The sequence below is a fragment of the Trachypithecus francoisi genome, unplaced genomic scaffold, assembly GCF_009764315.1.
Source record: "Trachypithecus francoisi isolate TF-2019V2 unplaced genomic scaffold, Tfra_2.0 Lachesis_group6, whole genome shotgun sequence".
Lineage (NCBI taxonomy): Eukaryota > Metazoa > Chordata > Mammalia > Primates > Cercopithecidae > Trachypithecus > Trachypithecus francoisi.
In genome coordinates this window covers 32,847,033-32,919,121 of record NW_022681471.1, presented here as the reverse complement: position 1 = coordinate 32,919,121, position 72,089 = coordinate 32,847,033, and the positions used below count along the sequence as shown (strand labels likewise).

Sequence of the window (72,089 nt, the reverse complement as noted above, 5' to 3'; positions counted from 1 at the left end):
TCTCCTTTTATTGCCCAGGCTGGGGTGCAATGGCACAATCTTGGCTCACTGCAACCTCCGCCTCCCGGGTTCAAGTGATTCTCCTGCCTCAGCCTTCTGAGTGGCTGGGATTATAGGCACGCCCTACCACGCCCAGCTAATTTTTGCATTTTTAGTAGAGCCTGAGTTCGCCATGTTGGCTAAGCCGGTCTTGAACTACTGACCTCAAGTGATCCGCCCGCCTCGGCCTCCCAAAGTGCTGGGATTACTGGAGTGAGCTACCGTGCCCGGCCTAAATTCACATTCTGAGGCCCTGGGGATTAGGGCTTCAACATATGAATTTTGGGGTAACATAATTTAGCTCATGAAACCACCAGTCACCTTCTAAGGCCGAATTCAAATGCTGTCTCTTCCCCTTAGCTGGAAATCACCACCCCTTCAACATTGTTCTAATAGTTTATTTGTATCTTCTTGTGGCTCCTAGCACTATCTGTTCTGTTGCGATACAAAAGGATGACAGTACAGTGAATGTTGCTTATGGGGCTTGATAGTTACTATGTGCCTGCATGTATTAATCCAAGTCTCACTATGAGCTTATCATGTCTTACCAGTGACCCTTTGAATCCTCACCAGAACACTACAAGGTAAGTATGGTTATTTATCCTCATTTTACAGAAGAGGGAACTGCAGCAGGGACAGATTAAGTTGTATGCCCAAGGTCACACAACTACTATGTTGCACAGCCAGTACTCAGACTCAGGTAGTTCAGGCTTCAAAGTCTGTGCTGTCACCACTACCTTCTACTGCCTTTTCAACTCCACAGATTTGAGAACCTACTCTGTCTGGTTTGGGTCTTCGTGCTGAGGGTACAGGAGCAAACAAGTCTGACCAAATATCCCTGCCCTCTTGGAATCTGGTGGCAATGGTATGGTTCTGGATTTTTTTGTGGTGGAATTACACAAAGCTACACATGTGATAGAATTTGCCAGGTGTGGTGACTTACGTCTGTAATTCCAGCACTTTGGGAGGCTGAGGTGGGTGGATCACCTGAGGTCACGTGTTCAAGCCCAGCCTGGCCAACATGGTGAAACCCCGTCTCTACTAAAAATACAAAAAAATTAACCAGGCGTGGTGGTGTGCGCCTGTAATCCCAGCTACTCAGGAGGCTGAGGCAGGAAAATGGCTTGAACCCAGGAGGCAGAGGCTACAGAGAGCCGAGATCGCACCACTACACTCCAGCCTGGGTGACAGAGTGAGACTCTGTCTCAAAACAAAACAAAAACAAACAAAGAAATTTAGCTGGGCATAGTGGTGCGTGCCTGTAGTCTAAGCTACTCGGGAGGCTGAGACAGGGAGAACTACTTGAACCCGGGAGGTGGGGGTTGCAGTGAGCCGAAATTGTGACACTGCACCCCAGCCTGGGTGACAGAGCAGGAGAGCAGGACTCTCTCTCAAAAGAAAAAAAAAAAAGAATTCTATACAACTCCTTCCTGCCCACCCTGCCCCGATGACTATATGTGTAACTGGTGAATCTGAGTAAGCTCTGTGGACTGTGCCAATGTGAATTTCCTGGTTGTGATATTGTACTATAGTTACGCAAGACGCAAACACTGGGGAAAACTAGATAAAGGGTACACAGGGCCTCTCAGACCCTTTCTTTGCAACTTCTTGTGAATCTATTATTATTTCAAAATACAAGCCTAAAAAAAAAAACTCTGCCCTCATTGAGTTTAATTATAGTGGCGAGTTAGACACAAATATATAAATTACATGGGACATCAGAAGGAGGTGTCATCAAGAAAAGCAAAGCAGGGGCCAGGTACAGTGGCTAACACCTGTAATCCCAGCATTTTGGGAGGCTGAGGAAGGAGGAAGAGTTGAGGCCAGGAGTTTTAGATCAGCCTGGACAACATAGTGAGACTCTATCTCTACAAAAAATACAAAATTTAGCCACCAGGTGTGGTGGCATGTGCCCGTAGCTCCGGCTACTTGGAAGGTGAGAAGGGAGGATCACTTGAGCCCAGGAGTTCGAGGCTGCAGTGAACCATGATTGTGCCACTGCACTCCAGCCTGGGCAACAGGCCCTGTCTCAAAAAAAAAAGTTGGAAAAAAATAATGCAGCAATAAAAAATAATACAAATATAGACAGGTGTGGCAGCATGCACCTGTAGTCCTAGCTACTTGGGAGGCTGTGGCAGGAGGATTGCTCGATCCCAGGAGTTCAAGTCAAGCCTGGGCAATGTAGTGAGACCCTATCTCTAAAAATAAATACAAATGAAAAACAGTACAGTATAACAATTATTTACATAGCATTTACACTACATTAGGTATTATAAGTAAACAAGAGATGATTTAAAGTATACAGGAGGATGTGTGTAGGTTATATGCAAATATTACATCATTTTATATAAAGGTCTTGGACATCAGTGGATTTTGGTGTTAAAGGGATCCTGGAACCAATCCTTCATGTATACTGAGAGACGATTATATTTACAAAGGTGTAGATGCTGAACAGGTATCCAGGGCCTCCCAGAGCCAGCCGAGGAGTCTGAGATTTATCCTGGGGACCAACAATTTGCAGACTTCTTTTTATGTATTTATTTATTTATTTATTTTTGAGATGGAGTCTCATTCTGTTGCCTAGGCTGGAGTGCAATGGTGTTATCTCCACTCACTGCAACCTCCACCTCCTGGGTTCAAGTGATTCTCCTGCCTCAGCCTCCCAAGTGGCTGGGATTACAGGCACATGCTACCACGCCCGGCTAATTTTTGTATTTTTTAGTAGAGACGGGGTTTCACCATGATGGCCAGGCTGGTCTCAAACTCCTGACCTCAAGTGATCCACCCGCCTCAGCCTCCAAAGTGCTGGGATTACAGGCGTGAGCCACCGCGCCCAGTGTAATTTGCAGACTTCTTTAACAGAATGGCTCTTTGTTTTAAAAGCCATTTTATATAGAAACCCACTCTTGACTCTTCTCTTTCTGTTACACCCTTAATCCAATCTCTTAGCAAATCCTGTAAGCTCTCAAAAATGTGTCTCGAATTCAGTGCTTCTCATTTCCCCCACCGTGGTTCATCTCTCACTTGGATTACTGCAAAATCCTCTAAACTCTTCCCCCTTCGTCGTCTGGCCCTGCCCCTCTACAGTTTCTTCTTCTTTTTTTTTTTTTTTTGAGACGGAGTCTTGCTCTGCCGCCCAGACTGGAGTGCAGTGGCCGGCTCTCAGCTCACTGCAAGCTCCGCCTCCCGGGTTCACGCCATTCTCCTGTCTCAGCCTCCCGAGTAGCTGGGACTACAGGCGCCCGCCTCGTCGCCCGGCTAGTTTTTTGTATTTTTTAGTAGAGACGGGGTTTCACCGTATTAGCCAGGATGGTCTCGGATCTCCTGACCTCGTGATCCGCCCGTCTCGGCCTCCCAAAGTGCTGGGATTACAGGCTTGAGCCACCGCGCCCGGCCTCTACAGTTTCTTCTTAACACAGCAGTCAATGTCCCTGTTAAAACCTAAGCCTGATCATGTCACTGTGTTTTTGTTTTGTTTTGTTTTCTTTGAGACCGAGTCTTGCCCTGTCGCCCAGGCTGGAGTGCAATGGTGTGATCTTGGCTTACTGCAACCTCCACCTCCCGGGTTCAAGCAAGTCTCCTGCCTCAGCCTCCTGAGTAACTGGGATTACAGGCACACGCCACCACACCCGGCTAATTTTTTGTATATATTTTTTTTTTTTTTTTTAGTAGAGACGGGGTTTCATCATGTTGGCCAGGCTGGTCTCGAATTCCTGACCTTATGATTTCCCTGCCTCAGCCTCCCAAAGTGCTGGGATTACAAGCATGAGCCACTGCACCCAGCCTCATGTCACTGTATTTAGTGGCTCCTTTTTATTTTTATTTTTTATTTTTTATTTTTTTATTTTATTTTATTTTTTTGAGACGGAGTCTTGCTCTGTCGCTCAGGCTGGAGTGCAGTGGCCGGATCTCAGCTCACTGCAAGCTCCGCGTCCTGGGTTTACGCCATTCTCCTGCCTCAGCCTCCCGAGTAGCTGGGATTACAGGTGCCCGCCACCTCGCCCGGCTAGTTTTTTGTATTTTTTTTTTTTTTTTTTTTTTGAGATGGAGTCTCGCTCTGTCGCCCAGGCTGGAGTGCAGTGGCCGGATCTCAGCTCACTGCAAGCTCCGCCTCCCGGGTTCACGCCATTCTCCTGCCTCAGCCTCCTGAGTAGCTGGGATTACAGGGGCCCGCCACCTCGCCTGGCTAGTTTTTTGTATTTTTTAGTAGAGACGGGGTTTTGCCGTGTTAGCCAGGATGGTCTCGATCTCCTGACCTCGTGATCCGCCCGTCTCGGCCTCCCAAAGTGCTGGGATTACAGGCTTGAGCCACCGCGCCCGGCGTTTTTTGTATTTTTTTTAGTAGAGACGGGGTTTCACCACGTTAGCCAGGATGGTCTCGATCTCCTGACCTCGTGATCCGCCCGTCTCCGCCTCCCAAAGTGCTGGGATTACAGGCTTGAGCCACCGCACCCGGCCTCCTTTTTATTTTTTATCTTTTTGAGACTAAGTCTTGCTTTATCACCTAGGCTGGAGCACAGTGGCATGATCTCAGGTCACTGCAACCTCCACCTCCTGAGTTCAAGTGATTCTCCTCCCTCAGCCTCTTAAGTGGCCGGGACTACAGGTGCATGCCACCACACCTGGCTAATTTTTGTGTTTTTAATAGAGATGGGGGTGTATGTTGGCCATGTTGGTCTTGAACTCCTGAGCTCAAGGGATCTGCCCCCTTCTGCCTCCCGAAGTGCTGGGATTACAGGCATGAGCCACTGTGCCTGGCCTACTTAGTGGTTCTTAATGGCTCATTTCACTCCAGTAAATATCTAAGTGCCCCAGCCTGGGCAACATAGGGAGACCCTGTCTCCATAAAAAGTTAAAAAATTAGCCGGATGTCTGGGCACACACCTGTGGTCTCAGCTACTCAGGAGGCTGAGGTGGGAGGATTGCTTGAGCTCGGAAGGTCAAGGCTGCAGTAAGGTGAGATCATGCCACTGCACTCCAGCCTGAGCAACAGAGCAAGACTCTATCTCCAAAAAAATGTAAAAAGAAGAAAAAAATTAAAGATCCAAGTTCTCACAACAGGCATATGCTTCCACATCAGCCCCTTGCACCTCACCTCTGTGACCTCATCACCCACTGCTTTCACCATCAGTTCACTGGGCTTCGGCCATACTGGGCAGTTTTCAGCTCAGGGCCTTTGCACTTGCTCTTCTTTCTACCTGGAAGCTCTTCCCCTAGATGTCCCCACACCTTCATGGCTTCCTTCATCAGTCTCAGGTCTTTTTTCCAATGTCACCTTCTCAGTGAGGCTTTCCCTAATCACTCTATCTATTTAAAATTGCAACTCGGCCAGGTGCGATGGCTCGCGCCTGTAATCCCAGCAGTTTGGGAGGCCGGGACGGGCAGATCACGAGGTGAGTTCAAGACCAACCTGGCCAACATGGTGAAACCCTGTCTCTACTAAAAATACAGAAAAATTAGCTGGGCATGGTGGTGTGTGCCTGTAATCCTAGCTACTTGGGAAGTTTAGGCAGGAGAATTGCTTGAACCGGTACTCGGGAGGTAGAGATTGCAGTGAGCCGAGATCACACCACTCCACTCCAGTCTGGGTGACAGAGGGACACTCCGTCTCAAAAATAAAATAAAATAAAGTAAAATTGCAACCCCCAGGTCAGGCACAGTGGCTCATACCTATAATCCCAGCATTTTGGGAGGCCAAGGCAGGCAGATCGCTTGAGCCCAGGAGTTTGAGACCAGCCTGGGCAACATGGTGAGACCTCTGCCTCTACGAGAAAAATACAAAAATTAGCCGGATGTGGTAGCACATGCCTGTAGTCCCAGCTACTTGGGAGGCTGAGGTGGGAGGCTCACCTGAGACTGGTGAGTTTGAGGCTGCAGTCAGCAGTGATTGAGCCACTACACTCCAGCCTGGGTGACAGAGTGAGACTCTATATAAAAAGAAAATTGCAACTCCTGACCCCCACTCAGCACTCCCTACCCCTACTACTGCTTTATTTTTCTCCATATTACTTACCTGAGATAACATATATTTTATTTATGTATTGTTTGACTCCCTCCCTAGAATGTAAGTTCCATGAGGTCATGGATTGTGTATTTTGTTCACTGCTGTATTCCTTGAGCCTGGAACAGTGCCTGACACATAGTACATGCTCAGTAAATATTTGGTGAATGAATGAACAAATGCTAATACATCAAAGAGACATCAAAGAACAGATTCACAGCGCAGTTTACATCTTCATTGTTTGGCCTGATACTTCTTGTTTGAGGGTGGATTTTCAAAATTACTGCTGAAGGTTATTGGGAGCCTTGAAAGCTTCTAAAAGGGTAAGAATAAGTGGCAATTATATATTTGTTGTTGTTTTTCGAGGCAGGGTCTTGCTCTATCACCCCAGCTGGAGTGCAGTGGTGTATTGTCAGTTCCCTGCAACCCCCACCTCCCCAGCTCAAGCCATCCTCCAACCTCAGGCCCCCAAGTAGCTGGGACTACAGGTGCGTGCTGACACGCCTAATTTTTGTATTTTTTGTAGAGACGGGGTCTCACCATATTGTCCAGGCTGGTCTTGAACTCCTGACTTCAAGCGATCTCACCTCAGCCTTCCAAAGTGCTGGGATTATAGGCATGAGCCACCGCCCCTGGCCAATTATGTAAATATTTTAGAAAGATCCTTTGGCCAGCTGTATGGATAGTAGATGGGGATGGGGACAATAGTGGAAACAAGAAGACTTGTAGGGGCTGTTACAATTATGCTTTTTTTTTTTTTTGAAACAGAGTCTCGCTCTTGTCGCCCAGGCTGGAGTGCAATGGCACAATCTCGGCTCACTGTAACCTCCACCTCCCAGGTTCGAGCAATTCTCCTGCCTCAGCCTCCTGAGTAGCTGGGATTACAGACATCTACCACCATGCCCAGCTAATTTTTGTATTTTTAGTAGAGACGGGGTTTCGCCATGTTGGCCAGGCTGGTCTCCAACTCCTGACCTCAGGTGATCTGCCCGCCTCAGCCTCCCAAAGTGCTGGGATTACAGGCATGAGCCACCACGCCTGGGCTTTTTTTTTTTTTTTTTTTTTTTTACAGAGTCTCACTCTGTTGCCCAGGCTGGAGTGCAATGGCATGATCTTGGCTCACTGCTACCTCCACCTCCCGGGTTCAAGTGATTCTCCTGCCTCAGCCTCCCGAGTAGCTGAGATTACCGGTGCCCGCTACCACGCCTGTCTAAGTTTTTGTATTTTTAGTATAGACGGGGTTTCACCATGTTGGCCAGGCTGATCTCGAAATCCTGACCTCAGGTGATCCACCTGCCTTGGCCTCCCAAAGTGCTGGGATCACAGTCATGAGCCACTGTGCTGGGTCAACATTTTGTTCTTACAGGACCAGAATAGTTGATGTGGTTTGGATATTTGTTCCCACCTAAATCTCATAGAAATATAATCCCCAGTGTTGGAGGTGGGGCCTGGTGGGGTGTTTGGGTTATGGGGCAGATCCCTCATGGCTTGGTGCTGTCCTCTCCATAGTGAGTTCTTAAAGAGCTGGTTGTTGTGTGGCATCTCCTCCCCGCACTCACTCTCTTGCTCACTCTGTGATGTGGGATATCTGCTCCTGCTTCACCTTCCGCCATGAATAAAAGCTCCCTCAGGCTTTCCCAAAACCTGAGCAGATACCAGTGCCACACTTCCTATACAGCCTGCAGAACTGGGAGCCAATTAAATCTCTTTTCTTATAAATTACCCAGTCTCAGGTATTTATTTATTTATTATTTATTTCTGAGACAGAGTCTCATTCTGTTGCCCAGGCTGGAGTGCAGTGGTGCGATTTTGGCTCATTGCAGCCTCCACCTCCCGGGTTCAAGTGATTCTCCTGCCTCAGCCTCCTGAGTAGCTGGGATTACAGGCGCCTGCCACCATGCCCGGCTAATTTTTATATTTTTAGTAGAGACAGGGTTTCACCATTTTGGCCAGCCTCATCTCAAACTCCTGACCTCAAGTGATCGGCCCATCTCAGCCTTCCAAAGAGTTGGGATTACAGGCGGGAGCCGCTGTGCCCGGCCAGGTATTTCTCCTTTATTTATTTATTTATTTATTTATTTATTTATTTTGAGATGGAGTCTCACTCTGTCACCCAGGCTGGAATACAGTGACACCATCTCGGCTCACTGCAACCTCCACCTCCTGGGTTCAAGTGATTATTCTGCCTCCACCTTCTGAGTAGCTGGGGACTACAGGTATGTGCCACCACGCCCAGCTAATTTTTTGTATTTTTAGTAGAGACGTGGTTTCACCATGTTGACCAGGCTGGTCTCGAACTCCTAACCTTGTGATCCGCCCGCCTCGGCCTCCCAAAGTGCTGGGATTACAGGCATGTGCCACTGCCCCTGGCCCCGGCCAGGTATTTCTTTATAACAATGCAAGAACAGCCTATATTATTAGTTCGTTTTCACACTGCTGATAAAGACATACCCGAGGCTGGGTGCAGTGGCTCAAGCCTGTAATCCCAGCACTTTGGGAGGCTGAGGCAGTGGATCACCTGAGGTCAGGAGTTCAAGACCAGCCTGGCCAACATGGTGAATCCCCGTCTCTACTAAAATACAAAATTTGGCCAGGTGTGGTGGCGGATGGCTGTAATCTCAGCTACTAGGGAGGCTGAGGCAGGAGAAGTGCTTAAATCTGGTAGGCGGAGGTTTCAGTGAGTCGAGATTGCACCACTGCAGTCCAGCCTGGGTGACAGAGTAAGACCTTTTCTCAAAAAAAAAAAAAAGACATACCTGAAACTGGGATGAAAAAGAGGCTTTAATGGATTCACAGTTCCACATAGGTAGGGAGGCCCCACAATCATGGCAGAAGGCAAGGAGGAGCAAGTCATGTCTTACATGGATGGCAGCAGGACAAAAAGAGCTTGTGCAGGGGAACTCCTCTTTATGAAACAATCAGATCTTGTGAGACTTCTTTACTACCATGGGAATAGCACAGGAAAGACCTGCCCCCATTATTCAATTACCTCCCACTGGGTCCCTCACACAACATGTATGAATTCAAAATGAGATTTGGGTGGGGACACAGCCAAACAATATCAGGTTTAATATAGGAGCGAACCATGAACTGATTTTTCCCTGGTGGACAAAACAAAGGCATGCCAGTGAGAGCAGAAACTAATATCATTCATGCACTTTCGAAATTCCCCAAAGGTTAATTCAGTATCAAAAATTTAATTTCTCAAATATAACAGCTATTTAGTGAAGTTAATAAACACACTTAGCTTCATACTTGAATGCTGTTACTATTTATTGACATCAAAACAAAACAAGCTGAAACTAAAAGTTGCTATTTAACAGGAACAGACATTGGTGCAGTTTCCTTCCTGGAGAGGGTATGCACTCAGATCATAAGACCTAAGATAAAACACACACTGGATTGTCAAGAATCAAACAAGGACTACATTTTACCTCTTAATAGAAAAAAAGCTGAAGATAAAGCAGATGTTTCAAAATATTCTTCATGCTAAGCTCATGTAAGCAAACAAAAAACTAAAACTAATTCTTAAACTTTAGGACATTAGATGCAGAAGTAACATGACTATTTAAATTTCTGCACCAACAAAAGTTTGTTCTATCCGTCACTGTACTTATACTACAAGGACATGCTTGTTGCTTCTGCACTTCCCAAAGTCATCAGTTATCATCAACAATGCAACAGAACTAGATTGGAACAGACAGGCACGGTAGCTCATACCTGTAATCCCAGCACTTTGGAAGGCTGAAGTGGGGGGATCACCTGAGGTCAGGAGTTCAAGACTAGCATGGCCAATGTGGTGAAACCCCATCTCTACTAAAATACAAAAATTAGCCAGGCATGGTGGTGGGCACCTGTAATCCCAGCTACTCGGGAGGCTGAGGCAGGAGAATCACTTGAACCCAGGAGGTGGAGGTTGCAGTGAACCGACATTGCGCCACTGTACTCCAGGCTGGGCAACAGAGTGATACCCTGTCTCAAAAAAAGAAAAAAAATGAAAAGAAAATTCAATTCGGGATGAACAAGAGCTTTTGATTTTAGAACCAGCTCTTACTTTTCTCTCGTGTCATATGTGATGAAGTCCTCACTTGACATTTCCCCTTGCAAACTGCAATGCATGTCCTCGCCATTAGCTTTTTCTGAGACTAAAATTAATTTGTAGAAATTGCAAAAGCAATGAAATTGTACTTCCAATTCAAACCTCTGATCAGATTCCTGCTTTGACGCAAAACTTACTCCTCTGCAGTGTACCCCACCAGCACAGCAACCCCCTTTCTCTCTATTCTTTGCCCTGAAGGCACTTCTGGGTTGCTTAACGTGTGCTCTTTGGCTGCCTAGACAGTCAGGACACCTAAGGCCATCTGGACTTATCACTCCTCTCCTCCTTCTTTTCTATGGTTAATATCACTTTCCTGCTTGCTTTCTTTCTACTGCTGAATCTCCAGATTGGTGCTGCCATCAGGGCACCAGAATTGACCTCGGCTTCGAGCTCCTGGATGGTGAAGCTGCATCCCTGGATGATCCTGAAGTATAATGAAATATGTTACTGTTACAACAATGCTACTAAGCTTTAAATGGGATTTTCAGGTCATATCTTATATATATTAATATATACTAAAGCCCAGTAATTTAAGACTAAAAATGTGAGGACCTGGTAAATGACAACTTGCCCACTTCCTCTCTCCATCTCCAAAGAAAAGCAACCATTTTATAATTATTATTTTATAAACCTGGTTCAATTTCTTTTTTTTAAGAGACATCATCTCACTGTGTCACCCAGACTGAAGTGCAAGTGGCACAATTGCGGCTCACTGCAGTCTCGACATTCCAAACTCAAGCGATCCTCCTACCTCAGCTCCCTAGTAGCTGTGATTCCAGGCAGGCACTACCACATTGGGCTAAGTTTTTAAATTTTTAGTAGAGATGGGTCTCCCTATGTTATCCAGGCTGGTCTCAAACTCCTGACATTAAGTGATCCTCCCGCCTTGGCCTCCGAAATGCTGGGAGACGGGGTTTCGCCATGTAGGCCCAGCTGGTCTCCAACTGCTGACCTCAAGTCATCTGCCTGCCTCAGCCTACCAAAGTGCTGGGCTTATAGGGTTGAGCCACCGTGCCTGGCCTACAGTTATTAAGGACATGAAATTATGCTTTATGAGGAAGTGGTCCTCACTCCCCTTGCCTGCAACACAAGAAAGGAGAGCAAGGGAGCAAAGTAGAAGAAAGGTGGCACTGGGGAAAGGATATCAATTCAAGACTGATGGTAAAAATTGCTTAGCAGGAGGGAGGGCCCTCCTGTGGTTTCACCAGTTGATCTGGCTGAGGGATTTTCTCCAGCAACACTTGCAGCTTAGGGGCAGGAGCCTCCCACAACACCCTGTGCTACTACAACCCTTCTGACATTGTGCATCATGATCTGATTATGGCTATTTGTCTCTTGCCAATACTGAAACGTGAGTTCCACACGTACAAGGACTTATTTGAATCCTTGACCCCAGGGCCTGGCACCCAGTCAGTGATTGGTAAATGTTTGCTACAGGAATGAGCGAGTGGAAGAAATTTAAGAGGGTGGGGTGGGGATGGGTGGTTTATCCAGAGCTGGACAGGCAAGGCAAGTAGAACAAAAGAGGGAGGTGCTGATATGAAAACGGCCTTGAGATGGCTGGCAACAGGCTAGACAAAGAGGCAAGGGATGTCAACTCACGCCTGATGGTTCAGGAGCGTTGCTTCTCCTAAGGCCAACTCTTCTAACCTCTATCTTGGCTTCCATTTTTACCTGTCTTTGCAGGAAGCCTACACTATTAGTAGTCTCTTTCTCTTGGGTATTCATCCTTTTAGAGCTTTCCCTTTGGCTTCTAAACATACTTACTTTCTCATATTTAAAATAATGCTTCATTAACACCATTAACCTATGTATCTCCATTTCTTTCACAGCTGTGTTAGTCTGTTTTCACAGTGGTAGAAAGAAATACCCGAGACTGGGTAGTATATAAAGAGAAGAGGTTTAATTGACTCACAGTTTCGAATGGCTCGGGAGGCCTCAGGAAATTTACAGTTATGGCAGAAGGTGAAGCAAGCATGTCTTACATTTGACAGCAGGTGAGAGGTGAATTGCGAGCATAGGAAAAACTGCCACTTTTAAGACCATCAGATCTGGTGTGACTCACTCACTATCAGGAGGACAGCATGAGGGTAACTGGCCTCCTAATCCAATCACCTCCCACCAACTTCCTCCCTTGACACATAAGGATTATAATTCAAGACAAGATTTGGGTGAGGACACAGAGCCCAACCATATCAACAGCCATATGAGAAGTCTTCAGAAAGTCCATGAAAAATGTGTATTATCAAGAAACTATGCATGGATTGCAAACTCTTTTTGAGGGCTGGGCGTGGCAACTCACCCCTGTAATCCCAGCACTTTGGGAAGCTGAGACTGGTGGATCACTTGAGGTCAGGAGTTCGATACCAGCCTGGCCAACATGGTGAAACCTCGTCTCTACTGAAAAACAGAAAAATCAGCCAGGCATGGTGGTTCACACTTGTGTTCTCAGCTCCTCAGGAGGCTGAGGGAGGAGAATAGCTTGAACTCGGGAGGTGAGGTTGCAGTGAGCTGAGATCGCACCACAGCACTCCAGCCTGGGTGACAGAGTGAGACTCCATCTCAAAAATAAAATCTTTTTGCACCAAAACAAACTGGTACTAACGCGTTATAAAATGTCTCAACAGGATCTAGTTTGAGTCATTAAAAAGGAGAAGTCATCAGTTTGAAAAGAGCTCCAATCAGAGCAAAATGAATTCTGCTAAAATTGAAGGAACAACAAACATCAAGTTTCGGGTGAAGTTAGGGTGGAAGAATGGTAAAATCACTGATGCTTTACCAAAAGTTTGTGGGGATAATGCACCTAAATAAATCAGCAGTTTATAAATAGTTAACTTGTAAGAAAGGACCAGACAATGCTGAAGATGAAGCCTGCAGCAGCAGGTTATCCACATCAATTTGTGAGGAAAAAATTAATCTTCTTTGTGTCCTAATTGGAGGGACCAACGATTAACAGCAGAAACAACAGCCATCACCATAGAAATCACAACTGATTCAGCTTACAGAATTCTGACTGAATAATTAAAAGTTGAGCAAACTTTCCACTTGATGGGTGCCAAAACCAGATCAGCTGCAAAGAACAGAGCTTTCAATGGAAATTGTAAACAAGTAGGATCTATTGGTTGCTACAAAATTAATTACAGTTTTTGCCATTGAAAGGAATGTCAAAAACCACAATTACTTTTGCCCCAACCAACAGATCATGAAGCATCTATTGGGAAAGTGTAACAGGACGTAAAACGTGGCTTTCCAACTATGGAGACAAAGTACAATCGAAGCAATGGCTCCGAAGATGTGGAAGTGGTCCAGTGCAAGCAAAAGTGGTCTGGTCAAGAGCAAAGTCATGGCAATAGTTTTTTGAGCTGCTTGAGAAATTTTGCTTGTTGACTTTCTGGAGGGCCAAAGAAAAATAACATCTGCTTATTATGAGAGTGTTTTGAGAAAGCCAAAGCTTTAGCAGAAAAATGCCCAGGAAAACTTCACCAGAGAGTCCTTTTCTACCATAGCAAAGCTTCTGTTCCTGCCTCTCATCAAACGGGGGAAATTTTGAGAGAGTTTCAATGGGAAATCAGTAGGCATTCACCCTACAGTCGAGGTTTAGCTCCTTTCAACTTCTTTTGGTTTCCTAATGATAAAAAGTCTGTAAAGGGTACCATTTTTTTTTCAGTTAATACTGTAAATTCCCAGGAATGCCAGTTCTTTGGGGATGGATAAAATGGCTAGTATCTAATTGCTGTGCGCAAAAGACAAAAATAAATAATAAATAAATAAATAGCTAGTATCATTGCTTACAAAAGTGTCTTGACCTTGGTGGATCTTATGATAAGTTTATATTTTTTATCTTTATGTCTATTTTCCACAACTTTTTTTTTTTTTTTTTTTTGGAGACAGAGTCTGGCTCTGTTGCCCAGGCTGGAGTGCAGTGATGTGATCTCTGCTCACTGCAACCTCTGCCTCCTGGGTTCAAGCGATTCTCCTGCCTGAGCCTCCTGAGTAGTTTGTACTACAGGTGCGCACCACAACACACAGCTATTTTTTTTTTTTCTATTTTTTAGTAGAGATGGGGTTTCACCATGTTGGCCAGGCTGGTCTTGAACTCCTGACCTCAGGTGGTCCACCTGCCTCGGCCTCCCAAAATGCTGGGATTACAGGCGTGAGTCACTGCACCCATTGTCTGTTCTTTTAAAAGTCCATGGCCGGGCGCAGTGGCTCACACCTGTAATATCAGCACTTTGGGAGGCTGAGGTGGACGAATCACAAGGTCAAGAGATCGAGACCATCCTGGCCAACATGGTGAAACCCTGTCTCTATTAAAAATACAAAAATTAGCTGGGCGTGGTGGCGCATGCTTGAAGTTCCACAGCTACTCGGGAGGCTGAGGCAGGAGAATCACTCGAACCCCTGAGGCGGAGGTTGCAGTGGGCCGAGATTGCACCACTGCACTCCAGTCTGGTGACAGAGCGAGACTCAGTCTCAAAAAAAAAAAATAAAAAATCTATCAGGCTGGACACAGTTGCTCATATCTGTAATCCCAGCACTTTGCGAGGCTAGGGTGGGCAGATTGCTTGAGCCCAAGAGTTTGAGATCAGCCTGGGCAACATGGGAAAACCCTGTCTTGTCAAAAAATATAAAAGTTAGTTGGGCATGGTGGCCTTTGCCTATATTCCCAGCTACTCAGGAGGCTGATGTGGGAGAGTCAACTGAACCCAGAAGGTCAAGGCTGCAGTGAGCTGTGATTGTGCCATGGCACTCCAGTGGTGGTGACAGATGGAAACCTTACCTCAAAAGAAAAAAATATATATCCAGGCTGGGCCCAGTGGCTCATGCCTGTACTCCCAGCCCATTGGGAGATTTAGGTGTACACATCACCTGAGGTCAGGAATTGGAGACCAGCCTGGCCAACATGGTGAAACCCTGTCTCTACAAAAAATACAAAAATTAGCCATGTGTGGTGCCAGGCATCTATAATCCAGCTACTTAGGAGGCAGAAGCAGGAGAATTTCTTCAACTCAGGAGGTGGAGGTTGCAGTGAGCCAAGATGCCACCACTGCACTCCAGCCTGGGTGACAGAGCAAGACTCCGTCTTAAAGAAAAAGAAAAAATACACCTAGGAACTAATTGCAAGCCATGATTATTTCTGATAATTACACATTGATATGTTCAGGAGAATGTGAAGGAGGCCTCAGAGTAGAACTAAGCGTCCACAAACTTTTGAAGATCCCTCAGACCTCTCTACAAAGTTGTGTATATCTTTTCTATTCTCAACCTAATCTGACTTCCCTGCCCCATAATTCTAGGGCATCAGTGATTTGCAAGTCACTGAATGCCATGGCCTTTGTCAGGCATCATAATTGACCATTCCGCAGCATCCAACCCTGCTGGCTACTCCTCTTCCTTGAAACAGTTTTCTCTTGGATTAAGTAACCCAGAGTCTTCTGGTTTTTCTCCTACTCTCTGGCTAATCCTTCTCTGCCTTTGTAGATACATTTCCTTACCTCTGTGTAATGTTAGTTTTTCGAGGTTGGGCCCTAGGTGTCTGCTTCTGTTCCTACTTCACTCTCCCTCTTAAGTGACAGAATCCATGGCCATGACTTCAATGGCCACCGAAAAATAGATGAGTTCCAAACATACATCCATTTCTCACCTGCCATTCACCCCTCACTGTAACATGGTTTCTGTCTCTTGTAGGTCATCAGTTTCATTAGTTCACTAATGAAATCACGACTGCCAATCCAATGAACACTTCCATTTCTTGTCTTTCTTAATCTCTCTGTGGCATGGGACATTGTCAGCCAATTTCCTTCTTGAGATTTTCCCTTCCCTTAGTACTCTTGCCCAGTTGACAGTCATTCACTTTCAGTCATTATTGGGGGCTCTTGTACCTGCCTCTTCGGCTATTTGTTTCTAAACCTGGACAAACATAAAGTGGTGATTTAGAAAGTAAAGGCAAACTGATGCCATGTTAGGAAGGGCTGGCAGAATGATGAAAATCAGGCAAAAGCTCAAGGATGTTGTCTAACATTTTGTTCTTATGGGACAAGAATAGTGGATGTAGTTTGGATATTTGTCGCCACCCAAATCTCATGGAAATACAATCCCCAGTGTGGAGGTGGGGCCTGGTGGGGTGTTTGGGTTATGGGGCAGATCCCTCATGGCTTGGTGCTGTCCTCTCCACAGTGAGTTCTTACAGAGCTGGTTGTTGTAAAGTGTGGCACCTCCTCCCCGCACTCCCTTGCTCACTCTGTGATGTGAGATGCCTGCTCCTGCTTCACCTTCTGCCATGAGTAAAAGCTCCCTGAGGCCTCCCAGAAGCTGAGCAACGTGAGATGCCATGCTTATACAGCCTGCAGAACTGTGAACTAATTAAACTTCTTTTCCTCTTTTTTTTTTTTTTTTTTTTTGAGATGGAGTCTCGCTCTGTCCCCCAGGCTGGAGTGCAGTGGTGCGATCTTGGCTCACTACAACTTCTGCCTCCTGGGTTCAAGCGATTCTCCTGCCTTGGCCTCCCGAACAGCTTGGATTACAGGAGCGTGCCACTATGCCTGGTTAATTTTTTTTGTATTTTTAGTAGAGACGGGGTTTCACCATGTTGGCCAGGCTGGTCTTGAACTCCTGACATCAAGTGGTCATCCCATCTCCGCCTCACAAAGTGCTGGGATGACATGCATGAGCCACCGTGCCTGGCCAAAACTCTTTTCTTATCAACTACCCAGTCTCAGGTATTTCTTTTTAGCAATGCAAGAACGGCCTAATACAGGAGTGAACCATGAACTGATCATTCCCTGGTGGACAAAACAAAGGCACGCTAGTGAAGGCAGAAACTAATATCATTCATCTGCTTTCCAAACTCCAAAGAGGTTAATTCAGTATCGAAAAATTAATTTCTCAAAATTCACAGCTATTTACTAAAGTTACTCACTACACTTAGCTTCATACTTGAATGCTGTTACTATTTATTGACATCAAAACTAAACAAGCTGAGACTAAAAGTTGCTATTTAACAGGAACAGACATTGGTGCAGTTTCCTTCCTGGAGAGGATATGCACTCAGATCATGAAACCTAAGATCAAACACACACTGAATTGTCAAGAATCAAACAAGGACTACATTTCACCTCTTAATAGAAAAAATGCTCAGAAGAAATGAGATGTTTAAAAATATTCTTCATGCCAAGCTTAGATAAACAAATAAAAAACTAAAACTAATCCTAAAACTTGAGGATATTGGATACGGAAGTAACATGACTATTTAAATGTTTGCATCAATGAAAGTTTGTTTTATCCTTCCCTGTACTTGTACTATAAAGACATGCTTGTTGCTTCTATACTACCCAAAGTCAACAGTTATCATTAACAATTCAGTAGAAATAGATTGGAACAAGACTTCAAAGCGACTCTGCTCCACCCAAATTTAGAAACTCAATCTGGGATGAACAACAGCTTTTGATTTTAGAACCAGCTCTTACTTTTCTCTCATGTCATATGTGACGAAGTCCTCACTTGACACTTCCCCCTGCAAACTGCAATGCATGTCCTCACTGTCACCTTTTTTCTGACACTTTAATTTATAGAAATTGCAAAAACAATGAAATTGTACTTCCAATTCTGAACCTCTGATCAGATTCCTGCTTTGAGGCAAAACTTACTCCTTGCTGCACAGTCCTCTACTCTTCTTCTCTTTTTTTTGAGACAGAGTCTCGCTCTGTTGCCCAGGCTGGAGGGCAGTGACAAGATCACGGCTTACTGCAACCTCTGCCTCCTGAGTTCAAGCGATTCTCCTGCCTCAGCCTCCCAAGTACCTGGGACTACAGACACCTGCCACCATGCCTATATTTTCAGTAGAGACGGGGTTTTGCCATATTGGCCAGGCTGGTCTCGAACTCCTGACCTCAGGTGATCCACCTGCCTCAGCCTCCCAAGGTGCTGGGATTACAGGCGTGAACCATCACACCTGGCTTCTCCTCTTCTTTTGTATGGCTAATACCACTTTCCCGCTTTCTTTCTACTGCTGAATCTCCAGACTTGGTTATGTGATCAGGATGCCAGAGTCGACCTTGGCTTCGAGGTCCTGGATGGTAACGCTGTATCCCTGGATGATCTTGAAGTACAATGAAATATGTTACTGTTACAACAATGCTGCTAAGCTTTTACATGGGATTTTCAAGTCATAACTTATATATTAATATATACTAAAGTCCAGTCATTTAAGACCAATATATGAGGGCATGGTAAATTATAACCTGCTTACTTCCTCTCTCCATCTCCAGAGAAAAGCAACCATTTCCTAATTATTATTTTATAAGCCTGGTACAACTTATTTTTCTTAGAGACATGGTCTCATTTTTTCACTCAGGCTAAAGTGCAAATGGCAAGATCGCAGCTCACAGCAGCCTCGACATTCCAGACTCAAGCGATCCTCCCACCTCAGCTCCCTACTAGCTGGGATTGCAGGCACGCTTTACCACACTGGGCTAACTTAAAATTTTGAATAGAGATGGGGTCTCCCTAGGTTATCCAGGCTGACTTCAAACTCCTGAAGTTAAATGATTCTCCTGTCTTGGCCTCCCAAATGCTAGGATTACCTGCATGAGCCATCATGCCTGGCCCATTTCTTTTTCTTATTTAATTAATTAATTATTTATTTAAGACAGAGTCTCGCTCTGTTGCCCAGGCTGGAGTGCGGTGCTGCAATCTCAGCTCATTGCAACCTCCGCCTCCTGGGTTCAAGTGATTCTCCTGCCTCAGCCTCCTGAGTAGCTGGGATTACAGGTGCCTGCCACCATGCCTGGCTAATTTTTTGTATTTTTAGTAGAGATGAGGTTTCACCATGTTGGTCAGGCTGGTCTCAAACTCCTGACCTTATGATCTGCCTGCCTTGGCATCCCAAAGTGCTGGGATTATAGGCATGAGCCACCGCGCCTGGCCTTTTTTTTTTTTTTTTTTTTTTAGAGGAAGTTTCACTCTGGTTGTCCAGGCTGGAGTGCAGTGGTGCAATCTCGGCTCACTGCAACCTCTGCCTCCCGGGTTCAAGCGATTCTCCTGCCTTAGTCAGCCGAGTAGCTGGGACTACAGTGGACACCACCAAGCCCAGCTATTTTTGTATTTTTAGTAGAGACGGGGTTTCACCATGTGGGCCAGGTTCGTCTCCAACTGCTGACCTCAAGTGAGCCACCATCTCAGCCTCCCAAAGTGCTGGGATTACAGGCATGAGCCACCGTGCCTAGCCTATAGTTATTAAGGACATGGCCGGGCGCGGTGGCTCAAGCCTGTAATCCCAGCACTTTGGGAGGCCGAGACGGGCGGATCACAAGGTCAGGAGATCGAGACCATCCTGGCTAACACGGTGAAACCCCGTCTCTACTAAAAAAATACAGGAAATTAGCCGGGCGAGGTGGCAGGCGCCTGTAGTCCCAGCTACTCGGGAGGCTGAGGCGAGAGAATGGCGTGGACCCGGGAGGCGGAGCTTGCAGTGAGCTGAGATCCGGCCACTGCACTCCAGCCTGGGCGACAGAGCGAGACTCCGTCTCAAAAATAAAAATTAAAAAAAAAAAAAAAGGACATGAAATTATGCTTTATGAGGAAGTGGTCCTCACTCCCCTTGCCTGCAACACAAGAAAGGAGAGCAAGGGAGCAAAGTAGAAGAAAGGTGGCTCTGGGAAAAGGATATCAATTCAAGACTGATGGTAAAAATTGCTTAACAGGAGGGAAGGCCCTCCTGTGGTTTCACCAGTTGATCTGGCTGAGGGATTTTCTCCAGCGACACTTGCAGCTTAGGGGCAGGAGCCTCCCACAACACCCTGTGCTACTACAACCCTTCTGACATTGTCCATCATGATCTGATTATTGCTATTTGTTTCTTGCCAACACTGAACATGAGTTCCACATGCACAAGGACTTATTTGAATCCTTGACCCCAGGTCCTGGAACACAATCAATGATTGGTACATGTTTGCTAAACGAATGAGCAAATGGAAGAAATCTAAGAGGATGGGGTGGGGATGGGTGGTTTATCCAGAGCTGGACGGGGAAGGCAAATAGAACAAAAGAGGGAGGTGCTGATATGAAAATGGCCTTGAGATGGCTGGCAACAGGCTAGACAAAGAGGCAAGGGATGTCAACTCATGCCTGGTGGTTCAGGAGCGTTGCTTCTCCTAAGGCCAACTCTTCTAACCTCTATCTTGGCTTCCATTTTCACCTGCCTTTGCAGGAAGCCTACAGTATTCGTTGTCTCTTTCTCTTGAGTACTCATCCTTCTAGAGCTTATCTTTTGGCTTCTAAACTTACTTACTTTCTCATATTTAAAATAAAGCTTTATTAACACCATTAACCTATGTATCTCCATTTCTTTCACAGCTATATTAATCGGTTTTCACACTAGTAGAAAAAATACCCAAGGCTGGGTAATATAGAAAGAGAAGAGGTTTAATTATTTTATTTTATTTATTTATTTTAATGAGACGTAGACTCGCTCTTGTCACCCAGGCGGGAGTGCAATGGTGTCATCTCGGCTGACCACAACCTCCGCCTTCCAGGTTTAAGTGCTTCTGCTGCCTCGGCCTCCTGAGTAGCTGCAATTAAAGGTGGGCATAAGCACACCCAGCTAATTTTTGTATTCTTAGTAGAGACAGGGTTTCGCCATGTTTGCCAGGCTGGTCTGGAACTCCTGACCTCAGGTGATCCACCGGCCTTGGCTTCCCAAAGCTGAGATTACAGGGGTGAGCCACCAAGCCCAGCCAAAGAGGTTTAATTGACTCACAGTTCTGCATGGCTGGGGGAACCTCAGGAAACTTACAATCATGGCAGAAGGGGAAGTGGACACATGCTACATGGCAGCAGACTAGAGGTGAAGTGCAAGCATAGGAAAAACTTCCTTGTTTAAAACTGTCATATCTTGTGAGACTATCACAAGATCAGCATGTGGGAGACTGCCCCCACAATCCAATCACCTCCCACCAAGCTCCTCCCTTGACACACGAGGATTACAATTTAAGATGAAATTTAGGTGCGGGCACAGAGCTCATATCAACAGCCATATAAGAAGTCTTCAAAAAGTCCATGGAAAATGTGTATTATCAAGAAACTATGCATGGATTGCAAAATCTTTTGGCACCAAAATAACTGGTACTAACTCGTCAAAAAGTATCTCGACAGGATCTAGTTTGAGGCATTAAAAAGGAGAAGGAATCCGTTTGAAAAGAGCCCCTATCAGTGAAAAATGAATTCTGCTAAAATTGAAGGAAGAACAAACATAAAATTAAGATGAAGCTTGGGTGGAAGAATGGTGAAATCACTGATGATTTACCAAAAGTTTATGAGGACAATGCCCCTAAAGAGATCAGCAGTTTACAAATGGATAACTTGTAAGAAGGGACAAGACGATGTTGAATATGAAGCCTGCAGCAGCAGGTCATCCACATCAATATGCAAGGGAAAAAATTAGGCTGGGCGTGGTGGCTCACTACTGTATTCCCAGCACTTTGGGAGGCTGAGGGGGGCGGATCACAATGTCAGGAGTTCAAAATCAGCCTGACCAACATAGCAAAACTCCATCTCTACTAAAAATACAAAAATTAATCAGGCTTGGTGGCATGTACCTGTAGTCCCAGCTACTCGGGAGGCTGATGCAGGAGAATCGCTTGAACCCAGGAGGCGGAGGTTGTGGTAAGCTGAGATCATGCCACTGCACTCCAGCCTGGGCAACAGAGTGAGATACCGTCTCAAAACACAACAAAAAAAAAAATCCTCTTTGTGCTTTAACTGAAAAGCATCAGCCAGGCATGGCAGGTCACCCCTGTAATTCCAGCACTCTGGGAGGCCAAGGTGGGCAGGTCACCTGAGGTCAGGAGTTTCAGACCAACCTAGCCCACATGGTGAAACCCTGTCTGTAATAAAAATACAAAAATTAAATGGGTGTGGTGGCAGGTGTCTGTAATCCCAACTACTCAGGAGACTGAGGCAGGAGAATCATTGAACCCGGGAAGCAGAGGTTGCAGTGAGCCAAGATTGTGCCACTGGCCTCCAGCCTTCGTGACAGACTGAGACCAATGATTAACAGCAAAAACAACAGCCATCACCATAGACATCACAATTGGTTCAGCTTACAAAATTCTGACTGAAAAATTAAAAGCTGAGCAAACTTTCCACTCGATGGGTGCCAAAACCAGATCAGCTGCAGACAAGAACAGAGGTTGCAATGGAAATTTTAAACAAGTGAGATTAGGTTGCTGCATATTAATTGCGGTTTATGCCATGGAATGTCAAAAGCCGCAATTATGTTTGCACCAACCAATAGATCATGAAGCATCTATTGGGAAAGTGTAATGGGAGGTGATATGTGGCTTTCCCAGTATGACGCTGAAGACAAAGCACTATCAAAGCAACGACTCTGAAGAGGTGGAAGTAATCCAGTCAAAACAAAACGGACTGGTCAAGAGCAAAGGTCATGGCAATAGTTTTTTTTAGCTGCTTGAGCAACTTTCCTTATTGACTTTCTGGAGGGTCGAAGAATAATAACACCTGCTTTTTTTTTTTTTTTTTTTTGAGACCAAGTCTCGCTCTGTCACCCAGGCTGGACTGCAGTGGCACAATCTCGGCTCACTGCAACCTCTGCCTCCCAGGTTCAAGCTATTCTCCTGCCTCAGCCTCCTGAGTAGTTGGGATTACAGGCACGCACCACCATGCCTGGCTAATTTTTGCACTTTTAGTAGAAACAAGGTTTCACCATGTTGGTCAGGCTTGTCTCAAACTGCTGACTTCGTGATCCTCCCGTCTCAGCCTCCCAGAGTGCTGGGATTACAGGCGTGAGCCACCGTGCCCGAGCAACACCTGCTTATTATGAGAGTGTTTTGAGAAAGCCAAAGCTTTAGCAGCAAAATGCCCAGGAAAGCTTCACCACAGAGTCCTTTTCTACTACGGCAATGCTTCTGCTCATGCCTCTCATCAAACAAGGGCAATTTTGAGAGTTTCAATGGGAAACCATTAGGCATCCACTTTACAGTCAGGATTTAGCTCCTTCTGACACTTTTTTGTTTCCTAATTTTAAAAAGTCTATAAAGGGCAACCATTTCTCTTCAGTTAATAATGTAAAAAGATTTCACTGATGTGGTTAAATTCCCAGGACCTCCACTTTTTAGGGGATGGATGAAATGGCTAGTATGTAATTGTGAGCAAGAGACATACATACATACATACATAAATGGCTAGTATCATTGTTTACGAAAGTGTCTTGACGTTGGTGGATCTTATGATGAGCAGTTTATATTTTTTTCTTTTATTTCTATTTTCCACAAACTTTTCTTTTCTGTTTTTACTTTTTTTTTTTTTTTTGAGATGGAGTCTGGTTCTGTTGCCCAGGCAGGAGTGCAGTGGTGCGATCTTGGCTCACTGCAATCTCCACCTCTCGGGTTCAAGCGATTCCCCAGCCTCAGCCTCCTGACTAGCTGGGATTATAGGAGCCTGCCACTGTGCCTGACTAATTTTTGTATTTTTAGTAGAGACTGAGTTTCACCATGTTGGCCAGGTTGGTCTTGAACTCCTGACCTTCAGGTGAAGTGCCCGCCTCGGCCTCCCAAAGTGCTGGGACTACAGGCATATGCCAGCATGCCCAGCCTTTTTGTTGGTGGGGATGGAGTCTCCCTCTGTCGCTCAGGCAGGAGTGCAGTGGTGAGATCTAGGTTCACTACAACCTCCGCCTCCCAAGTTGAAGTGATTCTCCTGCCTGAGCCTCCCGAGAAGTTTGGACTACAGGTGTGCTCTACCAAGCCCAGCCAAATTTTTTTTTGTATTTTTTGGTAGAGATGGGGTTTTACCATGTTGGCCAGGCTGGTCTCAAACTCCTGACCTCAGGTGATCCACCCACCTCGGCCTCCCAAAGTGCTGGGACTACAAGGCATGTGCCACCATACCCGGTCTTTTTTTGAGTGTGGTGGGGGTGGGGGTGCAGATGAAGTCTAACTCTGTCGCTCAGGCAGGAGTGCAGTGGTGAGATCTCTGCTCACTGGAACCTCTGCCTCTTGAGTTCAAGTGATTTTCCTGCCTGAGCCTCCTGAGGAGTTTGGACTACAGGTGCGCTCCACCAAGCCCAGCCAATTTTTTTTTTTAATTAATTTTTATTTTTTGACAGAGATGGAGTTTCACCATGTTGGCATGTTGGCCAGTCTGGTCTCGAACTCCTGACCTCAGGTGATCCAACCGCCTCAGCCTTCCAAAGGGCTGGGATTACAGGCATGAGCCACTGCCCCGCCTCTGTTCTTTTTTTTTTTTTTTTTTTGAGACGGAGTCTCTGTCGCCCGGGCGGGAGTGCAGTGGCCGGATCTCAGCTCACTGCAAGCTCCGCCTCCCGGGTTTACGCCATTCTCTTGCCTCAGCCTCCCGAGTAGCTGGGACTACAGGCGCCTGCCACCTCGCCCGGCTAGATTTTTGTATTTTTCAGTAGAGACGGGGTTTCACCGTGTTAGCCAGGATGGTCTCGATCTCCTGACTTCGTGATCCGCCCGTCTCGGCCTCCCAAAGTGCTGGGATTACAGGCTTGAACCACCGTGCCCGGCTGCCTCTGTTCTTTTAAAAATCTATATAAAGCTGGACACGGTGGCTCATGCCACCGTGTAATCCCAGCACTTTTTGAGGCTACAGTGGACAGATTGTTTGAGCCTAGGCATCTGGCAAACAGATGCCATGTCAGGAAGGGCTGGCAGGATGAATGAAAATCAGGCAAAAGCTCAAGGATGTTGTCTAAACATTTTGTTCTTATGGGACCAGAATAGTTGATGTAGTTTTGAAATTTGTCCCGACCCAAATCTCATGGAATATAATCCCCAGTGTTGGAGGTGGGGCCTGGTGGGGTGTTTGGGTTATGGGGCAGATCCCTCATGGCTTGGTGCTGTCCTCTCCGTAGTGAGTGCTTACAGAGCTGGTTGTTGTAAAGTGTGGCATCTCCTCCCAGCACTCACTCTCTTGCTCACTCTGTGATGTGAGATGCCTGCTCCTGCTTCACCTTCTGCCATGAGTAAAAGCTCCCTGAGGCCTCCCAGAAGCTGAGCGATGTCAGATGCCATGCTTGTACAGCCTGCAGAACTGTGAACCAATTAAACCTCTTTTCTTATAAACTACCCAGTCTCAGGCATTTCTTTATAGCAATGCAAGAATATAGGAGTGAACCATCAACTGATCTTTCTCTGGTGGACAAAACAAAGACAATGCCTGTGAAGGCACAAACTAATATCATTCATCTGCTTTCAATACTTCCAAGAGGCTAATTCAGTATCAAAACATTTAATTTCTCAAAACTCACAGCTATTTACTAAAGTTACTCACTACACTTAGCTTCATAGTTGAATGCTGTTACTATGTATTGACATCAAAACAAAACAAGCTGAAACTAAAAGTTGATATGTAACAATAACAGACATTGGTGCAGTTTCCTTCCTGGAGAGGAAGCACTCAGATCATGAGACCTGAGATAAAACAAACTAGATTGTCAAGAATCCAACAAGGACTACATTTTACCGCTTAATAGAAAAAATGCCGGAGACAAAACGAGATGTTTAAAAATATTCTTCATGCTAAGCTTATGTAAGCAAATAAAAAAACTAAAGTAACCCTAAAACTTTAGGACATTGGATACAGAAGTAACACTACTAAATGTTTGCATCAATGAAAGTTTGTTCTATCCTTCCCTGTACTTATACTACAAGGACATGCTTGTTGCTTCTACACTACCCAAAGTCAACAGTTACATTAGCAATGCAATAGAAATAGATGGGAATAAGGCTTCAAAGCAACTCTGCTCCACCAAAATTTAGAAATTCAATTCAGGATGAACAACAGCTTTTGATTTTAAAACCAGCTCTTACTTTTCTCTTGTGTAATATGTGATGAAGTCCTCACTTGACATTTCCCCCTGCAAATTGCAATGCATGTCCTCGCCATCAGCATTTTCTGACACTTTAATTTATAGGAATTGCAAAAACAATAAAATTGTACTTCTAATTCTGAACCTCTGATCGGATTCCTGCTTTGAGACAAAACGTACTCTTCTGTTGCGTACTCCTCTCCTCTTTTCTTTCATTCTTTTTTTTTGTGGGGGGGGAGATAGAGCCACCCTAGTGTCATCCAGGCTGGAGTGCAGTTGCATGATCATGGCTCACTGCAACTTCCACCTCCTGAATTTAATCAATTCTCCTGCCTCAGCCTCCCGAGTAGCTAGGACTACAGGTGCCTACAACCAAGCCCAGCTAATTTTTATATTTTTAGTAGAGACGGGGTTTCACCATGTTGACCAGACTGGTCTCAAAGTCCTGACCTCAGGTGATCCACCTATCTTGGCCTCCCAAAATGCTGGGATTACAGGGGTGAGCCACCATGCCCGGCCTCTCTTCTTTTCTATGGCTAATACCACTTTCCTGCTTCTTTCTACTGCTGAATCTCCAGACTTGTCATCAGGGTGCCAGAGTCGACGTCGGCTTCGAGCTCCTGGATGGTAACGCTGCATCCCTGGACGATCCTGAAGTACAATGAAATATGTTACTGTTACAACAATGCTACTAAGCTTTTACATGGGATTTTCAGGTTATACTTTATATATTATATATACTAAAGCCCAGTCATTTAAGACCAAAAATGTGAGGGCACGGTAAATGACAGCTTGCCCACTTCCTCTCTCCATCTCCAAAGAAAAGTAATCATTTCCTCATTATTATTATTATTATTTTTTTTGAGACGGAGTCTCGCTCTGTCGCCCAGGCTGGAGTGCAGTGGCCAGATCTCAGCTCACTGCAAGCTCCGTCTCCCGGGTTTACGCCATTCTCCTGTCTCAGCCTCCCGAGTAGCTGGGACTACAAGCGCCCGCCACCTCGCCCGGCTAGTTTTTTATATTTTTAGTAGAGACGGGGTTTCACCGGGTTAGCCAGGATGGTCCTCATTATTATTTTATAAGGCTGGTATCACTTTTTTTTTTTTTTGGTGACATGGTCTCATTGTGTCACCCAGGCTGAAGTGCCAGTGGCAAGATCGGGGCTCACTGCAGTCTTGACATTCCAGACTCAAGCGATCCTTCCACCTCAGCTCCCTAGTAGTTGGGATTGCAGGCATGCTCTACCACACTGGGCTAAGTTTTAAAATTTTTAATAGAAATGGGGGCTCCCTATGTTATCCAGGCTGGTCTCGAACTCCTGAAGTTAAATGATCCTTCCACCTTGGCCTCCCAAAAGTTAGGATTACCTGCATAAGCCATCATCCCGGCCTATTTCTTTCTTTTCTTTTCTTTTTTTTTTTTTTTTTTTGAGATAAGTTTCACTCTTGCTGCCCAGCCTAGAGTGCAGTGGTGCCATCTGGCTCATTGCAACCTCTGCCTCCCGGGTTCAAGCAATTCTCCCGCCTTAGTCTCCCAAGCAGCTAGGACTACAGGTGCATGCCACCATGCTGGGCTAATTTTTATATTTTTTAGTAGAGACAGGGTTTCACCATTTAGGCCAGGTTCGTCTCCAACTGCTGACCTCAAGTGATCCACCTGCCTCGGCTCCCAAAGTGCTGGGATTACAGGCATGAGCCACCGTGCCCAGTCTATAGTTATTAAGGACATGAAATTATGCTTTATGAGGAAGTGGTCCTCACCCCTCTTGCCTGCAACACAAGAAAGGAGAACAAGGCAGCAAATTAGAAGAAGAAAGGTGGTGCTGAGGAAAGGATATCAATTCAAGATGGATTTTAAAAATTGCTTAGCAGGAGGGAGGGCCCTCCTGTGGTTTCACCAGTTGATCTCCTTGAAGGGTTTTCTCCAGGATCACTTGCAGCTTAGGGGCAGGAGGCTCCCACACCACCCTGTGCTACTACGACCCTTCTGACATTGTGCATCATGATCTGATTATTGCTATTTGTCTCTTGCCAACACTGAAACATGAGTTCCATATGCACAAGGATTTATTTGAATCCTTGACCTCCAGGGCCTGGCACATAGTCAGTGATTGGTACATGTTTGCTAAATGAATCAGCGAGTGGAAGAAATTTAAGAGGGTAGGGTGGGGATGCGTGGTTTACCCAGAGCTGGACAGGCAAGGCAAGTAGAACAAAAGAGGGAGTTGCTGACATGAAAATGGCCTTGAGATCGCTAGCAATGAGCTAGACAAACAGGCAATGTCAACTCATACCTCATGGTTCAGGAACACTGTCTCTCCTCTAACCTCTACCTTGGCTACCATTTTCACCTGCCTTTGAAGGAAGCCTACAGTATTCACTGCCTCTTTCTCTTGGCTATTCATCCTTCTAGAGCTTTCCTTTTGGCTTCTAAACTTACTTTCTCATACTTAAAATGATGCTTCATTAAAACCATTAACCTATGTATCTCCATTTCTTTCATAGGTGTATTAGTTGTTTTCCCCACTGGTAGAAAGAAATGCCTGAAAATGGGTAATATATAAAGAGAAAAGGTTTAATTAACTCACCGTTTCACATGGCTGGGGGAGCCTCAGGAAATTTACAATCATGGTAGAAGGGGAAGTGGGCATGTCTTATATGGCAGCAGACTAGAGGTGAAGTGCGAGCATAGGAAAAACTGCCTTGTTTAAAACCATCAGACCTTGTGAGACTTACTATCATGAAATAAGCATGTGGGAAACTGACCCCCGACCCTGAATCCAATCACCTCCCACCAAGCTCCTCCCTTGACACATGAGAATTACAATTTAAGATGAGATTTGGGTGTGGGCGCAGAGCCCAATCTTATCAACAGCCATATAAGAAGTCTTCAAAAAGTCCACAGAAAATGTGTATTATCAAGAAACTAAGCATAGATTGCAAAATCTTTTGGTACCAAAATAAACTGCTACTAACTCGTCAAAAAATATCTCGACAGGATCTACTTTGTGGCATTAAAAAGGAGAAGTCATCAGTTTGAAAAGAGCCCCTATCAGAGCAAAATGGATTCTGCTAAAATTGAAGGAAGAACAAACACAAAATTTAAGAGGAAGCTTGGGTGGAAGAACGGTAAAATCACTGATGCTTTACCCAAAGTTTATGAGGACAATGCCCCTAAAGAGATCAGCAGTTTACAAATGGATAACTTGTAAGAAGGGACAAGACGATGTTGAATATGAAGCCTGCAGCAGCAGGTCATCCACATCAATCTGCAAGGAAAAAAATTAATCCTGTTTGTGCTCTAACTGGAAAGCTTCGGCCAGACACATGGCACCTCTGTAATCCCAGCACTCTGGGAGGCCAAGGTGGGCAGATCACTTGTGGTCAGGAGTTTGAGACCAGCCTGGCCAACATGGTGAAACTCCGTATCTAAGAAAAATATAGAAGTTAGTTGGGCGCAGTGGAGGGTGCCTATAATCCCAGCTATGTGGGAGGCTGAGGCAGAAGAATCATTGGACCTGGAGGTAGAGGTTGCAGTGAGCCAAGATTGTGCCACTGGCCTCCAGCTTGGGTGACAGAGTCAGGTTCTGTCTCAAAAAAAAAAAAAAAAAAAGGTCAGGTGCAGTGGCTCACACCTATAATCCAGCACTTTGGGAGGCTGAGACGGGTGGATCACGAGGTCAGGAGATTGAGACCATCCTTGCTAGCACGGTGAAACCCCATCTTTACTAAAAATACAAAAAATTAGCCCGGTGTGGGGGCAGGCACCTGTAGTCCCAGCTACTTGGGAGGCTGAGGCAGGAGAATGGCGTGAACCCAGGAGGCGGAGCTTGCAGTGAGCCGAGATCGCGCCACTGCACTCCAGCCTAGGTGACAGAGCGAGACTCCGTCTCAAAAACAAACAAACAAACAAACAAAAAACAAAAAAGAAAAGAACCAACAATTAACAGCAGAAACAGCCAACAACACCATACACATTTCAATAGGTTCAGCTTACACAATTAAAAGTTGAGCAAACTTTCTACCTGATGGGTGCCGAAACCAGATCAGCTGCAGACAAGAACAGAGATTTCAATGGAAATTTTAAACAAGTGAGATATATTAGGTTGCTGCATATTAATGCAGTTTATGCTATGGAATGTCAAAAGCTGCAATTATGTTTGCACCAACCAATAGATCATGAAGCATCTATTTGGAAAGTGTAATAGGAGGTTAAACATAGCTTTCTCAGTATGACTCTGAAGACAAAGCACAATCAAAATAATGGCTCCAAAGAGGTGGAAGTGGTCCAGTCAAAGCAAAACTGGACTGGCCAAGAGCAAAGGTCATGGCAATAGTTTTTGGAGCTGCTTGAGGAACTTTCCTTGTTGACCTGGAGGGCCGAAGAAAAATAATGTCTGCTTATTATGAGAGTGTTTTGAGAAAGCCAAAGCTTTAGTAGCAAAATGCCCAGGAAAGCTTCACCAGAGAGTCCTTTTCTACCACGGCAATGCTTCTGCTCATGCCTCTCATTAAACAAGGGCAATTTTGAGAGTTTCAATGGGAAACCATTAGGCATCCACCTTACAGTTGGGATTTAGCTCCTTCTGACTCCTTTTTGTTTCCTAATCTTAAAAAGTCTGTAAAAGGCACCCATTTCTCTTCAGCTAATAATGTAAAAAAGATTTCATTGATGTGGTTAAATTCCCAGGACCTCCACTTCTTAGGGGATGGATGAAATGGTTAGAATGTATTGTTGTGAGCAAGAGACAAAAGTAAATAAATAAATAGATAGAAAGTATCATTGCTTACAGAAGTGTCTTGACCTTGGTGGATGTTACATGTTACGATGAGAAGTTTATATTTGTTTCTTTTATTTCTATTTTCCAGAAACTTTTCTTTTTTTTTTTTTTGAGATGGAGTCTGGCTCTGTCGCCCAGGCAGGAGTGCAGTGGCACGATCTTGGCTCACTCAACCTCCGCCTGCCGGGTTCAAGCGATTCTTCTGCCTCAGCCTCCCGAGTAGCTCGGATTACAGGCCCTTGCCACTGTGCCTGGCTAATTTTTGCATTTTTAGTAGAGACGGGGTTTTGCCATGTTGGAGAGGCTGGTCTCAAACCCCTGATCTCAAGTGAAGTGCCCACTTTGGCCTCCCAAAGTGCTGTGACTACAGTCGTGTGCCATCACACTCGGTCTTTTTTTTTTTTGCCGGGGTTGGGGGCGTTGAGGGGTGCTGAGTCTTGCTCTGTCGCCTAGGCAGGAGTGCAATGGTGTGATCTCTGCTCACTGCAACCTCTGCCTCCTGGGTTCATGCCATTCTGCTGCCTGAGCCTCCCGAGAAATTTGGACTACAGGTGCGTGCCACCACGCCTGGCTAAATTTTTTTTTTTTTTGTATTTTTTGGTTGAGATGGGGTTTCGCCATATTGGCCAGGCTGGTCTCACACTCCTGACCTCAGGTGATCCATCTGCCTCGGCTCCCAAAGTGTTGGGATTACAGGTGGAAGCCACCGTGCCTGGCCTCTGTTCTTTTAAAAATCCATATAAGGCTGGACACGGCGGCTCAGGAAGGGCTGGCAGGATGAACGAAAATCAAGCAAAAGCTCAAGGATGCTGTCTAAACATTTTGTTCTTATGGGACCAGAATAGTTGATGTGGTTTGGATATTTGTCCCCACCCAAATCTCATGGAAATATAATCCCCAGTGTTGGAGGTGGGGCCTGGGGGGGTGTTTGGGTTATGGGGCAGATCCCTCATGGCTTGGTGCTGTCCTCTCCATAGTGAGTGCTTACAGAGCTGGTTGTTGTAAAGTGTGGCATCTCCTCCCTGCACTCAATCCCTTGCTCACTCTGTGATGTGGGATGCCTGCTCCTGCTTCACCTTCTGCCATGAGTAAAAGCTCCTTGAGGTCTCTCAAAAGATAAACAGTGTCAGATGTCTTGCTTGTATAGCCTGCAGAACTGTGAACCAATTAAACCTCTTTTCTTATATATTACCCAGTCTCAGGTATTTCATAATAGCAATGCAAGAACGACCTAATATAGGAGTGAACCATGAACTGGTCATTCCCTGGTAGACAAAACAAAGGCATGCTAGTGAAGGCAGAAACTAATATTATTCATCTGCTATCCAAACTCCAAAGAGGTTAATTCAGTAACAAAAATTTCTCAAAACTCACAGCTATTTAGTATTCACTACACTTAGCCTCATACTTGAATGCTGTTACTATTTTTTTTTTTTTTGAGATGGCATCTCCCTCTGTTGCCCAGGATGGAGTGCAGTGGCATAATTTCGGCTCACTGCAACCTCTGTCTCCTGGGTTCAAGCAATTCTCCTGCCTAAGCCACCTGAGTAGCTGGGACTACAGGCACGCACCAACATGCCTGGCATTTTTTTTTTTAATTTTTTATTTTTAGTAGAGATGGGGTTTCACCATATTGGCCAGGTTGGTTTTGAACTCCTGACCTTGTGACCCGCCCACCTTGGCCTCCCAAAGTGTTGGGATAACAGGCGTGAGCCACTGCGCATGGCCGAATGCTGTTACTATTTATTGACATCAAAACAAAACAAGCTGAGACTAAAAGTTGCTATTTAACAGCAACAGACATCGGTACAGTTTCCTTCCTGGAGAGGGTAGGCACTCAGATCATGAGCCCTGAGATAAAACAAACTGGATTGTCAATAGTCAAACAAGGACTACATTTTACCTCTTAACAGAAAAAAATCCTGAAGATAAAATGAGATATTTCACAATATTTTTATCCTAAGCTCATGTAAGTGAACAAAAAACTAAAACTAATCCAGAAACTTTAGGACATTGGACACAGAAGTACCATGACTATTTAAATGTTTGTAGCAGGTGGGCGCGGTGGCTCACGCCTGTAATCTCAGCATTTTGGGAGGCCTAGGCGGGCGGATCACCTAAGGTCAGGAGTTTGAGACCAGCCTGGCCAACATGGTGAAACCCCAACTCTACTAAAAATACAAAAATTATCTGGGTATGGTGGCAGGTGCCTGTAATCCCAGTTACTTGGGAGACTGAGACAGGAGAATTGCTTGAACCCGGGAGGCGGAGATTGCAGTGAGCCGAGATTGCGCCACTGCACTCCAGCCTGGGTGACAAGAATGAAACTCCATCTCAATATATAAATGAATGAATGAATGAATTAATGTTTGCATTAACAAAAATTTGTTCTATCCTTCACCATACTTGTACTACAATGACATGCTTGTTGCTTCTACACTAAACAAAGTCAACAGTTATCATCAACAATGCAATATAACAAGATTGGAACAAGGCTTCAAAGTGACTCTACTCCACCCAAATTTAGAAAATTCAATTCAGGATGAACAAGAGCTTTTGATTTTAGAACCAGCTCTTACTTTTCTCTCGGTCATATGTGATGAAGTCCTCACTTGACATTTCCCCCTGCAAATTGCAATGCATGTCCTCACCATCAGCTTTTTCTGACACTTTAAATTGTAGACCGGCTGGGATCAGTGGCTCACGCCTGTAATCCCGGCACTTTGGGAGGCTGAGGCGGGCAGATCATCTGAGTTTGGGAGTCCGAGACCAGCCTGACCAACATGGAGAAACCTCATCTCTACTAAAAAATACAAAATTAGCCAGGCGTGGTGGTGCATGCCTGTAATCCCAGCTACTCAGAAGGCTGAGGCAGGAGAATCGCTTGAACCCAGGAGGCAGAGGTTGCGGTGAGCTGAGATCATGCCATTGCACTCCAGCCTGGGCAACAAGAGCGAAACTGCCTCAAAATAAATAAATAAATAAATAAAATAAATAAATAAATAAATAAATATTAAATTGTAAAATTGCAAAAACAATGAAATAGTACTTCCAATTCTGAACCTCTGATCAGATTCCCGCTTTGACACAAAACTTCTCTGCAGTATACCCCACCAGCACAGCAACCCCCTTTATCTCTATTCCTTTGCCCTCTGGATTGCCTAACATGCTCTTTGGCTGTCTAGACAGTCAGGACACCTAAGGCCATCTGGACTTATCACTCTTCTCCTCCTTCTTTTCTAAGATTAATACCACTTTCCTGGTTTCTTTCTACTGCTGAATCTCTAGACTTGTCAACAGGGTGCCAGAGTCGACCTTGGCCTCGAGCTCCTGGATGGTAACGCTGCATCCATGGACAATCCTGAAGTACAATGAAATATGTTACTGTTACAACAATGCTACTAAGCTTTTACATGGGATTTTCAGGTTATACCTTATATATTAATATATACTAAAGCTCAGTCATTTAAGACCAAATATATGAGTGCATGGTAAATGACAACTTGCCCACCACTTCTCTCCATCTCCAAAGAAAAGCAACCATTTCATAATTATTATTTTATATGGTTTCTTTGGAGATAGGGTCTCACTGTGTCAGCCAGGCTGCAGTGCAAGTGGCATGATCCAGCCTCGACATTCCAGACTCAAGGAATCCTACCACCTCAGCTCCCTAGTAGCTGGGATTGCAGGCCTGTGCTGCCACATTGGGTTAAGTTTTTAAATTTTAGCTGAGACGGGGTTGCCCTATGTTGCCCAGGCTGTTCTCAAACTCCTGAAGTTAAGTGATCCTCCTACCTTGGCCTCCCAAATGCTAGGGTTACCTGCGGGAGCCATCACGCCTGGCCCACTTCTTTTCTTTCTTTCTTTTTTTTTTTTGAGACAGAGTCTTGCTCTGTCGCCCAGACTGGAGTGCAGTGGCGTGATCTCGCATCACTGCAAGCTCTACCTCCCAGGTTCACGCCATTCTCCTGCCTCAGCCTCCCGAGTGGCTGGGACTACAGGCTCCCACCACCACGCCCGGCTAATTTTTGTATTTTTAGTAGAGACGGGTTTTACCGTGTTAGCCAGGATGGTCTCGATCTCCTGACCTCGTGATCCGCCCGTCTCGGCCTCCCAAGTGCTGGGATTACAGGCGTGAGCCACCATGCCCAGCCTTATTTTTTTTTTTTCTTGTCTGAGATAGAGTCTTGCTTTGTCCACCAGACTGGAGTACAGTGGTGTGATCTCAGCTTGCTGCAACTTCTGCTTCCCCAGTTCAAGTGATTCTCCTGCCTCAGCCTCCCAAGTAGCTGGGACTACAGGCATGCACCACCATACCTGGCTAATTTTTGTATTTTTAGTTGAGACAGGGTTTTACCATGTTTTTCAGGCTGATCTCACACTCCTGACCTCAAGTGATCTGCTCACATTGACCTCCCAAAGTGCTGGGATTATAGGCATGAGCTACCAACACTAGCCCCAGGCTTGTCTTGAATTCCTGGCCTCAAAGTGATCCTCTCGTCTTGGCTTCCCAAAGTGCTAGGATTACAAGCATGAGTCACGGTGCCTGGCCTACAGTTATTAAGGACATGAAATTACACTTTATGATGAACTGGTCCTCACCCTCGCTGCCTACAACACAAGAAAGGAGAGGAAGGGGGCAAACTAGAAGAAGAAAGGTGGTATTGGGGGAAAGGATATCAATTAAAGATGGATTTTAAAAATTGCTTAACAGGAGGGAGGGCCCTCCTGTGGTTTCACCAGTTGATCTGGCTGAGGGATTTTCTCCAGCAACACTTGCAGCTTAGGGGCAGGAGCCTCCCACAACACTCTGTGCTACTACAACCCTTCTGACATTGTGCATCATGATCTGATTATGGCTATTTGTCTCTTGCCAATACTGAACCATGAGTTCAACACAGACAAGGACTTATTTGAATCCTTGACCCCAGGGCCTGGCGCACAGTCAGTGATTGGTACATGTTTGCTAAATGAATGAGCAAATGGAAGAAATTTAAGAGGGTGGAGTGGGGATGGGTGGTTTATCCAGAGCTGGACAGGCAAGGCAAGTAGAACAAAAGAGGGAGGTGCTGATATGAAAACGGCCTTGAGATGGCTGGCAACAGGCTAGACAAAGAGGCAAGGGATGTCAACTCATGCCTGGTGGTTCAGGAGCGTTGCTTCTCCTAGGGCCAACTCCTCTAACTTCTACCTTGGCTTACATTTACACCTGCCTTTGCAAGAAGCCTACAGTATTCGTTGTCTCTTTCTCTTGTGTGTTCATCCTTCTAGAGCTTTCCTTTTGGCTTCTAAACATACTTTCTCATATTTAAAATAAAGCTTCATTAGCACCATTAACCTATGTATCTCCATTTATTTATTTTTTTCTCTTTTTTTTTGAAAGAGTCTTGCTCTGTCACCCAGGCTGAAGTGCAATAGCATGATCTCCACTCACTGCAACGTCTGCCTCCTGGGTTCCAGCAGTTCTCCTGCGTCAGCCCCTTGAGTAGCTGGGACTACAGGTGTGCACCACCACGCCCAGCTAATTTTTCTATTTTTGGTAGAGACGGGGTTTCTTTTCTTTTTTTTTTTTGAGACAGAGTCTCGCTCTGTCTCCCAGGCTGGAGTGCAGTGGCCGGATCTCGGCTCACTGCAAGCTCCGCCTCCCAGGTTTACGCCATTCTCCTGCCTCAGCCTCCGAGTAGCTGGGACTACAGGCGCCTGCCACCTCGCCCGGCTAGTTTTTTTGTATTTTTTAGTAGAGACGGGGTTTCACCGTGTTAGCCAGGATGGTCTCGATCTCCTGACCTCGTGATCCGCCCGTCTCGGCCTCCCAAAGTGCTGGGATTACAGGCTTGAGCCACCGCACCTGGCCGAGACGGGGTTTCACCATGTTGGCCGTTCTGGTCTCAAACTTCTGATCTCAGGTGATCCACCAGCCTTGGCTTCCCAAAGTGCTAGGATTACAGGTGTGAGTCACTGCGCCCGGCCGTAGCTCCATTTCTTTCACAGGTGTATTAGTCCGTTTTCACACTGGTAGAAAGAGATACCTGAGCGTGGGTAATTTATAAAGAAAAGAGGTTTAACTGACTCACAGTTCCACATGGCTGGGGGATCCTCAGGAAACATATAATCATGGCAAAAGGGGAAGCGGGCATGTCTTACATGGCAGCAGACTAGAGGTGAAGTGCGAGCATAGGAAAAACTGCCTCATATGAAACCATCAGATCTTGTGAGACTTACTATCATGAGATCAGCATGTAGGAGACTGTCCCCATAATCCAGGTTCCTCCCTAGACACATGAGGATTACAATTCAAGATGAGATTTGGGTGGGTATACAGAGCCAAACTGTATCAACAGCCATATCAGAAGTCTTTAAAAGTCCATGGAAATTGTGTATTATGAAAAACTATGCATGGATTTCAAAATCTTTTTATAAAAACTCATTATAAAATATCTTGACAGGATCTAGTTTGAGGCACTAAAAAAGGAGAAGTCATCAGTTTGAAAAGAGCCCCTATCAGAGCAAAATGAATTCTGCTAAAATTGAAGCAAGAACAAACATCAAATTTAGGGTGAAGCTTGGGTGGAAGAATGGTAAAATCACTGATGCTTTACCAAAAGTTTATGGGGACAATGCACCTTAAAAAAGTCAGCAGTTTACAAATGGATAATTGTAACAAGGGAAAAGATGACATTAAAGATGAAGGCTGCAGCAGCAGGACATCAATTTGCAAGGAAAAAAAATTAATCCTCTTTGTGCCCTAACTGAAAAGAATCAGCCAGGTGTGGTAGCTCATGCCTGTAATAACCGCACTTTGGGAGGTCAAGGCAAGTGGATCCCTTGAGGTCCAGAGTTTGAGACCAGACCGGCCAAGCTGGTGAAATCCTTTCTCTACTGAAAAATACAAAAATTAGCCGTGCATGGTGGTGCGCGCCTATAGTCCCAGCTACTCGGAGGCTGAGGCAGGAGAATCTGTTTGTGTCCGGGAGGCAGAGGTTGCAGTGAGCTGAGATCATGCCACTGCACTCCAGCTTGGATAACAGAGTGAGACTGTCTCAAAAAAAGAAAAGGACCAATGATTAACAGCAGAAACACGGCCAGGTGCGGTGGCCCACGCCTGTAATCCCAGCACTTTGGGAGGCCGAGGAGGGTGGAACAACTGAGGTCAGGAGTTCGAGACCAGCCTCGCCAACATGGCGAAACCCCATCTCTACTGAAAAATACAAAAACTAGCCAGGCGTGGTGGTGCATCCCTGTAATCCCAGGTACTAGGGGATGCTGAGGCAGGAGAATAGCTTGAACCCGGGAGGCAGAGGTCGCAGTGAGTAGAGATTTACCCACTGCACTCCAGCCTGGGTGACAGGGCACGACCTTGTCTCAAAAAAAAAAAAAAAAAAAAAAAAACCAGCAGAAACAACAGCCAACACCACAGACATCTCAATTGGTTCAGCTTACACAATTCTGACTGAAAAAGTAAAAGCTGAGCAAACTTTCCACTTGATGGGTGCTGAAAACCAGATCAGCTGCAAAGAACAGAGATTTCAATGGAAATTGTAAACAAGTGGGATCTATCAGGTTGCTGCAAAATTAATTATTATATTTGCCATCTAAAGGAATGTCAAAACCAGCAATGACTTTTGCTCCAACCGATAGATCATGAAGCCATCTATTGGGAAAGTGTAACGGGAAGTGATACGTGGCTTTCCCAGTATGACTCTGAAAACAAAGCACAATCAAAGCAATGACTCTAAAGAGGTTAAAGTGATCCAGTCAAAGTGAAATGGACTGGCCAAGAGCAAAGGTCATGGCAATAGCTTTTTGAACTGCTTGAGGAATTTTGCTTGTTGACTTTCTGGAGGGCCAAATAATAATAATATTTGCTTATTATGAGAGTGTCTTGAGAAAGTTAGCTAACTCTTTAGCAGAAAAATGCCCAGGAAAGTTTCACCAGAGTCCTTTTCTACCACGGCAATGCTCCTGGCTTGTGCCTCTCACCAAACAAGAGCAATTTTGAGAGTTTCCATGGAAAACCATTAGGCATCCACTTTACAGTCAGGATTTAGTACCCTCTGACTTCTTTTTGTTTCCTAATCTTAAAAAATCTGTAAAGGGCACCCATTTCTCTTCAGTAAATAATGCAAAAAAAGATTGCATTGATGTGGTTAAATCACCACGATCTCCAATTCCTTGGGGATGGATGAAATGGCTAGTATCTAGGTGCTGCAAGCAAGAGACAAAATAAATAAATAAATGGCTAGTATCATTGCTTACAAAGTGTCTTGACCTTTGTGGAGTTTATGATGAGAAATATATATATACAACACATATATATACACACACACACATATATATACACATACACACACACACACACACACACCACACACACACACACACACATATATTTTCGAGACAGACTCTCACTCTGTCACCCAGGCTGGAGTGCAGTGGCTGGGTTCAAGCGACTCTCCTGCCTCAGCCTCCTGAGTAGCTGGACTACAGGCGTGCCACCACGCCAATTTCTGTATTTTTAATAGAGACAGGGTTTCACCATGTTGGCCAGGATAGTCTCGATCTTTCGACCTCGTGATCCGTATGCCTCGGCCTCCCAAAGTGCTGGGATTATAGGTGCAAGCCACCGCGCTCGGCCTTTTATTTCTATTTTCCACATACTTTTGGGTTTTTCTTTTTTTTTTTTTTTGAGATGGAATCTCACAATATCACCCAGGCTGGAGTGCAGTAGTGCGATCTCAGTTCACTGCAACCTTCGCTTCCTGTGTTCAAGCGATTCTCCCACCTCAGCCTCCCAAGTAGCTGGGATTACAGGCACCCACCATCATGCTCGGCTACTTTTTTTTTTTTTTTTTGTATTTTAGTAGAGACGAGGTTCACCATGTTGGCCAGGTTGGTCTGGAACTCCTGACCTCAGATGATCCGCCTACCTCAGCCTCCCAAAGTTCTGGGATTACAGGCGTGACACCGTGCCCAACCTTTTCTTTCTTTTTTCACATTTTCTCTTCTTCTTTTTTTGAGACAGAGTCCTGCTCTGTTGCTCAGGCTAGAGTGCAGTGGCTCAATATTGGCTCACTGCAACTTCTGCCTCCCAGGTTCAAGCGATTCTCCTGACTCAGCCTTCCAAGTAGTTGGAGTTGGAAGGAAAGGCACACGCCACCATGCCTCATTAAATTTTTTTTGTAGTTTTTAGTAGAGACCAGGTTTCACCATGTTGGCCAGGCTGGTCTCGAACTCCTGACCTCAGGTGATCCACCTTGCCTTGGCGTCCCAAAGGACTGTGATTGCAGGCATGAGCCATCGCGCCTGGCCTCTGTTCTTTTGAAAATCCACATGAAGCCGGGCACAGTGGCTCATGCCTGTAATCCCAGCACTTTGGGAGGCTAAGGTGGGCAGATTGCTTGATCCCAGGAGTTTGAGACCAGCCTGGGCAACATGGGAAAACCCTCTCTCTACAAAAAATACAAAAAGTAGCTGAGTGTGGTGTCACATGCCTATAATCTCAGCTACTCAAGAGGCTGAGGTGGGAGAATCATCTGAGCCCTGAATGTCAAGGCTGCAGTGAGCCGCGATTGTGCCACTGCACTCCAGCTTGGGTAACAGAGGGAGTCCTTACTTAAAAAAAAAAAAATCCTTATAGGAACTTACTGCATATCATGATTCTTTCCTCCTCTTTTTGAGACGGAGTTTTGCTCTTGTCACCTGGGCTGGAGTGCAGCGGTGCAATCTTTGCTCACTGCAACCTCTGCCTCCTGGGTTCAAGCAATTTTCCTGCCTCAGCCTCTCGAGTAGCTGGGATTACAGGTGCCCACCACCACACCTAGCTAATTTTTGTAGTTTTAGTAGAGACAGGGTTTCACCATGTTGGCCATTCTGGTCTTGAACTCCTGACTTCAGGTGATACATCTGCCTCTGCCTCCCAAAGTGCTGGGATTACAGGCGTGAGCCACCATGCCTAGCCAATTCTTTTTTTTCTGAGATGGAGTCTCGCTCTGTCTCCCAGGCTGGAGTGCAGTGGCGTAATCTCAGCTTACTGCAACATCTGCCTCCCGGGTTCAAGCGATTCTTCTGCCTCAGCTCCAGAGTAGCTGGGACTACAGGCGTGTGCCACCACACTTGGCTAATTTTTGTATTTTTAGTAGAGACAGGGTTTCACCATATTGGCCAGGCTGGTCTCAAATTCCTGACCTTGTGATCTGCCCGCCTTGGCCTCCCAAAGTGCTGGGATTACAGGCGTCAGCTGCCCTGCCTGGCAATTCTTTCTTGTAATTATACTTTGATATGTTCAGAAGAATGTGAAGGAGGCCTCAGAGTAGAACAAGGGTCCACAGACTTTTGAAGTTTCCTTGTACTTCTCTAAAAAGTTGTATATATTGTTTCCTTTCTCAACCCAATCTGGCTTCCCTGTCCCATAATTGTAGGTCATCAATGATTTGCAAGTCACTGAATGCCATGGCCTTTGTCAGGCATCGTATTTAACCATTCAGCAGCATCCAACCCTACTGGCCACTCCTCTTCCTTGAAACTTTTCTCTGGTTACTTTGGATTAAGTAACCCAGAGTCTTCTGGGTTTTTTTCCTATTCTCTGGCTAGTCCTTCTCTGTCTTTGTAGATACATTTTCTTACCTCTATGTAACGTTAGCATTATTCAAGACTGGGGCCTAGGTCTGCTTCTGTTCTTTTCTCTCTCCCCCTAAAGTGACAGAATCCATAGCCATGACTTCAATGACCACCTAAATAAAAATGGATGAATTCCAAATCCATACATCCATTTTCCACCTGCCATTCACCCCTCACTGTAAACATGGTTTCTGTCTCTTTTAGGTCATCAGTTTCATTAGTCACTAATGAAATCATGACTGCCAAATCCAATGAACACTTCCATTTCTTGTCTTCCTTAACCTCTCTGTGGCATGGGACAGTCAGCCAATCTCCTTGAGATTTTCCCTTCCCTTAATCCTCTCTCCCAGTTGAGTCATTCACTTTCAATCATTATTGGGGGCTCTTCTACATGCCTCTTGGGCTACTTGTTTCTAAAAGCTGAGGAAACATAAAGTGATGATTTAGATAGTAAAGGCAAACTGATGCCATGTTAGGAAGGGCTGGCAGAATGAATGAAAATCAGGCAAAAGCTCAAGGATGTTGTCTAACATTTTGTTCTTATGGGACAAGAATAGTGGATGTAGTTTGGATATTTGTCGCCACCCAAATCTCATGGAAATACAATCCCCAGTGTTGGAGGTGGGGCCTGGTGGGGTGTTTGGGTTATGGGGCAGATCCCTCATGGCTTGGTGCTGTCCTCTCCATAGTGAGTGCTTACAGAGCTGGTTGTTGTAAAGTGTGGCATCTCCTCCCCGCACTCACTATCTTGCTCACTCTGTGACGTGAGATGCCTGCTCCTGCTTCACCTTCTGCCATGAGTAAAAGCTCCCTGAGGCCTCCTAGAAGCTGAGAGATGTCAGATGCCATGCTTGTACAGCCTGCAGAACTGTGAACCAATTAAACCTCTTTTCTTATAAACTAACAAGTCTTGGACATTTCTTTATAGCAATGCAAGAATGGCCTAATATAGTAGTGAACCATGAATTGATTTTTCCCTGGTGGAAAAAACCAAGGTAAGCTAGTGAAGGCAGAAACTAATATCGTTCATCTCCTTTCAATACTTCCAAGAGGTGAACTCAGTACTCTGTCTCAAAAATAAATAAATAAATAAATAATAAATAAATGTTTGCATCAACGAAAGTTTGTTCTATCCTTCCCTGCACTTGTACTATGAGGACATGCTTCTTGCTTCTACACTACACAAAGTCAACAGTTACCATCAACAATGCAACAGAAGGAGATCGGAACAAGACTTCAAAGAGACTCTACGCCACCCAAATTAAGAAAATTCAATTCAGGATGAACAACAGCTTTTGATTTTAGAAACAGCTTTTACTTTTCTCTCATGTCATATGTGATGAAGTCCTCATTTGACATTTCCCTCCTGCAAACTGCAATGCATGTCCTCACCATCAGCTTTTTCTGACAATAATTTGTAGAAACTGCAAAAACAATGAAATTGTACTCCCAATTCGGAACCTCTGACCAGATTCCTGCTTTGACACAAAATTTACTCCTCTGCAGTGTACCCCACCAGCACAGTGACCCCCTTTCTCTCTATTCTTTTGCCCTGAAGGCACTTTTGGATGGCTTACCATGTGTCCTTTGGCTGCCTAGACAGTCAGGACACCTATGGCATCAGGACTTATCACACACCTCTCCTTCTCTTTTTTTTCGTTTGTTTGTTTGAGATGGAGTCTTACTCTGTTGCTCAGGCTGGAGTGCAATGGCGCAATCTTGGCTCACTGCAACCTCCACCTCCTGGGTTCAAGCAATTCTGCCACAGCCTCCCCAGTAGCTGGGACTACAGGCACCTGCCCCGACACCCGACAGATTTTTGTATTTTTAGTAGAGACTGGGTTTCACCATGTTGGCCAGGCTGGTCTCGAAGTCCTGACCTCAAGCGATCTGCCCGCCTCCGCCTCCCAAAGTGCTGGGATTACAGGTGTGAGCCATCACGCCTGGCCTCCTCCTTCTTTTCTATGGCTAATACTACTTTCCTGCTTTTCTTCTACTGGTGAGTATCTATAGTTGGTGCTGTCATCAGGAAAATAGTGTTGACAGTGGCTTTGAGCTCCTGGATGGTAAGACTGCATCCCTGGACGATCCTGAAGTACAATGAAATATGTTACTGTTACAACAATGCTACTAAGCTTTTACATGGGATTTTCTGAATCATAAGTTATATATTATATATCCTAAAGCCCAGTTATTTAAGACCATAAATATGAGGGCATGGTAAATGACAACTTCTCTACTTCCTCTTTCCATCTCCAACGAAAAGCAATCATTTTGTAATTATTATTTTATAAGCCTAGGTAGATTTCCTTTACAGGGTCTCACTGTGTCACCAGGTTGAAGTGCAAGTAGCACAATTGCGGCTCACTGCAGCCTCGACATTCCAGATACAGGTGATCCTCCCACTTCAGCTCCCTAATAGCTGGGATTGCAGGCACACTCTCCCACACTGGGCTAAGTTTTTAAATTTTTAGTAGAGATGGGGTCTCCCTATGTTGCCCAGGCTGGTCTCAAATTCCTGAAGTTAAGTGATCCTCTTGCCTTGGCCTCCTAAATGCTAGGATTACCTGTATGAGCCATCACACCTGGCCCATTTCATTCCTTTTTTTGAGAGGGAGTCTCACTCTGCTGCCCAGGCTGGATTGCAGTGGCACAATCTTGGCTCACTGCAATCTCTGCCTCCCAGGTTCAAGCGATTCTTATGCCTCAGCCTCCCGAGTAGCTGGGATAACAGGTGCCCACCACCACACCTGGATTTTTGTATTTTTTAGTAGAGATGCGGTTTTGCCATGTTGGCCAGACTGGTCTCAAACTCCTGACCCCATGTGATCCACCCACCATGGCTTTCCTAAGTGCTGGGATTACATGCGTGAGCCACCATGCCTGGCCTTTTGTGAGATTTCTAAGGACGACTAATCCTACGTATATAGCTGTCAGCATATACTTTCCAAGAATTCACCAAGTGTAATCTTGGCTACCTTGAATAATAATACAATTAGTATAATAAATTTTTGTCGTATAAAGGACAGCCCAGAGGCAGTAAAGAAAAATCTAGGCAGCCTACCCCCACCCTGCCATCAAAAACATGTAACATACAGGACTCTTTATACCAACAAAAAGTTATAAAACCTCCTTAATTAACCTTTCCCCTATGGAATTAAAGATAACATCTGTGAATACCATAGAAAATTACATCTTAATTTTATAATCAAAGCTTAATTACTGTCTCCGGACTACCTTATGCATGCATGCTGTGGAGGGTGGTCCAGTTTCAGTTCCTCCAGATTTTGAAGGCATTAAAGCTTCATGAATGCCCAAGTCACCCTTTTTCACTGCCCTGGAACTAGTTACCCCCACTGCCCTCACCCTTTCAATTTTTCCTGCCTCTTTCCCTTAGCATCACTTCTCTCCACGAGAGCAGCTAACTCCCCATGGCTATAAGCATCGTGAGAAAGCAACCACGTTGTGTTCACTACCATAGTGTCAATGTCAACACATACTGAGGTGCTCAATTATTGTTTAGATAGCCAGGGTTTGAGTTGTCTCCATCCTACCTTTATTTCCAAAGAAATCAAACATGTATCTGAAGAAAAGGAGGCAGAAAATGAACAAACACTTGCTCTCCTATTGTTTCTAACAGTTTATATTTATTTGTAAATTATAATTTTTTTTTTTTTTGAGACGGAGTCTCACTCTGTCGCCGGGGCTGGAGTGCAGTGGCCGGATCTCAGCTCACTGCAAGCTCTGCCTCCCGGGTTCACGCCATTCTCCTGCCTCAGCCTCCCGAGTAGCCGGGACTACAGGCGCCCGCCACCTCGCCCGGCTAGTTTTTTGTATTTTTTAGTAGAGACGGGGTTTCACAGTGTTAGCCAGGATGGTCTCGATCTCCTGACCTCGTGATCCGCCCGTCTCGGCCTCCCAAAGTGCTGGGATTACAGGCTTGAGCCACCGCGCCCGGCGTAAATTATAATTTAAAAAAATTTTTTGAGGCAGGGTCTCACTCTGTAACCAAGGCCGGAGTACACTGGTGTGATCATGGCTCACTGCAGCCTTGACTTCCCAGACTGAAGTGATCCTCCAGTTTCAGCCTCCTGAGTAGCTGGGGCTACAGGTGCACACCACCATGCCCAGCTAATTTTTAAAAATTATTTTAGAGATGGGGTCTTGCTCTGTTGCCCTGGCTGGAGTGCAGAGGCACGATCTTGACTCACTGCAACCTCTACCTTCCAGGCTCAAGCAATTCTTGTGCCTCAGCCTCCCGAGTAGCTGGGATTACAGGTGCCCACCACCACGTCCAGATAATTTTTTTTTTTTGAGGCGGAGTCTCGCTCTGTCGCCCGGAGTGCAGTGGCCAGATCTCAGCTCACTGCAAGCTCCGCCTCCCGGGTTTACGCCATTCTCCTGCCTCAGCCTCCCGAGTAGCTGGGACTACAGGCGCCCGCCACCTCGCCTGGCTAGTTTTTGTATTTTTAGTAGAGACGGGGTTTCACCGTGTTAGCCAGGATGGTCTCGATCTCCTGACCTCGTGATCCGCTCGTCTCCGCCGCCCAAAGTGCTGGGATTACAGGCCTGAGCCACCGCGCCCGGCCGATAATTTTATTTTATTTTATTTTTTTTATTTTTTTTATTTTTGACACGGAGTCTCGCTCTGTCGCCCAGGCTGGAGTGCAGTGGCCGGATCTCAGCTCACTGCAAGCTCCGCCTCCCGGTTTACGCCATTCTCCTGCCTCAGCCTCCCGAGTAGCTGGGACTACAGGCGCCCACCACTCGCCCGGCTAGTTTTTTCTATTTTAGTAGGACGGGGTTTCGCTGTGTTAGCCAGGATGGTCTCGATCTCCTGACCTCGCGATCCGCCCGTCTCGGCCTCCCAAAGTGCTGGGATTACAGGCTTGAGCCACCGCGCCCGGCCGAATTTTATACTTTTAGTAGAGATGGGGTTTCACCATGTTTGCCAGGGTGGTCTCAAACTCCTGATCTCAAGTGATCCGCCCACCCAGGCCTCCCAAAATGCTGTGATTACAGGCGTGAGCCACTGCGTCCAGCCTATTTTGTTTAAATTAATAGACTTTTATTTGTAGAGAAGTTTTGGGTGAGATGACTGCTCCTGCCACCTTCTGCCATGAGTTAAAGCTCCCTTTGGCCTCGCCAGAAGGTAAGTGATGTCAGATGTCAAAAATTTAATTTCTCAAAACTCATAGCTATTTAGTAAAGTTAATAAACACACTTAGCTTCACACTTGAATGCTGTTACTATTTATTGACATCAAAACAAAACGCTGAGACTAAAAGTTGCTATTTAACAGGAATAGACATTGGTGCAGTTTCCTTCCTGGAGAGGGTATGCACTCAGATCATGAGACCTAAGATCAAACACACACTGGATTGTCAAGAATCAAACAAGGACTACATTTCACCTCTTAATAGAAAAAATGCTGAAGACAAAACATGATGTTTAAAAATATTCTTTATGCTAAGCTCATATAAGCAAACAAAAAACTAAAACTAATCCTAAAACTTTAGGACACTGGATACAGAAGTAACATAACTATTTAAATTTTTGCATCAATGAAAGTGTGATGTATCCTTCACTGTACTTGTACTACAAGGACATGCTTGTTGCTTCTACACTACCCAAAGTCAACACTTATCATCAACAATGCAATAGAACTAGATCGGAACAAGGCTTCAAAGCGACTCTGCTCTACCCAAATTCAGAAAATTCAATTCAGGATGAACAACAGCTTTTGATTTTAGAACCAGCTCTTACTTTTCTCTCGTGTCATATGTGATGAAGTCTTCCTTGACAATTCCCCCTGCAATTGCAATGCATGTCCTCGCCGTCACCTTTTTCTGACACTTTAAATTAATTGTAGAAATTGCAAAAGCAATGAAATTGTACTTCCAATTCTGAACCTCAGATCAGATTCCTGCTTTGACACAAGACTTACTCCTCTGCAGTGTACCCCACCAGCACAGCGACTCCCTTTCTCTCTATTCCTTTGCCCTGAAGGCACTTCTGGATTGCTTAACGTGTGCTCTTTGGCTGCCTAGACAGTCAGGACACCTAAGGCCATCTGGACTTATCACTCCTCTCCTCCTTCTTTTCTATGGCTAATACCACTTTCCTGCTTCCTTTCTGCTGCTGAATCTCCAGACTTGGTGCTGTCATCAGGGGGACAGAGTCGATTTCGGCTTCGAGCTCCTGGTTGGTAAAGCTGCATCGCTGGACGATCCTGAAGTACAATAAAATATGTTACTGTTACAACAATGCTATTAAGCTTTTATATGGGATTTTAAGAGTCATAGTTTTATGTATGAATATATACTCAAGTGAAGTCATTTAAGACCAAACATGTGAAGGCATGGTAAATGACAACTTGCCTACTTCCTCTCTCCATCTCCAAAGAAAAGCAACCATTTTGTAATTACTATTTTATATGCTTGGGTAAATTATTTTTTGGAGATAGGGCCTTACCCTGTCACCCAGGCTGAAGAGCAAGTGGGACGATCATGGCTTATTGCAGCCTCAACATTCCACACTCAAATGATCCTCCCACCTCAGGTCCCTAGTAGTTGGGATTATAGGCACGTGCTACCACGCTGGGCTGTTCTTACATTGTTAGTACAAACGGGTTCTCCCTATGTTGCCCTGGCTGGTTTCCAACTCTTGGGCTCAAGTGATCCTCCTGACTTGGCCTCCCAAACTGTTGGGATTACAGGCATAAGCCATCATGCCAGGCCCTAAGTGCCAGTTTTAAAGGAAGCACAGAAGATAGAGGAACATGTTAACACCACGGGGATGTAATCTGCCAATTCAGAACAGGAAAAGCCCTATAAGACAAATTGGTTTCTGCAACAAATGGTAGGAAAACAAGAGAAGGGGAAATTGTTTAGATTAAAAGAAAACTTGGCTGGGTGCAGGGCTCACACCTGTATTCCCAATACTTTGGGAGGATCGGTTGAGCTCAAAAGTTTGACACCAGCCTGAGCAACATAGGGAGACTTCATCTCTACAAAAAAACTTAAAAATTAGCTGGGCATGGTGATACATGCCTGTAGTCTCAGGTATTCTGGAGGCTGAGGTGGGGGGGGATTGCTTAAGCCCAGGAGGTTGAGGCTACAGTGAGCTGAGATTATGCCACCGCACTCCAGCCTGGGTGACACAGCAAGACTGTCTCAAAAAATACATTAAAAACAAAAGAGAACTGAAGGAGACATTTCAAGCAAGTATAATTTGTGGAATTTGTTTAGGTCCTATTAAAAAAAGACATTAGGCTGGGCACGGTGGCTCACGCCTGTAATCCCAGCACTTTGGGAGGCTAAGACAGGAGAATCACCTGAGGTCAGGAGTTCGAGACCAGCCTGGCCAACATGGTGAAACCCCGTCTCTACTAAAAATACAAAAATTAGCCAGGCATGGTGGCTCGCACCTGTAGTCCCAGCTATTCGGGAGGCTGAGGCAGGAGAATCACCTGAACCCAGGAGGTGGAGGTTGTGGTGAGCCAAGATTGTGCCACTGCACTCCAGCCTGGATGAGCTGAGATTACAGGTGTACACCACCACATCCAGCTGATGTTTGTATTTTTAGTAGAGACGTGGTTTCACCATGTTGGCCAGTCTGGTCTAGAACTCCTAGGCTCTAGCAATCCACCCACCTCAGCTTCCCAAAGTGCTGGGATTACAAGTGTAAGCCACTGCGCCTGGCCCATCATACTATTCTCTATTCTACTTTTGTGTATGTTTACAATTTCTATAGTAAGTTAATAAAAGCCCAGCCAAGACTGAAAAAAGTTGGCCAGGCATGGTGGCTCATGCTGTAACCCCAGCACTTTGGGAGGCCGAGGCAGGCAGATCACGAGGTCAGGAGATCAAGACCATCCTGGCTAACACGGTGAAACCCCGACTCTACTATAAACCAAAAAAAAAATTAGCCAGGCGTGGTGGTAGGTGCCTGTAGTCCCAGCTACTCGGGAGGCTGAAGCAGGAGAATGGCGTGAGCCCAGGAGGCGGAGCTTGCAGTGAGCGAGATTGCGCCACTGCAGTCCACCTTGGGCAACACAGCAAGACTCCGTCTCAAAAAAAAAAAAGAAAAACAAAAACTTGCAGATTATTAAAGTTCCCCTTTAAAAAATTCTATAACAACAGTGAACTAGCCCTTTCTTTACACTTGCAGGAAAGGGGAAAAAAAAAAACCCTCATAAACAAGTTTAATGACAATCAGCACCTTGTTTCTTATTCGATCTCTCTTGACCACTTCTTCTTTCTTTTCAGTTTTTTCTGAGCTGCCTATTGATTCTGTACTTTCAGCCTTCTTTCCTTTATCCCGAAGTGTGTCTTTCTCTTTTTTCATTTCTTCTTCTTTTCTCTTAAAAGTCTTCTCTTTCTCATAGCGCTCCTTCTGCCTACGCGCTCTTCCTCTTCCGCTTCAGCCTCTCTCTTTCTCGAAGAATGCGCTCCTGATCTCGTTCATATTCCCGTTCCCTCTCCCTGTAGTCTCTGCCACTCTCCTCTTCAGGTCTGCACGAAAAACACTCTGAGACAGAACCCTGAAAGATCTTGTAATCACAAATGCAGAACCTGTGATTCTGATTTGGCCCCTGCAATGAGTTGCACTTTTAGAGCAGAGTGAAAAATACTAGTGTTTTAAAAAGGAACAAAACCCCAAAACCATTCAACTCAGATCAAGATACAGGGATATATCTGAAACCGTTCCTCCTCATCCCCCTGCCCTGCATAAAACAGCTTATCTTAATTCAGGTACATGTCTAGGACATAGCAGCAAAACTAGCAGTATAAATCAAACATAACAAAGAGTCCTTGACTACTGACCTCTTTGGTTTTTCATCTTTAAGTTCACTATCAGAACGCTTGGGCAATGTACAACTTTGCCACTGGCTCTTTCATCACTGAGATTCTCTTTGTCCAATTTCTTGGCTTTTTCTCTTTTGTCCAATTCTTTTTCATCTCCTTTTTCTGGCTTCTTGAGCAGCTTTAAAAAGAAAATGTTTATTTTTATTTTGAAGGCTGGGACACTATCTTCTGATTCTATTAAAAACCCAGTATACCAAATATTTAAAATTTACACTAGACAAGGCCCCCTATCTCTGCAGGTGCGCGTAACCTTTCAGGTGAACAACTAGTGCACGAGAGCAGTAATTTACTAAAAGGATGCTATTAAAGTGTTATCCACTTGAACTAATTGGTTTAATCACTTTGCGGCAATAGGATCAAGACTCCTTTGGCTTTTATTCTGAGGCAGGGTCTCGCTCTGTTGCCCATGCTGGAGTGCAGTGGCATGAACATGGCTCACCGCAACCTTGACCTCCTGGGCTCAAGTGATCCTCCTGCCTCAGCCTCTTGAGTAGCTGGGCCAACAGGTGCATGCCACTACATCTGCTAATTTTTAAATTTTTTTGTAGAGACAGGGTCTCACCATGTTGCCCAGGTTGGTCTCAAACTCCTGGGCTCACACCATCCTTCTGTCTCCACCTCCCACAGTGCTGGGATTACAGGTGTGAGCCACTGTGCCCGGCCTCCTTTGGCTTTAAGTGGGTCAACCTTTAAGTGAACCAATGCATACTTCGAAGTATGCTTCTGTAGCAAACCAGCATTTTGATATAACTTGATGGGAAATAGCCCACAAATTTTAAGTGCTAGGCAGATCATTTCTGTTGGGACTGTTTTTATGAAGTGCTTGGAATGACAAATATCTTGGTCACCAAAGGAGAGATCCATTGCAGGAATAATTTTGCCTTGATCCTGAGAATAACATACTTATGATGGTACAATTTCTTGCCATTAAGATGAACAACAAGAATTATTTGGCATTTGATTTAAAAATCTAAATGCCTTATACAACCAAATAGTGAAGTTCCATCTCTACTGAGTAGGAACTCTGTATTCAATGCCATAGATACTGACACATGTTCAAAAATGCCATTGTTTCTCACATCCCTGCTATAAATCTCTCGAGAATACCTCCAAGTGTTGGATAATCAGAGAGATTCTTAGGCAAAATAGAAGAATTTCAAGTCTCAGAGTGAAGGCATCATACAAGGTTCATCTCAGGGTGAAGGCATCATGTAAATTACTAAGCAAAAGGCAAAGCACCACAAGATATAAGCACAAAGCACTTTGGCACACAGACAGCCACTGCAAATGGTGAGTCCAAAATGCACACTGAGAAGCACCAGTGTGAAGTGAGGATACCATGTACAGATTTCATTGGAAGTGCTCTTATTTCTCCAATGAACATCCTTATTAGAAACCAAGGTGTTCATTACTCTAATAAAACATTAATGATGTCTCTAGCATGGCTGGCTCTACCTTCTGCCTGCTGATTGTTAGGAATAGCAAGTCAGTCACTTGTGGCATAGCAGAGAGATTGCTGGAAAGAATTAAGATGAGAAACTCCGTCCTCCCCCAAGCCCCTCATCACCAGTAATGAGCCCCGTAGAGACTACTTAGGGAACCCTTACTACATAAACTGCTGAGTTTTCAGGAAATAAAATAAGGAGACCCTGCCACCCTCTCTGTGAGATTTTCTTTGACTTTATCTGAAGTACTAGGTACTAGTACTTCTCCCCAGGAAATATGTTGAAACAAGGCTACCCAAGCCATGCCCTCAGAAGGAAGTGGCAAGGTTGGGATCTTTCTGCAGATTTTCTTCTTCCCAAATGCAATGCATGAATCCGAATCTGCTGCTCACAGATTCCCAGCTATATGCAGGAAAATACTATGGGAGTCATGTGAGAGGAAAGGCACATAATGCAGGGTATTTATCCCTAGTCCTCCCACAAGGCAGCCAGTTATGAGAAGCGTATAAGAAGATGAGGCATGGTTGTCCTCCAGCTGTATGTCAATGAAGCTTCTGGGAACACAGCAGAGCATCAGGAAGTCACCTGGGCTTCCTTTTAAAGTAGAAATTTATAATAAAATAGTTCAGCTTTTAAGAAGACTCAAGTCAATCTGAAGGGGTTTTCAACAAGTAACACTACCACCACCACCACCAAAAGGACTTATTAGCTAAGACCTGTGTGTGTGACATGATACTAGATGCTCTGTATCATGTACTTGGTCCTTACATTTTTCTGATTCACAGCTTGTAACAGAAACCTGTGTACCTGAAGACAGTGGAAAACAAACAAATGAGGTAACTTCATGTATCAATTATGAAGGAAAAGCTGAATAAAACCCATAAATCATGCCAGCCAGCCCTAAGCCCTCATTTACTATGAATTTAGAGGACAGTAGTCTACAAATCAAACATTTTCAATGACAAAAATAGCACAGATCTGCACTGAAGAATAATATACTACTAAATCATTTTAAATGATCTTAAATTTAAAAACTAATACTATTAGCATTACAGGAAAGATTTTTATTGGATCACTTCCCCCCAAAAGAGCAAAAACAAAACAAAAAATTCATTTACACCAACACAAGACACATGCATATTTAAAGAAGTAGATACATGCAATTTTTAGCAACATGCAGTCAGTTTCAGTACTCTCTACCTTAATCTTTGGTTCATCCTTTAATTGTCCCTTTCTGGAATTCTGTCTATCTTCTTTAACTTTTCTATATCTTTCCTTTTCGTTTCTCTTCTTCTTTCCATTTCCTCCTCTCTTCTTCTCTTTGTCTTTTTCTTTCTATTCTCTCCTCCTCTTTCTTCTCTCTTTTCTTCTCTCATTCTCTAGAAAGAAACATCAACACAAGTCTTCAAATATCATCACCAAAACCCTAATCAATCCCGAAGGCATGGTAGACCCCCGACTGAATAATCTTTCCTTCCTACTTTCTACAAAGTGGTATTCTACCACTGTTACCCCCACTCCACCCAGAAAACGAAAGGCAATGAAGACCAGGACCTGCTAATATTAGTCTTCCACTGCTGCCTTACTATCTCTCCAGAGGCTTTCAGAATATCAAAAGAGTGTCTCTGGCACAACCTAAGAACATTCTAGGTTTGTAGAGTGAACCCCTGGTCCAACAATCAGAGTGAAGGAGGGCCAGAAAGTGACACCCAAGGCAAATCCTTAAAGAGTAATGGTGGAAAAAGAAGCTATTTATCCTCTAGAAACCCAATGCTCTTAAAATGTCTATAGAATGCAAAGCAATGAAATTAAAGTACTGAGAGAACTATAAAGACAAAAGATTTACCTGCTTGTTTTTCAGGAAGCTCAAAAGTGGGGTTGTCTTTTTAGCTACATAAATGTAAACAGATTATTAATAATACTTATCAACCCCTAGAAAGGATTCCATTTCTGACATTCCCTGCCAACCACCCAAGGTGGGAAAATGTGTACACCCCTTATGCAGAAAGATCACAATTGTAATATCAGAAAGAAGTTTTACAGCATTCGATTTCAACAATATGGGATTAAAATACCTTTTAAAAAGTGAAGAAATTCAAATTAAAACAACAAAATAATTTCTTAAAAGAGTTATTCCCAATTGATGAGAATTAAGTACTTAGGACATTCTCTTGTTTTACTGAGCATAAGTAAACTTGTTCAACTGGAAGAAGTTGGGGGGAAGGGGCTAAAAATATCTAATCCTTTTGACCCCATAATTTCACTTCTGGGAATTTATTCTAAGAAAGTTATCAGAAACGGCTTATACTATGTATCCATTAATAAAGTCAAGTTTTGGAGGAATATTTTTCATTTTCAACATTCTGAATAAGCTATTAGCCTTACAGCCATTTTTTAAAACACATATTCCTGGCCGGGCACAGTGGCTCTGCCTGTAATCCCAGCACTTTTGGAGGCCAAGGCTGGCAGATCACTTGAGGTCAGGAGTTCGAGATCAGCCTGGCCAACATGGTGAAACCCGGCTCTACTAAAAACACAAAATTGGCCGGGCGTAGTGGCGGGTGCCTGTACTTCCAGCTGCTTGGGAGAATCCAGATACTGCAGCAGAATCGCCTGAACCCGGGAGGCAGAAGTTGCAGTGAGCCGAGATTGCGCCACTGCACTCCAGCCTGGGCGACAGAGCAAGACACACACACACACACACACACACACACACACACACACACACACAGAGAGAGAGAGAGACAGAGAGAGAGAGGGAAAGAGAAAAAGAGAGAGAAAGCAAACAACAACAACACAACCACAACCAAAACACAAAAAAACCCCACATATTCCTTAGGATAAATTCCTGAGTGGAATCCTGGGTCAAAGATTATGCTCATGTTTACAGCTACTGATACAGTAGTGACAGCCTATTACTGAGAACCAACATCCAAGCTAGAATTCCTCAAGTAGTTTTCAATTTTGCAGTAACTAATTTCATTTTTCAGTATTTTCAAGTTAAAATTTTTTCAGGAATATGAACTTATTACTAGGAAATACCATTTGACCTTCAAAGGCTTACCACTGTCTAAACATTCCTTATCAGCCATCAAACTTTTTGTATTGATATTACATTTGTGTGACACTAAATAGGTCGAAGAATTTTTCCCACCTTATTAATGAATTCTCATAATGCTGTGAGGCAGGTATTACCATCTGCATTTTACAGTAACAGTCTCAGAGAAGCTAGTAACTTCCCCAAAGTCACACAGCTAGCAACTGATGGAGGTAGGAGACAGACTTAGGTAGTGATGAAAAGGCTGTTGCCCTAATTCCTTTTGCCCACCACTTACTTTAATTCTCTATTTTTTGCTTCTATTTCCTCTAGCAGTGTCTCCGGAGTAGATGTCATTTTCTCATTATCTGTGGCATAACTTTCCAAAAACTTTCTATTTCTGGATCTAAATAATCATTTAAGGAAACAGAAAACATCATAGACTTTAAGCAAAAAAGAAGACATTATCTAGGATACTGATTTATCAAATACGGTAATTTTTTACTTCATGGAAGATGAAAAAAAAACCAAACCATACCCACAAGGTAGACTATTTAGAGCTTAATTGGTCATTTGCTCTCAGAACTCCTATAACTGATACTCACTATAGGAATCTGGTATAACATGGAGGTCAGGAAAAATGAGACACCATGCATTATAACAGAACCACTAGGGGTATTATATAGTTTGCTTTTAAAAGTCACTGTCCTACTAAGTTAGGTGTTCCAAAAAGATAAATTAGAGAGAAGTCCTAGGTGTGGCACTTGAGGTGATGGTAATTCCTGGAGTTCTCTCCTAGACCTCTGACATCAGAAAGGGTGACACATCTAAGTCACTATATTGCTTGTTTCTATATGTCACTTGATCAAGTCTTCCAGATCTAAATCTGTAATAAAACCAATATCACAGCTATGTTATTGAGTCTTTACTGTGTTTTTTTTTAAATAAAATACCTGTAATAGTAACAAATGATGGAAATTAAACTAGATGATTCTAAAACATCAATCTGATATAAAATATGGCCTAAGTCCTTATCCAACATAAAGTTGTATAACAGCTATCTAACATAACATTACAGAGGTCTCAAAACCTGCAGCCAGTATACCTTAAATGGCAATTATTTTGGTTTTTCAGTTATTGTATTTCTTTTTTTTTTTTTTTTTTTTGAGACAGAGTTTTGCTCGTTGCCCAGACGGAGTGCAATGGCGTGGTCCCGGCTCATTGCAACCTCCACCTCCTGGGTTCAAGCAATTCTTCTTCCTCAGCAGCCTCCCAAGTAGCTGGGATTACAGGTGCCTGCTACCGCCTAGATAATTTTTGTGTTTTTAGTAGAGATGGGGTGTGTCACCATGTTGGCCAGGCTGGTCTCGAACTCCTGACCTCAGCTAATCTGCTTTGGCCTCCCAAAGTGCTGGGATTACAGGTGTGAGCCACCGCACCTGGTCTCAGTTCTTCTATTCCTGTTCAACCTAATACTATGTGTGTAGCTAACTGTATATTCAAAGGCCAGAAAATAGGAGGGACAACTTCAGCTACTTAAGTTACCTGGGTATGGAAATTTTCCTACAACAGTTCAAACCTTCTTCTTTATAAATGGAAACCAATCAAATAAATAATCATAAAAATGGTGAGGCCTCAAGAAGCACCTGCTAAACTTTGAAACCTGATTTTTTGTCCACTATTTTTTCTTTTTTTTTTTTTGAGACGGAGTTTTGCTCTTGCTGCCCAGGTTGGGGTGCAAAGGCACGATCTCAGCTCACTGCAACCTCTGCCTCCCGGGTTCAAGCAATTCTCCTGCCTCAGCCTCCCAAATAGCTGGGATTACAGGCATGTGCCACCATACCCGGCTAATTTTATATTTTTAGTAGAGACAGAGTTTCTCCATGTTGGTCAGGCTGATCTTGAACTCCTGACCTCAGGTGATCCGTCTGCCTTGGCCTCCCAAAGTACTGGGATTACATGCGTGAGCCACCATGTCCGGCCTTTCCACTATTTTCTAATCAATAAACCTTTGATGATTTGTTACTCAATAGTCAACATTATATTGTTCAATGGTTGAAGAATGAAACGCCCTAGCCAAAGAGAGCAGAAATTCTGTGCAAGAAACCCTCTCTATTCTAACAATTAAGCAAAGCTTCCATCGGCAAATAACATTTCTCACTTACTTTATTTTGTATATTTTCTAATTTAAAATTTTGGGGTCGAATTAACTCTCGCAAAGATATTATTTTTCAAAACCCCACAGCAATAACATTATATAATTAGAGCTATACTATACCATCATCGATAGTCCCGACTTTGGTATCTCTTTTCTTAGTCTTCTTTTTTGCAGCTTTTTGAAAAGGTGCAAATTCTACTATAGCAGGATATTCCTGACCTGTTTAGAAAAAAAATACCACACTAGCTATAACAAAGAAAATGTCAAAAGTGGATATAAGGAATCACCCATTGCTTTCTAGGACTTTTTTGATGGCAGTCTTCTGAAGAGGGTCTCCCAAAGGCATAAAGCACACTGGCACAACCATAATCAACACAGTACAAAAGGAGCCACAAATTCACACTGATAACATAATGAAACAATACGGCATGGAAGTAAAATATTCATTTAAATTCAACTTATAAAATGTGATATTTTAATGTGAAAAAGACCCTACAAACTAATTTTCATTTAAAAATGTTAGAAATCTCAAAAATAGGCAAATCTATAGAGACGGAACGTAGATTAGTAGCTGCCTGAAGTTTGGGGTAGAAGTGGTGAGAAGAATGAGGAGTGACAACTAATGGGTGGGGTTTCTCTGAGGGGTGATGAACATGTTCTAAATTTAGATTGTGGTGACAGGCTCACAAGTCTATGGATATACTAAAATTCACTGAACTGTATACTTTAAAGGGTGAATATTTCAGGCATGTGAATTATATCTCAATAAAGCTGTTATTTTTAAAAAGTGTAACTATGTGAGGTGATGTGTTATGTGAGGTGATGAATGTGTTAACTTGATTGTGGTAATCATTTCACAATGTATACATATATAAAATAATCACGTTGGGCCACGCATGGTGGCTCTCGCCTATAATCCAGCATTTTGGGAGGCCGAGGTGACAGGATGATCACTTGAGGTCAGGAGTTTGATACCAGCCTGGCCAACATGGTGAAACACTGTCTCTACTAAAAACACAAAAATTAGCTAGACATGGTGGCACGCACCTGCAATCCCAGCTACTCCGGAGGCTGAGGCATGACAACCGCTTGAACTCGGGAGGCAAAGATTGCAGTGAGCCGAGATCACGCCACCGCACTCCAGCCTGGGTGACAGAGTGAGACTCCGTCTCAAAAAAATAAGTAAATAAAAATAAAAATAAATAAAAATACAAAAATTAGCCAGGCGTGGTAGTGCATGCCTGTAATCCCAGCTACTTGGGAGGCTGAAGCAGGAGAATCGTTTGAACCCGGGAGGCAGAGGTTGCAGTAAGCTGAGATTGTGCCACTGTACCCCAGCCTGGCAAAAAAAAAAAAAAAACAAAAAAAAGGCCGGGCACGGTGGCTCAAGCCTGTAATCCCAGCACTTTGGGAGGCCGAGATGGGCGGATCACGAGGTCAGGAGATCGAGGACCATCCTGGCTAACACGGTGAAACCCCGTCTCTACTAAAAAATACAAAAAAAAAAACTAGCGGGCGAGGTGGCGGGCGCCTGTAGTCCCAGCTACTCGGGAGGCTGAGGCAGGAGAATGGCGTAAACCCGGGAGGCGGAGCTTGCAGTGAGCTGAGATCCGGCCACTGCACTCCAGCCCGGGCGACAGAGCGAGACTCCGTCTCAAAAAAAAAAAAAAAAAAAAAAAAAAAGTAAAAAAAGATAAATTGGACTATGTCAAAATTAGAAACTTCTGTGCATCAAAAGACACAATCAACAGAGTGAAAAGGCAACCCATGGAATGGGAGAAATATTTGTAAACCATATTATCTGATAAGGGGTAATATCTAGAATATATAAAGAACTCCTGTAACTCAACAACAAAAAACCAAATAACCCAATTTAAAAAATGGTCAAAACACTTGAATGACATTTCTTCAAAGACAGTATACAAATGGCTAACAAGCATATGGAAATACGTTCAACATTACTAGTCATTAGGGAAATGCAAATCAAAACCACAATGAGGTATCATCTCACGCCTATTAGGAGGACTACTATCAAAAAAGCAGGAAATAACAAGTGTTGGCAAAGATGTGCAGAAACTGGAACACTCATGTATTGGTGGGAATGTACAATGATGCAGCTGCCATGGAAAACAGTATGGCAGTTCCATAAAACATTAAAAATAGAATTACCGGGCCAGCCTGACCAACATGGTAAAACCCTATCTCTACTAAAAGTACAAAAATAGCCGGGCGCGGTGGCTCAAGCCTGTAATCCCAGCACTTTGGGAGGCTGAGACGGGCGGATCACGAGGTCAGGAGATCGAGACCATCCTGGCTAACACGGTGAAACCCTGTCTCTACTAAAATACAAAAAACTAGCCGGGCGAGGTGGCGGGCGCCTGTAGTCCCAGCTACTCGAGAGGCTGAGGCAGGAGAATGGCGTAAACCCGGGAGGTGGAGCTTGCAGTGAGCTGAGATCCGGCCACTGCACTCCAGCCCGGGCGACAGAGCAAGACTCCGTCTCAAAAAAAAAAAAAAAAAAAAAAAAAAAAAAAAAATACAAAAATTAGCTGGGTGTGGTGGTGGGTACCTGTAATCCCAGCTACTCAGGAGGCTGAGGCAGGACAATCGCTTGAACCCAGGAGGTGGAGGTTGCAATGAGGGAAGATCGCACCATTGTACTTACTCCAGCCTAGGCAACAAGGGTGAAACTCCATCTCAAAAAAACAAAAAACAAACCAAAAAACAAAAAAGAATTACCGGCGGGGCGCAGAGGCTCATACCTATAATCCCAGCACTTTGGGAGGCCGAGGCGGGCGGATCACCTGAGGTCAGGAGTTTGAGACCAGCCTGGCCAACATGGTGAAACTCCATCTCTACCACAAATATAAAAAATTAGCAGGGTGTGGTGGCCCGTGCCTGTAATCCCAGATACTCAGGAGGCTGAGGCAGGAGAATTGCTTGAACCTGGGAGGTGGAGGTTGCAGTGAGCCGAAATCGTGCCACTGTATTCCAGCCTGTATGACACAGATAGACTCCGTCTCAAAATAAACAAATAAATAAATAATAAAAATAGAATTATCAAATGACCCCAGAAATTCCACTTCTCGGTATATATCCAAAAGAAGTGAGAGCAGGGACTCAAATATTGCACATCTGTGTTCATAACAATATTGTTCACAATAGCCAAGAGTGGAAGCAACTCGAATACCCCTGACAGATGAATGGATACACAAAATGTGGTATATATATATATATAATGGAATATTAGTCTTAAAAATGAGGCTGGGGGGCAGTGGCTCATGCCTGTAATTCCTAGCATTTTGGGAGGCTGAGGCAGGCAGATCACTGAGGTCAGGAGTTCGAAACAAGCCTGGCCAACACAGTGAAACCCCGTCTTTACCAAAAATACAAAAAAAATTAGCCAGGCGTGGTGGTGGGCACCTGTAATCCCAGCTACTTGGGAGGCTGAGGCTGGAGAATTGCTTGAACCCAGGAGGCGGAGGTTGCAGTGAGCTGAGATCGCACCACTGCACTCCAGCCTGGGCAACAGAGCCAGACTCCATCTCAAAAAAGAAAAGAAAATTCTGACACATGCTACAACATGGATACACCTTGAGAATATTATGCTAAATGAAATAAGCCAGACAGACACTGTATGTTTCCACCTATATGTGGTACCTAGAGTAGTCAAACTCATAAGAGACACAAAGTATAATGGTGGTTGCCAGGGGCTGGAGGAAAGGAAATAAGTTGTTTAATGGGTAAAGAGTTTCAGTTTTGAAAGACGAAAAAGTTCCCAAGATTGTTGCACAACAGTGTGAATATACTTTAATGCTACTGAACTGTACACTTAAAATGGTTAAGATGGTAAATTTTATGTTATGTGTATTTTACAATTTTTAAAAATGCAGAAGGAAGGCTGGGCGCGGTGGCTCACGCCTGTAATCCCAGCACTTTGGGAGGCCGAGGCGGGGTGGATCACGAGGTCAGGAGATCGAGATCATCCTGGCTAACACGGCGAAACCTGTCTCTACTAAAAATACAAAAAAAAAAAAAAAATTAGCCGGGCGTGGTGGCGGGTGCCTGTAGTCCCAGCTAGACGGGAGGCTGAGACAGGAGAATGGCATGAAACCAGGGGGCAGAGCTTGCAGTGAGCCGAGATCGCGCCACTGCACTCCAGCCTGGGCTACAGAGCGAGACTCCATTAAAAAAAAAAAATGCAGAAGGAATGAGGTAATGACATGTTATATGTTACAACATGGATGGACCTTGAAAACATTGTGCTAGGTAAAAAAAGCCAGTCAGAAAAGACCACATATTGTATGATTACATTTACATGAAATGGAGGGAAATCATAGATACATAAAGTAGATTAGTGGTTGCCAGGGGCTGGAGGGAGAGAATGGGAGGTAACTACTAATAGATATGGGTTTCTTTTTGGAGGGATGAAAACATTCTGGAATTAGTACTGATGGTTGTACTACTTTGTGAATATACCAGAAACCACTGAATTGTACGCTTTAAGAGGATGAATTTTACTATAGGTGAGTTATATTTCAATATAAAACCCTCAAGTGACTAATGGAAAAAATTCACAAGCACCCTGTCACAGAATGTCAAAAACAAGGTATCCTATCCTTAAATCATTGGCATATAGACATAAGCAAAAAAAATAAATAAATAAATAGAATTGACCAGAAGGCATTGCAAAGCAGTCATGGAGGAAAAATTATGTTGAGAATCCCAGTGAGTACAGAATCAGATTAGCTTCAAAACTGTGATGTATCAGGCCAGGCATGGTAGCTCACGCCTGTAATTCCAGCACTTTGGGAGGCTGAGGCGAGTGGATTGCTTGAGGCCAGGAGTTCGAGACCAGCCTGGTCAACATGGTAAAACCCCATCCCTACTAAAATTACAAAAATTAGCTGGGCGTAGTGGCACATACCTGTAATCCCAGCTAAGTCGACAGGCTGAGGAACGAGAATTGCTTGAACCCAGAAGGCGGAGGTTGTAATGAGCCAAGATTGTGCCACTGTACTCCAGCCTGGGTGACAGAGTAAGGCTCTGTCTCAAAAAAAAAAAAAAGAAAAAGAAAAAAAGAAAAGAAAAAAAAGAAAAGAAAATGAAAAAAACAAAAATACAAACCAAAAACCAAAATATATTTGAGAAGGAATAGATAAACCAGACTGAAACAGAGGGAAATTGTGGAAGACAGGCTGAAGAAACAGAAGTGAGGCCAGAATATGGAGGACCCTGACTACCAGGCTAAGGAGTTTGGACTTTTTTCCCCCAACCGTTAATTTAAATCCTTATTTTCAAAAAGATTAATTTCATGGCAATATAATTATACAAGAATGGCAAAATGGAAAATCCTGTAAGTTTAGAGACAGTGGTTGTCTAGACATTAAGTGATGAGAACATAAAGTGTGACTGTAAGTCTAGGTGAACAAGATATTAAAAAAACAGTAAAATCCAGCCTGGGCAATATAAGCAGACCTTGTCTCTAAGATTTAAAAACAAAACAAAACAAACAAACAAACAAAAACCACAATGGGGAAAAGATAGTTTCTTTAATAAGTGGTGTTGGGCTGGGTACGGTGGCCTGCACCTGTAATCCCAGCACTTTGGGAGGCTGAGGTGGGGGGGATCACTTGAACCCAGGAGTTCAAGACTAGCCTGGGTAACATAGCAAGACCCCATCCCTATAAAAAAATTTAAAGAAAATTAGCCAGGCATGGTGACATGCATCTGTAGTCCCAGCTACTCAGGAGGCTTAGGTGGGAGGGTTGCTTGAGTCCAGGAATTCCAGGCTGCAGTGGGCTGTGATTGCGGCACAGCACTCCAACCTGGGTGGAGACCCTGTCTCAAAAGATAAACAATAAATTGACAAGATTCATAACTTACATGTAAGAGATTTTAAAAAAGGAAAAAATTAAACACAACTCAGATTTCCAGGCTAAGTAACTAGAATCTAGTTATATATCTACTGGAATAAAATAGTGGGAGTGGAAAAATAGCTGGCTTGGGGAGATTAATAAAAGTTGGACAAACACTGGCAATCTTTCAATTTTTAATGGCATAGTCCCTGACAAAAATTTAATTTTTACCAACTTTGAAGGAATATTGAAAAAATCAAAACTAAACAAGAAGACACACTATTTACCTATAATTGCAAACCAAAAAGAAAAGTGGCAAATGGCAGCTTAGACATTCTCTGGCTAAATGTTGTAGGTAGCATATAATAGAGTGTTAAAGCAGAAATGTGTCTTGCCTATAGACTGGACCTTTCTAGATATAAAGTAAGAGAAGTATCAAGTTTTTTTTTTTTTTTTTTTTGAGACAGAGTCTGGCTCTGTTGCCAGTCTGGAGTGCAGTGGCGTGATCTCGGCTCACTGCAACCTCTGCCTCCCGGGTTCAAGCGATTCTTCTGCCTCAGCCTCCTGAGTAGCTGGGATTACAGGCGCCGTGTTTGGCTAATTTTTTTTAGTATTTTTAGTAGAGACGGGGTTTCACCATGTTGGCCAGGCTGGTCTCGATCTCCTGACCTCGTGATCCACTTGCCTCGGCATCCCAAAGTGCTGGGATTACAGGCGAGATGTATCAAGTTTCTTCTTCTTTTTTTTTTTTGGAACGGAGTCTTGCTCTGTCGCCCAGGCTGGAGTGCAGTGGGGAGATCTAGGCTCACTGCAAGCTCCGCCTCCTGGGTTCACGCCATTCTCCTGCTTCAGCCTCCCGAGTAGCTGGGACTGCAGGCACCCACCACCACGCCCGGCTAATTTTTTGTATTTTTAGTAGAGACGGGGTTTCACCGTGTTAGCCAGGATGGTCTCGATCTCCTGACCTTGTGATCCGCCCGCCTTGGCCTCCCAAAGTGCTGGGATTACAGGCCTGAGCCACCGCCCCGGCCAATGTATCAGGTTTCACGTTTTAATTAGGTACAACTTTGTGAGAATGTTCAACAGTATCCCAACTGGGAACTGTTGGCTTAATGGATGTTAATTAAATAAATGTTTGTCTTTGAAGCAAAATAAGAAGTAAATATTTAAAACTTATCAAACAAGTTTAAGAGTCACTTATCAGTACTGCAGCTGAAACTCTATAGTCAAAACAGCAGGTTTAAGCCAGGGCAAAAAATTTGTCACACGAGGAGAAAATAGTTGCAATTTCACTCAGTTGATCAAATTAAAAAATAGTAAGCTAATAAAAGTAACCAAGGACTGTGAAAAGTCACATGTCTATTTATAAGACTGTAACAAGCTTATCAACTGTGTAAAATTCTTTACTTAAATGTTGCACATTTTATCACCCAGGAAGCCACGCAATGCACACATTGTCTTAAACATACAAATGACAAAGAAATTCCCTTTTTATTTCAGTTACCAGAACTCACCTTTATTGTCAAGGAATACATAACCATCAAAGCGATCCCTGAACAAAATAATGTCCTCTTGGTTTTTAAAGTTGATGTATGCTCTGGCATACATATGAGGATACAAACTGCAGAGAGGAAAGCAATTATGTAAATGTACTTGCAGGTGTCTGGCCCAATTACAAGTATGCATATATTAAAGACAAGCTCAAAAATTAAATGGAAAACAGTAGAATAAAAAGAGTGAAAGAAACCTTTTTCATTTACCCCTTTCCTCTTTTTTTTTTTTTTTTTTTACCTCGTATCATTAGAAAAAAACTCAAAATAATCATGCTCAGGCATAGGTTGAAGATGTTCCTGAAGTTGCTCCTTGGTCAAAGTGGGAGGTAATCTTCGAATTACCACCTTAAGAAATGCATAAGGAAAATAAAATTAGTAAAAATCAATTTTCTCTCACACCTGAAAGAATCACAGTTCCTGAAGAAGGCTGGGCTTTTTAAAATATGAAATCACTTGTAAAAAACCAGGAGAAAATATTCTGCAGCCCAATGCTCAGAATTAGTCAAACATAATAGTAACGCGGTTTTAAAGAAACGCTTGGAAATGAGAACCACCTGGAGCAGGGAAAAATCTCAGGTTTTGCTCTTTACAGCAGCCCTGCAGTTTACCAGGTTTGTGCATCATTTTCGATCACCCATTTTTTAACAGATCTAGTGGCAAGAAATTAGTAAGCCAACCCTGGTCTTTGTGGGTGCCACGAACTCTTGATTTAGTAACAAGTTTCTCCCACGTCCAACACATCTTAAAACAAAATCCTTGCCCATTGAACTTAAGAATTCAAAACTCTAACGAATACAAAAAATCCACCCATTGCTCTCAAAACAGGATGCTCTCGATCTACCCTCCCGTACCATTAATCACCCTGAACTCTCCCCCAACTCGCCTCCATGAATAATATTCCCATCCCTCATGTCTCCTTCAGTATTTAACATTTCTCCCCAATTACACCTTTAGTTCCTCATTCTTTATACCGTCGCTCTCTCCTCCCATTATCATCTCACAGCTCTGACCTAAACCCTTCCCGTTTGGGGAGTCCCCCCTTTTCCTCGCCCCTACCCAGGATTTGGCTGGGAGGGGCTCTCCCCATTTCGGGAGAAAGGATAAACCAGGATGGTGCGACTTCCATTCAGGCGAAGAGAAGAAGGGGAACCTGAGAGAGAAAGGGGCCAGCCCCATTCCCAGCCATCCTCCCCGCGCTGCGGACCCGTCCCGCCCTCTCCCGGGCCAGCGGCCGACCGGGCACTTGCTCAGCGCTTCTTTCTTCTCCTTGTTGCGATCCTGCTTATCTTCCCCCTTGGAGCTGTCCCCCGAGGTCCCACCACCACTGCCTGTGGCCCCGGCGGGGGTTAACAGGGTTACTCGCTTCTCCTTAGGCCTGTGCTCCTTCTCTTCCTTCATGGCTACGTCCCCCGCTGAAGCGGCTCGGCCGGAACGGGGATACCCCGGGCACCAACGGCTCCAGGGAAGCTCCCGTCAAAGCTCCGCCCCCAACAAATGCCCCTTATGATCAGTCGGGCCCCATATTCCACTGGGGCCTGCCAAGCTCTCGCGAGACTTGGGCCTTTCCCAGTGCAAAGGTTTTAACACCTGGTTTTTACTTCCCGCCCGCCAAGTTCCTGCACCACCCAATCCCCTCGCGGCGCAGACTCCCTCTGGGCCCGCCCCTTCGCGCGTCATTAGCAACTCCGCCATCTTGAAGTGACTGTCGGGGACTACAAGTCCCGGCATGCAAAGCAGCTGCCCGCTTTTGTTGGGCGTTCAGGAGCCAGAGGTAACTCAGGGTCCCTGTTTGTAAGTAAATCGAATCCTTTCATCTTCAGAGTTTTTCAGGTCGAAAGATAGGTTCTGCACGCTTAGTTTCCATCGGATAAACTCAATGCCGTCCAAATTTTGCCTCACTAGGGGAGCGACTTGTATTTTTTGTCTTTGAATTCAGAGGCTTTAGAATTTATTTTCCTACAACTCAAAGAGTCTAACATTAAAAAAAATTTATTTTCCTTATATTGATTAGGATTTACAGATACTTAGTAAACACTACAATATTAGCCGAGTTCAGTGGCGCGCGCCTGTATTCCCAGCTGCTCGGGAAGGCTGAGAAAGGAGGATCTTGAGCCCAGGAATTCGAGGCTGCAGTGAGCCATGATCGCGCCACTGCACTCCAGCTTGGGCGGCAGAGCGAGACCCTGTATCTAAAAAAGAAGGATAATAATAAATAAACACAAGATACTGATATTTAAAGGAGTAATATGACCAAAATATACGAGATTTGTTTTCATCACCTTATTTTACAAAAGGATCCTTCTCCCCAGGTACTGATGTCCCACAGGGAGGGGAATAAAAATAAAACCCAATTTGATTTAGTTGTGATCACCCTCTTCACTTAAAAAGGGCAAATTTTACATTATTTATAATAACTCCAAACTGGAAACAATCCAAATGTTCTCAACAGGCAAAGGGATAAACAAAATATGGTACATCCATAGAATGAAATACTACTCAGCAATAAAAATGAACTATTGATATACGCATCAACATAAGTGAATTTCACAGTGATTATGTTGAGTGACAGAGTCCAGACACAAAGAGACTACATGTTGTAGAATTCCATTTATACGAATTTTAGAAAAGGTAAAACCACAATGATAGAAAGCACTTCAGCCGGCCGGGCGTGGTGGCTCACGCCTATAATCCCAGCAATTTAGGAGGCCAAGGCAGGTGGATCACCTGAAGTCAGGAGTTCGAGACCAGCCTGGCTAACTTGGCGAAACCCCGTCTCTACTAAAAACACAAAAAATTAGCTGGGCGTGGTGGCTCATGCCTGTAATCCTAGCACTTTGGGAGGCCGAGGCGGGCAGATCACCTGATATCAGGAGTTCAAGACCAGCCTGACCAACTTGGTGAAACCCTGTCTCTACTAAAATACAAAAATTAGCTGGGCATGGTGGCGGGCGCCTGTAGTCCCAGTTATTTGGGAGGCTGAAGCAGGAGAGTCACTTGATCCCGGGAGGCGGAGGTTGCAGTGAGCCGAGGTAGCACCACTGGACTCCAACCTGGGTGACAGAGTGAGACTCCATCTCAAAAAAAAAAAGAGAGAGAAAGAGAGACAGACAGACACCCATAGAGGACAAAACCAAAGTAAAGATGCAATAGGAACCCAAGGCAGAAAGCTGCCTCAGGGCCAACTCCCATTTTTTTTTTTTTTTTTTTTTTTTTTTTTTTTGAGGCAGAGTCTCGCTCTGTCGCCCGGACTGGAGTGCAGTGGCCGGATCTCAGCTCACTGCGCCCGACCCCAACTCCCATTTTTGCTGACCCCTAGAATATATTCCCCTGACTCTGCACTTAAATTTTTCACTCCAATTGTCCAGCCTATTTTTGGATTCCTATTCCTGTGGCCAAAACTGTTTCCCTGTATTTGGGATCTGTTACTCTTGCTTTCAGTACCTGGCCGTTCTTATGAGCCTTGGAAATCATCAGAGTCATGTATCCAATTGCCTATTTAACGTCTCCACTTAAGACGTCTAACGTGTTCAGCCACTGAATGCATCCAAAACTGAACACTTGATCTTCCCCCCCAAACCAACTGTATTAGCTTCCTATTCCTGCTGTAACATTACCACAAATTTAGTGGGTTTAAATAATGCAAGTGTGTTATCTACAGTTCTGTAGGTTAAAAGTCCAACAAGGTTTTAACTTTGTCCCATGAGGGGGCAAAAAAAAATAGTAAGGCTGAGCGCAGTGGCTCACACCTGCAATCCCAGCACTTTGGGAGGCCAAGGTGGGGGATCACGAGGTCAGGAGATCAAGACCATCCTGGCTAACACGGTGAAACCCCGTCTCTACTAAAAATACAAAAAACTAGCCGGGCGAGGTGGCGGGCACCTGTAGTCCCAGCTACTCGGGAGGCTGAGGCAGGAGAATGGTGTAAACCCGGGAGGCGGAGCTTGCAGTGAGCTGAGATCCGGCCACTGCACTCCAGCCTGGGCGACAGAGCGAGACTCCGCCTCAAAAAAAAAAAAAAAAAAAGTAAAAATAAAAAAAAATAAATAAGCAGTCCAATATGGGTCTCACTAGGCTAAAATCAAGGTGTTGGCAGGACTGAGTTCCTTCCTGGAGGCTCTAGGAGATATTGATTTCCTTGTCTTTTTCAGACTCTTGAGGCGGCCCATATTTCTTGGCTTGTGAACGCTTTGTCTTCAAAGCCAGCAGCATAGCGTCTCTCTCTGACCCTGCCCCTACTTCTGTCTATTGTCTGTATCTCTTTTACTCTCTGCCTTGCCATTCCAAGCTTTTTTTTTTTTTTCAGGGTCACAGCTCACTGAAGCCTTAAACTCCTGAGCTGAAGTGATCCTCCTGCCTTAGCCTCCCAAATAGCTGGGACTACAGGTGCATGCCATCATGCCCAGCTAATTTATTTTTATTTTTGTAGAGAAGGGGTCTCACTGTGTTGCCCAGGCTGGTCTCCAACTCCTGCCTCCCCACTTTCCCCTTTCACTTTTAGGACTCCTGTGTTTACATTGTGTCTCAGGATAATCTCCCTATTTTAAGGACAGCTGATTAGCAACCTTAATTTCCTTTTGCTGTATAACCTAACATAGTCTTGGGTTCTGGGGATTAGGATGTGTACAACTTTGGGGGGGATATTATTCTGCCTAACACATACTGTAGACTTCCTTTTTAATGAAACTTTTTTTTTTTTTTTTTTTTTTGAGACGGAGTCTCGCTCTGCCGCCCAGGCTAGAGTGCAGTGGCTGGATCTCAGCTCACTGCAAGCTCTGCCTCCTGGGTATACGCCATTCTCCTGCCTCAGCCTCCCGAGTAGCTGGGACTACAGGCGCCCACCACCTCGCCCGGCTAGTTTTTTGTATTTTTTAGTAGAGACGGGGTTTCACCGTGTTAGCCAGGATGGTCTCGATCTCCTGACCTCGTGATCCACCCGTCTCGGCCTCCCAAAGTGCTGGGATTACAGGCTTGAGCCACCGCGCCCGGCCTTAATGAAACTTTTAAATGCAGTATAACACATGTACAGACAAGTGCACTAAAAGTAAGTATCCAGCTTGCTGAATTTTCACAAAGTGAACACACTTATGTAACCAGCATGCAGATCAAGAAACAAAACATTGCCGGCACTCCAGATGCTCTCTTCCTGCTTGTTCCCAGTCATTTTCACCACCAAGAATATCGCTATCCTTTTTGCTTTTTCTTTTTTAGCAGCTACATCCTTCTATGAATGACTTCTAATACTATTGAGTTTGTCTGCTTTGAACTTTATGTAAACTGAATCATACAGCATGTATTCTTTTATGTTAGTCTCCTTTCTCTCAACATTTATGACTGAGATTTATTTATTTATTTATTTAGAGACGGAATCTCGCTTTGTCACCCAGGCTGAAGTGCGGTGGCACCATCTTGGCTCACATCTTGACTCACTGCAACCTCCACCTCCCGGGTTCAAGCAATTCTTCTGCCTCAGCCTCCCCAGTAGCTGGGACTACAGGCGTGTGCCACCACACCCGGCTAATTTTTGTATTTTTAGTAGAGACGGGGTTTCACCATATTGGCTGTTGGATACAGTGAGTTCTAGATTTCTCTTCAAATAATCGGTATGTCAGTATGTTCAGTTCTTTGTCCTCCATTGTAAAGTTTAACTTCCTCGTAGTTTCAGTAAACAACCTTTTCCACCAGTTTTAATCAGTAGTTCACATCTGTTCCCCTGGTCACCTGCTCGTTCCTGACTTACCCTGGTCATCCGCTTTGACCTGAGTCACCCCTGGTCACCTGCTCTGACCTAAGCCACCTTTAGTTACCTGTTCCTAACCGTCCTTCCCAGCAAACTACTCACCCCACCACTCTGTCTCATACCCCTGCTCTCTTTAAAGTAGCCAATCGGAATGAGCTTAGACTGTGCGGTCCAACCCTAGCCAATAGGGGAACGACACAGCAGTAGGGGCTACCTGTGTCAGGAATAAGAGCCCCTTTCCCTCCCTTGTTCAGGTGAGCTCTTGCCGTTACTCCATTCGCGAGTTGCACCCTTCTATAGAAGTAAAAATTGTCTTGCTGAGAAAATTAAATTTATGTTTAATTAAATTAAAAAAAAAAGTGCTATTTCTTTGTGGCACTGAGGATCAAGCATTTTGTTTCTAACATTGGCCAAGCTGGTCTTGAACTCCTGACCTAGTGATCCACCTGCCCTGGCCTCCCAAAGTGCTGGGATTACAGGCGTGAGCCACCACGCCCAACTCATTTATGTTATATGTAGCTGTGGATTATTCCTTTTCACTGTTACATATTATTCCATTGTATGAGTCTACTACAATTTATCCCACTCTTAGGGGCTAATACTCATAGTACCACTGGGAACATTTTAGAACATATTGTTTGATGATTCATGTCAGATACATACCTAGGAGTGGAATTGCTGGATCACAGAGTAAGCATATGCTCAACTTTAGTAGATACTACCATAGAGTTTTCCAACAGGGTTGTACCAATTTACAGTTATCAGCAGTGTGTGAGATTGCTTCATACTCTTCCCAACATTTGGTATTGTCTGGAAGGTGTGTAGGAGTAGCTTATTGTAGTTTCACTTTGCATTTCTCTGATTAAGTTGAGCACCTTTTCATATATTTTTTCGCTGTGTGCCTTTCTATTCTTTTGGTAATTGCGCCATGTTATTGTATTATTTATTCCAGAGCAAAAGAAACAAAACAAAACAGGGATGGTGATATGGCTCCTTTCCACCAAGTAAGGGGGAGAGCAAGAGTAAGTGTGTGCGTGTGTGTGAGAGAGAGGGAGAAAGAGAGCTGTCCCTAAAGTTCCTCGCACCACTGATTCTCTTAGGGGCTCCAAGTTTCCTCTTCCCACTTCTGATGATGAGCAGTATTGTGTTTGGGACCCCACTGTAGAAAAGCAGAAGGAGGCTCTGCCTGTAATCCCAACACTTTGAGAGGCTGAGGTGGGAGGATTACTTGAGCCCAGGAGTTCGAAATCAGCCTGGGTAACATGGCGAACCCCATCTCCACAAAAAGTTTAAAAATTAGCCGAGTGTGGTGGCACACACCTGTGGTCTCAGCTACTCAGGAGGCTGAGGCGGGAGGATAGCTTGAGCCCGGGGGTTAGGCTGCAGTGAGCTGTGATCGCGCCACTGCACTCCAACCTGGGCGACAGAACAATACCCTGTCTCAAAACAAAACAAAAACCAAAACCCAGAAAGAAAATATCTATACACAAATGGAAGAACCTTACTTTAAAACATCTTCCCTGCCCTTCATGGAACAGGCTACTTTTAATAAATTGTCTTGCCCCTTTTTTATTCATTCCTTTCACAAATAAAACTCCTTGTGGAAATCTTGTGGAATTGCCTGGTGTTCAGCTCCACCTAGCTTAAAGGTGGTTTAGCATCCAATTTCAAGATCAAATTGACTTTTATTTAAATGTTGTATTCATTGTTGTTTTTGATTAATTCTTGACCCAGATCAGCTCTGAAATTATCCAAACTCTAAACAGACAATTAGGAAAGGAGTTGGATAATTTGTACAGTACAAAAAATTATTTCACATGAGCGCCTGCTGATCCTAATATTACCTATGAAAGAAAGGGTAATATTTTATGAATTAGCCAAGTTAAAAATATGTATGAGAACGTTGTACTCATTCCCAGTCAGTGCATAAAGAAGGCTTACATAGTATAATCATTTGAAGTACCTTCCCACAGTTTAAGGATTATACAAAAGATGTTAAACAACTATTCCCGATGTCTACTGATGACATAAAACAGGAGGAGTTG

The 72,089-nt window shown here is 44.4% G+C and overlaps 1 protein-coding gene across 1 annotated transcript; it reads right to left on the bottom strand.

Annotated features, from left to right (window-relative positions):
- Positions 1–46,615: 46,615 nt before the first annotated feature.
- On the bottom strand, positions 46,616–65,909 carry UPF3B (UPF3B regulator of nonsense mediated mRNA decay). The gene is given in 17 exon segments (XM_033201214.1): positions 46,616–47,618; positions 49,610–49,793; positions 49,795–49,902; positions 50,215–50,272; positions 50,275–50,374; positions 52,470–52,508; positions 52,902–52,927; positions 52,930–52,983; positions 52,986–53,050; positions 53,052–53,080; positions 53,548–53,594; positions 55,038–55,136; positions 55,139–55,144; positions 57,017–57,115; positions 64,269–64,375; positions 64,546–64,653; positions 65,551–65,909. Coding segments are annotated over 17 exon segments (1,434 nt in total). The 5' UTR covers positions 65,706–65,909; the 3' UTR covers positions 46,616–47,468.
- Positions 65,910–72,089: the final 6,180 nt, after the last annotated feature.